The 60,948-nt window shown below is 32.2% G+C and overlaps 3 protein-coding genes across 12 annotated transcripts; 2 read left to right on the top strand and 1 right to left on the bottom strand.

Annotated features, from left to right (window-relative positions):
* Positions 1-15,047: 15,047 nt before the first annotated feature.
* On the top strand, positions 15,048-26,246 carry Ms (neuropeptide receptor myosuppressin). Of its 3 annotated transcripts, none has more exons than XM_040714613.2 (4): positions 15,059-15,242; positions 23,701-23,925; positions 25,427-25,471; positions 25,963-26,246. In XM_040714613.2, exons 1-4 carry the CDS (start codon positions 15,212-15,214, stop codon positions 26,073-26,075), a joined length of 414 nt encoding a protein of 137 aa, XP_040570547.1. In that variant the 5' UTR covers positions 15,059-15,211; the 3' UTR covers positions 26,076-26,246. The 3 variants fall into 3 exon arrangements, with proteins under 3 accessions (XP_040570551.1, XP_040570547.1, XP_040570550.1); XM_040714616.2 differs by lacking the exon at positions 15,059-15,242 and adding an exon at positions 23,245-23,400; XM_040714617.2 differs by lacking the exon at positions 25,427-25,471 and having other exon boundaries at positions 15,048-15,242.
* Positions 24,915-37,419, bottom strand: NSD (Nuclear receptor binding SET domain protein). 4 transcript variants are annotated; one of them, XM_040714612.2, is made up of 4 exons: positions 37,126-37,419; positions 34,862-36,614; positions 31,751-34,786; positions 24,915-25,324 (listed from the first exon to the last, which is right to left on the bottom strand). In XM_040714612.2, exons 1-4 carry the CDS (start codon positions 37,126-37,128, stop codon positions 25,278-25,280), a joined length of 4,839 nt encoding a protein of 1,612 aa, XP_040570546.1. In that variant the 5' UTR covers positions 37,129-37,419; the 3' UTR covers positions 24,915-25,277. The 4 variants fall into 4 exon arrangements, with proteins under 4 accessions (XP_040570546.1, XP_071745126.1, XP_040570545.1 ...); XM_071889025.1 differs by having other exon boundaries at positions 34,862-36,726; positions 37,126-37,317; XM_040714611.2 differs by lacking the exon at positions 24,915-25,324 and having other exon boundaries at positions 31,335-34,786.
* A 358-nt stretch (positions 37,420-37,777) lies between these two features.
* On the top strand, positions 37,778-41,871 carry Vha100-1 (V-type ATPase subunit a family protein Vha100-1). 5 transcript variants are annotated; one of them, XM_071889026.1, is made up of 5 exons: positions 37,778-38,152; positions 38,271-38,570; positions 38,874-39,111; positions 39,197-41,388; positions 41,458-41,871. In XM_071889026.1, exons 3-5 carry the CDS (start codon positions 38,902-38,904, stop codon positions 41,669-41,671), a joined length of 2,616 nt encoding a protein of 871 aa, XP_071745127.1. In that variant the 5' UTR covers positions 37,778-38,152; positions 38,271-38,570; positions 38,874-38,901; the 3' UTR covers positions 41,672-41,871. The 5 variants fall into 5 exon arrangements, with proteins under 5 accessions (XP_071745127.1, XP_071745129.1, XP_040569934.1 ...); XM_071889028.1 differs by having other exon boundaries at positions 37,969-38,115; XM_040714000.2 differs by having other exon boundaries at positions 37,984-38,134.
* Positions 41,872-60,948: the final 19,077 nt, after the last annotated feature.

Genomic DNA, 60,948 nt, shown 5'->3' with positions numbered 1-60,948 from the left:
AAACTTTGGGATAAATCATTCTAGTTTGCTTTTCTGTTGACAGGTCACATATCTAATTTAATCATTTTATTTGACATAATATTATTTCATATTCAGTGTTTTTTTCGGTAAGTCATAATACAAATTCAAGAGCATATAACTTTATATTGTGTTCTCTCCTTGTTCTTCGTAATCATGCTAATAAAAGTATCACTTACTATTACAACCAATAAAACGATGTTCAAATAGTAAGTACCCTAATAGAATATTATATGAATGTATATTTGTATATATACAGGGTGCAGGAGATAGTTTATTAAAAAAACTAATGTGTAAATAGTAGTAATATTCTCAAAAAACTAACATCACTCAATGTCACCATCCTCGGCAATTATCACAATCTCGACACGAGAACGAAATCTAACACAGGTCTTCTGGATGTAGTCATTTGACTTTATATACATGTGCTCCTTGGTGCTACCTTTTAACTCGTCCAGATATCAGTGAAAGGTTTTACTAGCGCACTATAGACCAGAGTATTGAGATTAGATGATGATGGAGAACAGAGGGACTGGCCTCAGGAGGAGGCAAAGTTATCCTTGCAGAACTTTTGCCCTTGGAAGATAAATAAGACAGAGGCACATCCTGAGATCATACTTAATTTACTTTGGGGTTATTGGCCTTCAACCACGGAATGGATGTAGACCTCAACATTAACTTTTTCCTTGGACTTGCAGACATATCAATTCATATTCCTGCTATTAGACCCTCAAAAACATGCCCAGAGCTAGATGTTCCTTTCAATTGAACATCCTGTGATGGATTTATCATTTCGGCCATTAAATTGACGGTAAAAAATTCCTTGATTGATAGATATTCAGTGTTAAGAAGATCAGAAAGTCCTCGCTTTTTTGTAAGCTGCATAGTCATTTTTGTCCGGTGTCAAAAAATTGAAATTAAGAGGCGAAAGGAAAAGTTAACTTTTTCAGTTGATTCTGGTTTTTTTTTCTTCACTCTTAAATAAAACTTCGTGTTGCACCCTATAGATATGCTAATTTCATTTGTGTTCCTCTGGTGAACTTTGGTGTATAAATATGTATGATCTCAATTTCATTTTATGAAACATTAAAAAGTAATTGAAATGAAATGATCTCTAGGGAAAGAGGAGAAAAATGAGTCAGGAATCAGGAGGGATCGTCATTATTCAAAGAAAGTTTGAGTGAATAACTGTGGTTGATTCGGAGAACTTCATAATGGATAAATTTATTTTGATACGAAAAAAAAAAAAAAACCCAAAGAAAAAACTCGTTCAATTCTTTTAAGAAGAGATAATATAGTTTAATAAATAGATAAGTTTTTTTTCTTCTTGAAAAAGATAGAAGAAGACCTACGCTTGCATGTATCTGTTCCTTGATACAATTTATATTACTATTAAAGTGATTGCTTTAAAAATAAAGCAAATTGTGATGAAAACAATCCATCAATAATAACATTGAAAAATAGATTTTATGACAAAACAATAATATTTGACATTCAACGTGACTTGATCTCATTAATTAATGCTATTATAATAAATAAAAAGACTATTAAATAATTAATTAAATATGTAGCCAATAAAATTCCAATTCTCATTACACATTTCAAGCTCATTATAATTTTTTGGGGAAACTATTAAAGTAGTTTAAATACTGGGTGTAGATAAAGTAATGCAACCTACTAAAAATACGGTGTTGTATAGGTGTTGTTGATTAAATCTTAATGTTCCTACTATTTTGGAATAGCAAAGATTCTAAGCCTTTGATACATGTTGTAAACCAAAATTATGTATATTTTTTTATTTGATGGACGTAAGAAAAGCCATCATTGGCAATTTAATTCGCAACGGGAGGACCACCTCGGACATCATGAAGTAAGTCCTTAAACGTAAGCAAGGCCAAAATCTGTACCTTAAGTACAAACCCAAGAGAGGAAGACTCACCAAAGTGAAGCCTGAAGACATCATGGAGTCCTCTAAGCTCAACCCAACAAGGAAGATGTCAGAGAATGCGTAGAAGAAGAAGTTGCAACTGTCTACTGTGGGCAAGGCCATCTGAAAGGCTGGAGAAAGGTCGCATAGAAGAATTGAGAGGACACTCCTCACCCAACGTTACAAAAAATTCCGTCTTCAGCGATTTATACAACTCTTGAATGATTTGAAGCACAACAGCTACCGGGTAATTTGTTTCTCAGATGAAAAGACCATTACCATTGACCCCGTCTACAACAAGCAAACTGATTGGATGGTATACTTTGGTAAGGCTGACAACAGCATTAGGACAGTCACCAATACCAAACCTCCGGCCTCTGTGATGATGTTGGGGGTTATGGTATCAACTGGAGATAAAATAACTCCAATTTGGTTTCCTGTTGGATACCGGTTATCTACGGCCGACTACTTGATGGTGTTGCAGGAAAATATGATCCAATAGATCACCAAGACAATGAAGAATTCCAAAAAGGCCACGTACGTATTTCAGCAGGACGGAGCTCCGGCCCAAATTGCCAATATTGTACAAGAGTGGATGAGTAACAACATGAACTTCAGTTCCAAGAACATCGGGTCCTCTCAGTAAGACATCATCATCATCAATTATGAATACTTTAATGACTACTTAATATTTTTTCAACAGCCGGTTGTACGTCGTCACTTTTATTGTATCTTGTCAAGCTGCCACGTTTTCTTCAAAAAGAAACAGGTGGGAAATGCCCGAAAATTAATTGGTATTGACTTTGAATACATTTTATTTTTTCATGGAAAAAATAGTAACATAATTAATTTCATATTTTGTCAAAAGAAAAAAAAAGGATCTGCTTTTAAATGTTAAATATTTTGTCATCATAATTTAATTCTTTTACAAAAATCCCAAATTTTGTACACAAAATATAATAAAAATTTGATGAGTGAGCGAAGTCACGTGTCTGAACTTTGGTAAAGTATCAAGAATTAGATTTTGAATCCAAATGAAGTACTCAGTCTTTGATTTCAAGCTCAAGTCAAGTCTTCAAAATACGAACTCGCGTTTCAAGTCTGGAGTCCAAGTCCCACCTTCCCATTGTTTTCTACATAGCTTTATCAAAAATCATCAAGACATAAAGAATCCTGAATAAATACCAAGAAAAGGGGGGAAAAAAATCTCCATTTCTCATTTTCACTTCATGAATGCATATAGCCAAAAATTTTATGTGCTTTAAATCAAATTATTTGGGATGGGATGAAAGACCCAGTAATGTTTATTTTAATTTAAAACATTTATTTGATTTATGGTCCTTTATTTTTATCCGATATGTGTTTTCAACCATATAATATATCTTACACATAATGATTATCTATAATTATAACAGGTCGACCTTTAAGCCTAATTTGTGGTAATCCAAAAGATTAATCAGAATAATTTGTCGATGGAAATAGATAATACTTTCGTTGAAAAATATTATTTATAAATACAGATAGTTTTTTTTTGTCAGAGTTCGAGGAAAAGGGGGGAGTGAGACATATGGTACAGCTAAATTAAGAATTTTTGTGAATTTCAGCTGTCTGTTAAATGATTCTACTTTTAAGATAGCATTAGTGGTACTTGGAAAATATTATAATTATATTTAAATTCATATATATTTGTTTTATTATGGATTTGAAAATAATTTACACCAAAAATAGACGAGAATTCTTATTTTAGAGGGAGATGTTAACACACACACACACGACTTATTCAATAATTAGATATGTTACAAAATCTGAAAAAAGTCCTAATATGTATTTGAAAATAGGCTTTTACATTGTGTATGGAGTGTTTCTTCCCAAAATACCTCAATTATTAAAATCCATTGGCTATTCACTGAGAAATCTACAGATTCGTAGTCGAAAATTAAAAACATCTTCTCCTTCAATCGAACATACTAAGAACTGGTTTCTTAATACTAACGTATTTAATACGACACATAGAGTTAGTTTATTATCTACTCACTCAAATTATATCTCTCTTCATTTAGGACTATCGTAGTTTGAATTACGGTTACCTACACTTTCCTAGATGTGAATTGTACGAGGTTCACTGACCGGAAAAGAATGAACATAACACAAAGATGACAGTCCTCTCATAATTTATTAGCGTCAACAAACTTCTTCCTCTCATAAAAACTGATTCCGTTTATCAATTTTTAAATAATGAATAGAAAAATGTTACAGCTTCCATAGGTATAAAAAAAAAAATCCCTATTAATTGGAAGGGTTCTTTTTGGCCCAAAACGTTGAAGCCAATTTGAAGATACAAAATTGGCTTATTGTTTATTAGCGACTACAAACTATAATAAAAGTTGATTCACAGAATCAACTTTTATATTTTTTTCACCAATCAATAGAAAAATATTAAAGCTTCCTTAAGTGTTTTTAAAATGTCAACTGGAAGGGGTGATTTTTTGCCCAAACTGCCACACATATCCGCAGTTCATTACATCCTCTATCTATTAGCTACTACAAACTGGTTTAACTCATAAAAACTGATTCTGTCTATCAATTACATATTTTTTCACTAATAAGTAGAAAAATATTCAAGCTTCCGTTGGTTTAAAAAAATCATTTATTCGTTAGAATGATAATTTTTGGCTCAAAACGTCGAAACCAAATCAGAGGTAAATTTAAGTTATTAAATGAAGCTGTATATTGCGAATTTTTATGGAATTTTTGCAATGACAATATAATTTAAACCTTCTAGAATATTATGAGGGTAATTTTTTTGTAATATCTTTAAGAAAAAGTCATCAAATTTATAATTTAAAAGTTGTATATATTTATGGGGTTTGATGTGTCACGAAACTTTTTATCGATCATCTGTTCCAGCAACTTAATACGTGGGAGAGAAAAAAGATTAGAGCACTCCCTCTTTTGTGACATACCCAAAAATAATGAGCAAAAAAGGAGAAAGAGAACATGTATCAATTGTTTTTTCCTTTTTTAATCCCTTTACTTAGTTTGTTTTCTTTACACAAATCCCCTCCTTATCATATGAGTATCACTAATGCTTTATGATCAGAATATGCACAAACTAGATTCTGGATTATTTATAACTAATCCAGAATCTAGTTTGGGACAACGCCCTCGGGAGAAAGGATTCTCTTGAACTCAATGTGCGTAGGTTCTTGCCCCGGTCATTCCTACAGAAAGAAATATGGATTAAAAAAAGATTCCTAGGCCTGAAGGAGTAAACGTAATACTATAATGTTTACTTATACTTAATCAGTGCAACTCCATCTAACCAATTAAAGGAAATTCAAATAAAAAAGTTTGGGAAGAACAATTTGTGCTTTTTTTTTAGTTTTGAGGGGCCACATAAGTTGTCTTTCTTATAATAAATTAGTATCCCCACTATGATTAAGATATTGCATTTTTAAACGTGCCAAAAATAATGGCAATAAACATCTAAGATGTCTTTAATATGATTTTGTAAGTCGAATATTTATTGTTTAATTGAATATGTACAGATAAACATATATGCAAGAATGTATCTTTCCGATAATGAGATCTTTGCCAAGAAAAACAAGAGGATCTTACAAATTAGCATATTCATATTCGTATATATATTATAGAATTACAATTTTCTAAAACACATTTACTAGGTTATTGTTCCTTAGGAGAAATTGTATACAATTGAATTTTTTGAAACTACGCACAAAAAGTATCAATTTGAAAGGTGTTAAATGATGTATTTTTATGTTAATTTGTATGGGATCGCAATCGTATTATAAACTATGTAAATGGAACACTCTACTGTCCTGAACCGTTGTTGAATCATAAGAAATTAAAAATATTTCATCTTCACAACCATTTTGGCTCCGGAAAGGGATCCTGAAAGAGGATGATTTTAAAAGAATCCTTGAGTCTAAGTTGAAGCTTAGTTTGTATGCCTCCTTTTCTGCTCACAATACATAGCTTCCACAAATCTTCGAGTCTTTTTATGAAAGAGCATTAAAAGAAGATTTTGGAAGAAGACAGATTCATTCTTTAAAAAAATGTTCCTTTGTTGGTGAACTTTCACTTCAGACAACATTAATTCTTTTAGGATTTTGGATATCGTTGAGAAAGAAAGACAGAAATAGTTAAGAAAGTTTAGAGAATGAGGATTTGTTTAGATTTAAAAATATGAAATTAGGTGAGTCTACTGAAGCCTCCAATATCAAAAAAATTATAGTCAATGACAGAGTATTAATCAAGGATGAAGATATACATACTATCTTGCTTTCATTAGGACTTTCAAGTCAGTTAAGAAAGGCAAAATAGTAATTATTAAGGGGAATGGGTCAGATTCAAGTTATTGGCGGTCATTTATTTCAGGAGTGGTTACCAATTAAGTGTAACCAATACTGAGTAAAAGAGTTGGTATGCATCAAAAAGGTTTTCTTAAGGGAAGAAGACTGGTAGATATTACAAGAAACATCGCCTGTGTGATATATAATATTGAAAAAAAAAAAAAATATTTCATGCTATTATTGCAATAGATTTTGGAAAAGCTTTTGACTCCATTTCCCATTACCATATTTTGCGAACCAATTCGGGTTTTATAATCCAAATTAGAGCACTTTTACTAAATGGGACATATCAAATTAATTAAAATGGAAAATAAAGTGATCCAATTTATATGAGTAAAAAAGCTGTTCTGCTGCTACACCATATACTATTTTTACTATGGAAAGTTGGTTTTATCAATTAAGAGTAAGTAAATATAGTGGATTGGGCGTGTTATTTGAACATCAGAAACACATTATTGATCTATACGCGGATGAAGTAATTTTATATTTGGAAGCTAGCTCTAAGGTCTCTTTTATCTTACACATTTTTGCAGAAAAAATATTAATATTTTCGAAATATTATACAATAACCTCAATATCTTATTTGAAAACAATTTTTTTAATACCAATTTGAAAATCAAAATGATATACATTCCATATATTTTCTTAGACTTCTACAAATAAAAACGTAAAAATCAGAAATAAGTTATTTTTTTATTATCCATTTATTTATTCTTTTTCAAACAATCAAATCGTTGTCTGTTATATTCTACGGCTTGAAGGAGATACTCTTTGCTTGGTATTTTTAGTTATTATGTTCGCATAGTCAGTCATCATTTTTATTCCTCTCTCTGCAATACTAATTAATGCTGTCGTATACAACAAAGTTAGGAATTTGTTCTGCCATTTTTTGATAGTTAGCTCTTGGAGATGTATCTTAATTTTATATATCTTCTTTTAACAAATTGACCTTTTTCCTTTCAGGCATAATCTTTAAATAGTGAGGTTTTTATATGTTCTTTTTTCAAGTTATCCCATTTGTCCTTGTAGTGTTTAAACCAGGGATTTTCTAGAGACTGAACTTTCCTAAACAACTTTTCCTAAATTGAGCCTATAACTACCTTCAGTATATGTTGTCCACCTGCTATATAAAATAACTTGATGCCTAATTGGTTTTATATAAGCTTAGCGGCTCTCTTGGGAATTCCACTATTCCTGGAGGGTGTGTCAAAAACCAGGGCAGTAATCCTATCTGTGAATTTTTATTTCTCTAATAGATCTATTGGTGGATTAGTTTGACATTCTCCTCCTGTTGAGCTACAAATCAGATGCACTCCCGACAATTTTACTTCTGGATATCCGGGTTGGATTGATCCATGTAATCTCTCAACATTTTGATATCCCAATGTAGTTCAGCAGTGGGAGAAGTATTGCATATTATTTCATCATTTTTTTGGGGGTAAGTCATTCGTAGTCTACATGGCTTTTATTTTATTCATCTTAATTCAATGACTTCTTGTCCTAATTTTACGTTTTTAGTCATAGTAGTTTAAGAAAATATATATCATTCTGATTTTCAAATTGGTATTAGAAAAAATGTTTTCAAATAAGAAATTGAGGTAAGTGTATAATCTTTCAAAATATTAATATTTTTTCCTGAAAAAATGGGTAGACATAAGAGAAAATAACTTTTATAGATGGGATTATTACTGTAGTCTGGGCACCTAGGTGTTTCACCTTCATTTCACTGGATAATCTTGATACTTAGATAATAAAATATATCAAAAGTATTTTTCAAAAATGGTTATTAAAGTGGACATACTAAAATCAGTACAAAAAATAATTTTCGAGCTTCTCACATCAAAAAGCATGCGGACACATATCAAAATTCAAAAAAAGTATATTTTAAAATAGGTCTAATGCACGATATATGTGGTAACCCTGCTCTATAATGGTAAGTCCTTGTTAGAGTAGAATTGAAGATCGAGATGGGAGTGATTTCTGCTTCGTCCTTATTTATTTCCTTCTTCCCAACCTCTTATAACAGCTGCTTTTAGATGATCCAATGAACTATGATGACAGCTTAACTATTCTCCTCAAAAACATTATTCAAATTGTCAGGGTTACCATGTTGATTTTCTGGTTTTTAGCATGCCCAAAATGCTACCAGTTAGCCTAACTAGATATAACCCTAGAATTGATGATGCTAAATCAGCAGGAGTTTGAGTTTTTATGAACGAGTAGAGCTTAAAAAAAAAAAGAGGGCGAGGAGAAGGGAGAAGCGAGTCATATGGTACTACTGAATTAAGGCCCTTGTTAATATCAGCTGCCTGTTATATGATTTTGGAGAGAAAAAATGAATTTATACAATGAACTAGAAAGGATATGATGCTAGATTTAAAATAACATTTAGAAATCTATAATTAAATGTGAATGTGGTCGTGTGTCTGTCTTACAATCACTGGCAAACCAATTATTAGGTTTTTCCTAAATTTTTCAGGTAGGCTCTTAAGGATCCAGAAACGGTTATGCAAACAATTTTTTGGGCATTTGAGGCCATAGCGCCCTTAAATGCATTTTTGAGAACTTTACCTGTACAACTTGAAGCCCAGGGTATATTTTGGATATTAAAAGGGTTCTTTGATGCTCAGGGGTGCGGCTGTGGAAGAATTTAACCTTCCCCAGGGGAAAACAGCTCATATACACAACATGTCAGCGGGGGTGTACTCTAACATATTAGAAGGGGTTCTTAGTGCTTGGAAATGCGGCGGCAATGCTTTTTAAATTGCCTTGTGGCTCACGTGTACAACCCGAGAGTTGGGGTGTATTTTGGTATATTAACAAGTTTCCTTAATGCACAGGGAAGCGGCTGCAGAATTGTGAGTTCGGCGTCTGGCCCAAAATAAAGCAATTACTTCCTCATTGTGTGAAAGAAGTGTGCCTATATATTAGTATACCCATACTCATAAAACCAAAATGAGAATAATTCTTAAAATTTTACGGTCTTTAGTTTTTGTTTTATATAAAACAAAAAACTCTTATCTTTATTTTATTATGCATTTTTTCGACAACATTGCTTACTTCAAAGAAAGAAGTTAGCACCACGACCACCTATTAAATAATAAACTAATAAGACCAAACTCCATTTGGAATCGCTAAATTTACGTTTGTCATTAGAAACCTGTCAGCTATATAAATGAATCAAAACATGCATGATTAGAAAAAGGGAAAGGTGTATTTATATTCATGCAATGATAACGTAAGCAAACGTTTACACTTGCATTTCTCCTTCCTCTCGCTTCAACATTCATCAAAACTCATCAAAGAATCATCACAACAACTTTGTTTTCAAGCTAATTATAAATAACATGACCCATGCGTTTATACATGCAATACAACTACTTACACATAATATTTTCGATCTCAGAGCCATAAATAGATTCGAGACATAAATATGTTGTTATTCATTCAGAGTGTACAAAATATTCGTGTCATTGTTTGATATACGAAGGACTAAGTTGCAATACTTGACAAAATAGTCAAGTATCGAGTTAATCAGATTGCTTTTATCTCGATAAATGGAGCAGTTACCTTTATAATCCGAAATTTCTGACCTTGTGGCCTACAGGTTACAACATTTCATATATTATCAATAAAGCTGTTTAAAATAAGGGGTCCTCAAATTAAGGATTTTTTTAATCTTTTCACTAGAAAATTTAATATTTGATTTTTTTTTTTTGCAAAAAGTTCATATATTTGAAATTTTTTCCAGAAAAATTTAATTTTTTGTGTATGGCTTTACTCATATTTTATATTTAAGAGTCATTTTTTCGACTCAGAAATAGATATATATTCACAAAGTAGAAATTTTTTTTTTAAATTCGGAAACATGGTAACTACAAGCAATGTTTTGGGTTTGTCAATTATTTAGACCCTTCAAGGCGAAAAATAAAAGAAAACTATGAAGATATTATTTAAAAAAAGCTTTTTGTAGGTCAGAAAAGTACAAAGGTTATTTTCATATCTTTCGAGGTAAAAACAATTAGACCTGTCACGATAATGCATTTTTCAGTGCGATTAATTGCCCTAGAAGTTATTTTCATAAGCAATAATATTGCCGTTTTGACATCATTTTCAACTTATGTAATGATGATGGCATAATAACGCAAGTACACCCTTTCAAAGATCAATAAACTTTTATTTTCACTTTTATTATCACTGGAACTGGACATTAGGAAGACATTTAAAGTATCCAAAATTAATTAACAAAACATCCAAAAACAATAAATGAAACTATTTTAACCAAGAATGCTCTTGAATAAAAACCAAACACAACCAAAAACAATAAATACAAAACCAAATAAAAATAATGTAAACCAAATTGCAATTCAACAAATAATAAGCATTAGGCTCACACATACATGCAAAACTATCAATTAGTATCTTTCTGCAAAATGAAGTACAAACTAACAACAAAAACATGACTGAAAGCGGATGACTCAACAGGTCATATGCAAATCTGTAGCTTCTTTAGTCTTGCAGATTCTGAGCAAGAAATACCAACACCGGATTAAAAACATTTGACATCCAGTTACTTTGAAGTGTCTAGATGGAATTTATTACAGTTGGGAAAAAATTATCGCTCATTTTAATTTATCGGGGAATTAATCGATTTATTGCATATCGGTACAGGTCTTAAAGCAATCAATGACACACCATTTTAATCCAAGGGCAAAAAAAAGTTGATATTTATTTTACTTGTATTAAAAAGCATAGGCCTCCGGTTTTAGGTAATATTTACATTTCCTTCTAATATTTAAAAAGCCAGATATGAAAATAATATATATTCAAATTTGTATCCAATCAAATAAAAGCCTATTCAAAAAAGCCTATTCAAAAAGACATCTTTGGAAATAAAAACATCATCAAAAAAAAAAATGTTTTCTACTTATGTAAAAAAAAACGTCATCATGGAAATATATTTTTATTTATTAAAAAGTTTTTTATTAATTTTTAACTTTTTATAAATGATGGGACGATTAATCGAAAATCTGAAATCTGGATCGGCATTAGGAAAAAAATGTTTCATTTGCAATTCCAATTCTAATTTATTACCGGTATCTAACAATTTATTACTTTTTTAGGTTATGAAAAAAATAAGCCACTCTAAAACAAAGGAATTTTTACTTTTTACAAAAAAATTTAACCTTTAAATTTTTTTTTTCAATATTTGAAATTTAATTAATTTTTTAAATTTTTTTCCAAAAAATTTAACTTTCTGTGAACAAATAAGTTTTTTTTAAATTTTCCCCATAAAATTTAATATTTGAATTTTTTTTCCAAAATTTTATATTAGTAATTTAATATTTCAATTTTTTTTTTCAAAAATTTAATTTTTGAAACTTTTTTCCAATTTTTTTTTTGAACAACTTGGGATTTAAAAAAAAAAATTACAAAACATTTTATATTTGAAATTATTTCCCGAAAAAAATTATTTTCAATGAACAGGTGAGAATTTTTTGAAATTTTTCTCCAAAAAATTTAATTTTTTGTGAATAGTTGTAGATTTTTAGAAAAAATTTAAATATCAAAATTGTATATTGTAAATTTTTTATATAATTTGATGTTTCAATTTTTTTTTAATTAAAAAAACCAAGCCTTCTAAAATTAAATTCTATGGAAGCCCCACATGGCAAAAGTGTTTTTTTAAACAATTATTTAGAATGTTATAGAATCAGAATCAGCATTGGTAATTTTGACAAAAATCGGCATCGGGATTTTTTTTTTTTTTTAATTGTCTCATCACTACTTTTTATTGATTGGATCTAGTAAATAATCAATCATAACTATAACTAATAATTATTTATTAGTAATTTTAAATGAATAGTTAAAAATGGTTTTTTTTTTTTGTCTGTATGGATGTAACCAGAGCTTTTTTGTTAGGGTAATTGACGGTTGGTTCTTACTCAGATGAAGTAAATCCAGATTATGGATGAAGGTCTCTCAAATTTTGAACTTGAGTTAGAATTGGGGATATTATGTCAATTTACTTTCTAAAAACATAAGAAATCGTATTTCAGGGAGGAACATTGGTTGAATCTCTAGCCAAATGCGTTAGACTTGACAGTCCTGATATTGGAAAGGGATCATTCATAAGATTCTTTTTCATATCCCTCTGACCCCCTTGAGAAGTTTCTCTTAGAGAGCCAAATCAAGTAAAATGTTGGGGTATTTACAGGGCTACCAAATTTTAATTTATTTTTGTGTGAGATTTGTGTATCCAAAAGATTTATTTATATTTGAATATTATAATGCATCTTTGAAATACTGTAATGTTATGGATCGTTATTAACTCTGATCGTTCTTTCACTGTAGAATATGGCTCTCAATCGTAAACAAATCCTAAAAACGTTTTGTTTTTTTCTAAAGACTAAATCTGGAACTGTTGAAGGTTTTAAAGATACTTGATTTTTTTTTTTTTCAAAAATTTCAAATATTAAAATTTTTTTCCAAAAAAATTATTTTTTGGAAAACAGTTATGGATTTTCAAAATTTCATTCCAAAAAATTATTCTTAATCTGAATATCCGTGGATTTTTAAAAAAAAATCCAAAAAATTTAATTTGTTGTGAATAGGTGTGAATTTTTGAATTTTTTCCCCTAAAAATTTTATTGTCTGTGAATAACAATGAATTTTTGAAATTTCTCTTCAAGAAATTTAATACCTGAATTTGTTTTTCAAAAAATTTTATATTATAAATTTAGTTTTTGAAATTTTTTTCAAAAAATTATTAATTTTTTGTAAATACAGTGGATTTTTTTAAAAAAATCAAAAAAATATTACTTTTTAGAATAAATGTGGATTTTTCAAATTTTTTCCAAAAAAATTCATTGGTTCTGAGTTCAATCCCTTTCTTTTTTTTTTAAAAAGAGGATCATTAAAGATATTTTTATTAGTCAAGGCATCATCTAAGAAAAGCAGAAGAGAGTCTTCATCGTCCAGGCAAATCCTCCCTTCAAATTTATCAGATTTTGAGACCTTCAATCAGTCTCAATTCTGTTAAATATAACGTTAAATAGATTAGAGAGACTGGAATTGTTGATGATAAGCCAAGAAGTGTACGCCCAAGGTCCGCTCGAAGCCCGAATAACGGCCGGAAAGTTAAATTAAAAATATACAGAAACATCAACAGATCAATGGCAAAAATGGCTAAGGAGTTCAACGTGTCAAGGACTTCGATGAATCGAATCTTTCATAAGGACTTAGTGAGGATTTCTCTGAATTTCCATTACGGTCAGAATCTCATGGAAGATGCACGAATGAAACGGATATAAAGAAGTAAAACGTTATTAGAACTTTGCTCGCGGAGAGGAAATATTGTCTTTTCGGATGAGAAGAAATGGGACCTGGATCAAAAATTGAAGCGTCAAAACGATTAAATCTTGGCCTCATCATCAAAAGATGTATCCTTAGACCAAAGAACAATTCCAAAACAGGTTAATAGTTGATCCCTTTTGGTTTGGGCAGGGATTTTAAGCAAAGGAGATAAGGTTCCTTTCGTTTTTATTCCAGAGGGCCTCCGTATGAAGACGGGGGACTACATTTTATATGTTTTGAAGCATCTGGTCCTTCCGTGGTTTAAAGCCAATTCATCTAAAACAATTAAGGTGCCTTTTCAGCAAGATGGAGATCCAATACTAATTTCCCAATGACAGATCTTCCTCTGTAGGGTTATTCGAGTTTAGGCGAAAATGAAATGAAATATTATGATATCAGCATATGAAGTTCGTTTAACTAAAGTAAATTAAAAAGTTTGCGAAGAATAAATGATTATTCAGAACCCTCACAAATTTCCCAATACCTTCCTCGTTCTTATGAAATGAAATATTATGATATCGGTTCATTACACAACATGTCTATGTAGAATTCTGTATCGATTCTCAAGTCGAGTATTAAATCTCTTTGATCAAAAGTTTAAATACTTAAATATTTTTATTGAGTTCAATTGGAATCCTGAGGTATCTTTCGAGCTCATTTCAAGTCCTTAATTAATGTTTAGGAGAATTTATTTGTCAAATTGTATTCTCCATAGAGGGAAGGAATATGTTGTGTTGAATTCTTATGAATAAAATTGAAGGTATTGGGATATTCGAATTAGTTGAGTTAATTCTTAAGGCTTGTTGTTAAATCCAAACTAATAATTATGAATACGTTAGAATAAATCAAAAAGTAATGCTTACAATCGAACAAAATCTCAATTAATATGTAGAAAATCATTCATTGTTGATATTTTAATACCTTATTAACACACAAATTGAGTTTTTACCCATACAAAATAAACCTTGAAGAGTGAGTACTGTACCTTGGGCATATTCGGGGAAAAATAGAAAAATACTGAGACTATTTGTCTACAAAAAAGCTGCAATTAGCTTTGAGTTCCAAATCAAGTGTCAAGAAGTTGTCTTGTATTGTATTTAGAACTATGGTCTTCAAAATACACACTTGAGTACAAATCTTTCTGTATCAAAGTAGTGTAAAAAAGATAGATCATGGAGTTCTCGAATATGACTTTTTTTTTTTTGTAAAGGAAAGTTAGTATTGAATAGTTTTTTTTCGCAAAATAAGCGTCTTTTCCTTTCATTGGTGCTAAACGGTCTCTCTTTCCCCTTTGCGTCCTTTTTTTTTCTTCTCCGTAAGACATCGGGAAAACCATTTTTCAAAGAGCGTTTATAAAAATGAAAACATTCCTTACTCCAAATAGTTATTCAGGAGCATCACGCTTATAAGGAAACCTGGCAATTATTACACGACCTACAATCCGTCATTTATAATACATAATAGGATATTTGGAATAGGAATTCATTCAAGATCCTCATTATTACCCAAGAAGGAAATAGACAGAAAGACAAGAATCATGACTCCAGCAACCCTTTTGAGAGGCAAACGTAAGTATATTATTATAATGATAAATAATTTCCTACAAATGTCTCCTAATGTAAATTTTTTTTAAAAGAATATTTTATTTAGGGGAAACACTAAAAGATATGGCCTATCACAGATTATATTATTATATATAAATACCTAGAGAGAGAGAGATGAATGATTGAATAATAGCCTGATACAATCTTAGCAAAAGTAATAACCATTATAGATCCATAGTACTTTTACATTTATCTTAAGTGCCCCTTTTTTGTAATAATATATTCCCATAGCTAGATGTCCACTAATTGATAATAAAAATATGTCAAAATAAATTTGGGAATTTATTCGGATTATTCATTGCTTCAATTCTCTTTATTTCTATCTCATTTTTTTCTATTCCTACGTGCGTCGTTTTCTTCCCCATACTTTATTTGATTAATTAACTGTAGCAAAATAATTTGTCTAATTAACACGAGTAATACTTTCCTAGAATAAACACACACACTGTCCCCTATTTGCCGTAGACAAAAGACAATTGATTACCCAAAAAGTTTTTTGTTATGCTGGAAGATAATAGAGATGTTACTTACAACTAATTAAACAATTATGTTGATTCAAGCCTTTTACATATCAGGGGCGTCCAAAGGGGGAGGACTGCAGGGGCTGTAGCCTCACCCAAATTAAGGTTTTTTTTAATTCTTAATAGAAAATGTAATATTAAAATTTAAAAAATGGAAAAAAGCTATGGATTTTTGAAATTTTTCTCCGAAAATTTAATATTTGAAATTTTTTTCCAAAAAATTTGATATTTAAAATTTAATTTTAGAAATTTTTTTCTCAAAAATTTAAATTTTTGAGAATAGAAATAGAAGTTTTTCTCCGGAAAATTTAATATTCCAAATTTTTTTTTAAAATTTCTATAAAATCGTAATTTTTGGATTTTCTTGGGGGAAAAAATCCAAAATTCCCCCCCTAAATATATATTTATATATATGTATATACATACAGAGGCGGAAATTGTCAAAGAACCAGGAAGTTTCATGTTCATTATTTTTGATACCTCAGAAAGAACATATCTGAACCAATTTCATCCTCAATGGAAGATAGTTAGGGCCTACCAAGAAATTATATATATAGCTTCTATACATAAAATTCATATACTATATAAAGTTGTTCTAACCAAAGCATTCCACATTTTCAATGAATTGAGCCTAATAAGCAAGAATAAATGAGGTAAGTATTTTGAATAATTTATGAGTGTTCACCTCTGGCCTTTGAAAATAAAAAATAAAACTTTTGGTCTTGAGTACTTTAAACTTTCGGAACCCTTCATTTTTTATGGAAGAGAGCATAATTATATTTTAGTGGGAGAAACTTGGGAAAGTATTGTGAACAAACAGTTGTTATGGTCTGCCTTTATGAACCACTCTAATATACATATGTTGTGAACAAGTTACACCTTGTACAAGTTAAAATGCAATAAAAATGAGATGATTTCTGTTTTGCCCTTGGATTGAAATGGTGTGCCCTTTATGTCTTTTATCTCGAAAAATATGTAAATGACCTAAATATCTCAAATTTTCTGCCTTATGTGTTCTACAGTATATTTTTTAAATATCTTGAATTGAATCTTTAATATATTCTTCATTTTTGAGTTCAATTATAGACATTTTATTTGTGTAGAGTCAAGAGGTAGCATCTTATGTTAAAAGAAAGAAAAGGATTAATTTTAGACGGGCATAGGAGGCATTTGCTACAGGCCTCGCCGCTCCTGATTGACCCTGGGTTGGATGTTTTTATTTTTTGCCATATATATTGAGAAGACATTTTTTTTTTGTTTAAAAAAAAAAAAACATTTTAAGTAATTGAGCGTTTCAAAAAATTAATTAATTTTTCCATTTAAAAAAAAAGATAGTTATAAAAATACATTTTTGAAAGAAAAAAACAGAGGTAAGCATTTTATTATTCTTATGATGTAAAAACACACATATCATTGCCCCAGGCTCCGCTAATGCTAACTGGTTTTAAGAAGTACAAATTGTCCCATGTAAAGTATGGCCTCAGTTATTTAATTTTTGTATGAAAAAGTAAAGATATGTAGAATTGAGGTGTTCCTTCTGATAAAGGAAATATGATTGACACAGTTTGAACCTTTCTTATGAATATTTAAAGGTGTTTGTAAAATTTTAAAATTTAAATTTATTAGAAAATAAACGCAATTTGGTTTTAATATCATTTAATTAATAATTTAAGTTTATGAATTTTGATGAGGACTCAGGATTTACTTGTCTAAAAGAATGATAATAGTATTTAAATAAAATGTAGCCTTCTGTCAATCTGTCTATTTGTTAGTGAATCACAGCTAAATATATACAGAACTTTGCAAGTACGTTTATTTTTTATTTAGATAAATAAAAAAGTGACAGTTTTAATGGCAAAAATTAATGGTTATAAAATTCAAAAATCCATGGCTATTCTCAAAAAATAACATATGTAAATCATCAGTTGTTTACAATAAATTTCAAATATTACAAATTGGGATTTTTTTTTTTTTCAAAAATCCACAGCTGTTCATAAGAAATTGCAGCTGGGATTTGTAATTCAATATTAGGTCACTTAATTTTTTTATAATTGTAAATTCCCCATCGGCAATATCCTCAATAACATTTAGAGACGTAATTGTTTCTGATGAATCCGTGAAAGCATTTCTATCATTCCATGATGCAGGATCAGCTTATAAAAATCAGGTGTGTCAGCACAGGGTGGAATGGATGGGGTGCAGAAATATTTTTTTTTCAATTTTTTTTTTTCAAAAAAAATTAATTTTCAATAGCTGTGGATTTTAAAAAATTTTCTGCAAAAAATTTAGTTTTTTTGAACAGCTGTGGATTTTTATTAGTATTATTATTTTGAAATTTAATATTTGAAATTTAAAATAAAGAGCTGTAGATTTTTATTATTATTTTTTTAAAATTTAATATTTGAAATTTAAAATGAACAGCTGTAGATTTTTTTAATTTTTGAGAATAATTTGCTATTTTTGTAATTTTTTTCCAAAAAATTTAATTTTCTGTAAATATCTATGAATTTTGGAAATTTTTGTCCCAAAAATTTAATATTTGTAATTTAATTTTTGAATTTTTTTGAAAAAAAATCCAAAACAATGCCCACTCCAAAAAAAAAATAAAAAATCTATACATATATATAATCCGGAGAACGCCCCTGAAACTCCATCAGGGAGCTCCAGTATTCTAATAAAATCTATTGTATTATTAGTGAGAAAGTTTTCTTAATTTTTATGGATATTCATAATTATTATCATTGAACTTTTGTTGTTCCTTGTTATTAACTTTTTAGGGAGCTTAGCATGACGAATTTATCCGTTTAATTAAGACTCTGATACAACTGATACTGTAACTTCATACATATTAAGTATATTTAGAAATAGAAGATTATTCAAATCCCTTTATACCTTTTATTCAGAAGCTGTGAATAGACTCTTAATTAAGGGTTTATCATCATCCTCCGATGATGATGAATACATGTTCAAAAAATTAATTAATTCCAATTAATGCATCTAATAACATTTCTGAGAAATGAAGGGTGTATATTTGCGATTCTGGTATGAATTATTTGGGATAGTACAAAAGAACTTGAGAAAAGAATACAAGAATTGAATGTTCATTTAACTTCTTTGAAATAATATATGTATAGTACATACATAATATAAGACCACAGTAAAAATAAATCCATTATGACAGATGGTTTTACTAATGTGTATCTCACGTAGTATAAATGCGATCGGTTTACTCTAAATGGTGTTAGAAAGATAAGATTTAGTACTAACAAAAACTTCTTATGCAGTTTTGTGATTGTCCGAGCATGGACAACAGCAAAGAGAAAAATCGCCATATTGTACAGTTTTTCTTCGAACAAGGCGAACGGCGGCTATAAATGTTAATAGTGTTTATGGCCCTGATACTATAACAGCCAGTCATGCACCTTTTTGGTTTCATCAATTCTGTTCCAGTAATTTTGAGATCAATGATGCACCACGCTCCGGAATGTTAACTGTCGAAATTGTTGATAAAGTAATGGAAGTCGTCGAGTTCGACCTTCGTGTCATTTTCTTGCCAAGGAGATAAATAGTCATGGAAAAAAAATTAAGAAAAACAAAAAACCCATTAAAATAATGGATTTCTTTTTAATACACTTATTATTTTGATGTCCTAAAATGTTGAGAACAAAGATTAAAAATTTAATATAAAAAAACTTTCATAATGCTGATTTTGAAGTTTGTGTATTTACATTAAGTAAAGGTCATTATTACCCCTCTGGAACACACAATTTCCCGCTCCCTTGGGTAAGAATCATTGTTCTAGACATACCTTATTGGTTTATGAATATTTCGTTTTGAATTTCTATCTTAGACCTATGAGCCATTGCTACGATCCTTTAGATATATTCTAGCTATAAAGACACATATATCCCGTCATCCTTATTCTTCTCCGGGATTTAATATGAATTATGATCTTGAATACAAATGCATACTTTCGATTCATTATTAATGGTACATTGATATACTATAGTGCTTATTAATAGTTAAACGATAAATTTGTATTTAAATCCTCGTTGCCCAGGGCCTCAAATGAACACGGAGGTTTTTTTTTTTAAAGTTTCGTCAAAATTTTCTTTGCCATTTTTTAAATTTTATAAACACTTTGAATTTATTTTTTTTAACATTTGGCTGTATAGGTATTTTTTTAAGAAAAAAGGTCATAAAATGATCACTTGTTTGTTTATTTAAGTAAAAAAATAAACGTACTTGCAAATCTTGGTATATACAAGTGGAAACGTTTGACTGTGATACGCTAATGAACAGACAGATAGAAAGAAAATCATTGTTACACCTTGTGTAATAAAATAATTCATCTTAAGACAAATAAATTGCAGCTTGTACAATTTTCAAGTTGTACAAACATTGCAGCTTGTATACAACATATTTAAAGTAATTTTTAATACAGGTTTTTAATCCAAATCTAATTTCCCCCAAGAACACACAAACTTCCATTGGTTAAGAGTCACAGTTCCAGAGCAACATACCGTAGTTGAGTTATGAATATTTTAGTTTTGATACTGTTGCATTTCTACATTCATAAGTTAAAAAAAATACAGGGGAGAATTAATTGTATCTTTTGTATTGTATTTGACAACTATTATTCAATTTGTTTTGAGGGATTTGCAAGTCATTTCCTTGATACGTTACCTCGTCGATAAAAGGTCAAGCATTCAGCTTCTTTTGACTAAGAACAAGTTGATTGAACACTATAAAAGAACATAGTGGGTTTTTATGGTTACATATTTGATATTTCTTTTTATGTTAAAAACACAGTTATGGATAAATTTATTTTAATAGCTGTACTTTTGTGTTTATAAATACTTACTTTAGATTTTTAAAAGTGAGTATTTAAGATTCAGACTCAAGTACATAAATGAAAAAAAAAATCATTATAAAATAGGAAAATGATGTATCTATATTAAAAAAGAAAAGTACATCTGTATGTATGAATTTTGATACTACGTACAATCATTTTTTAACTAAGAAATGACGATAGTAGTCATATTAATGAAATATCGCAGGCCTTTTACATGTAGCATCGAGCGTTAGTGTCATATAAAAAAGAAAGTATTTATGTATAGATGTATAAATTTTGCAGGCGTTTACGCCAATTCATATTTTATACAAATCTATAATGGTTAAAATATGAGATGAGGGTTCACTTTTAACAACGAGCGTTTGTAGATGAAGCTCTTATTTAAAAAAGAAAAGGGTGGTAAATTACGATTATATAAAATAATGAATATGACTTTAAATGAGGTTTATCAATGAGCAAATGTAGCTAAAGCTCAGCCAGGGATCACTTTCGTCTCTAGATTCAAGTACTCCTTCCCTCATTACGTCATATTGAAACAAATTCTCAAGCTATTAATATTATTTTATTATTGGGGAGCCAAATTCCAAGTATTGAGTAACTACATGCGAGTATTCTCGTAAAAAAACTGGGTGTAATACGGAGGATTTCTTGGGGAGTTAACTTCTATATTATTGCAGAAAAGTTTGTCTGTTCGTAGTCTCATAATAACTCCGGATAATACTGAGTTCTCCTGTTAGTAATTGAATATAGATTCCCCATATATTAAGGGTGTATAAAGAAAAAAAAAAAGAGTATAATGTATGGGGAGCACTTTATAAAAGGAATGAAACTCGCGGACATGTAGTTCCACTCATATTAAAAAAGAAAAACAAGTAAGTACTTCTATAAAATTTAAAAAATATATATTACTGGATGAGGCTTAACAACAAACTAAAGTGGCTGTTCAAAAAAAAATTATCTAGCTGTTATTATTTTTTTTTTCTGGAGGAGATAAAGTCCAAGCATTGAGTGATCAGCTTGATGTGAGTGTATTCATAAAAAATAAAAAAAACTCTAAAAAACTCTCGGCAATGCCAGGTACAACCGCCAGTAATTAAATAACCCGAATTGCAACTTGTACAATTTATTGATATAGGTTACAACTTGTGCATGGCATAAAATGTAATATTATCCAAGGAATTCTCAATACATGGCACGCCTACTCTTTTTTTGACCAAACTAAGGCTATTTTTTTAATTAGTGGAATATTTAATTATCAAAGATGTACATCCGGTGTGTTTTTTAGCTGGCCCGTTAATTTGTAATTGGTAGTATAAAGAACGGATTTTATCTTCCTTAGAAGTTGTCATTATTATTTAACATCCTTTCCTCATAAATGCTCATAAAAGACGGATTTTTTGCGGAGTTATAACTGTAAAGTCCTTGCTGGACTCAAGTATAATTGGGGATCGACATCGGAGTAATTCTAGCAAATGTCCTTGTTTATATTCTTTTTCCTTCCTCTCGTGACAGCTAATTGTAACTGATCTAAAAAAACGTCACGAGCATTATTCTTTCAAAACATTCTTCAAATTGTCAGGGTTACCATGTTGATTTTCGGTTTCTTTTCTTTTAACATTCCGATTCTACACTGGATTTTCATGATTGTCAATTATTGAAAGGGGTTCAATCAAATTTTCAAAAATTGTCTAATGAACATCTTTAAGAATTAATATATTTTTTTAGCATAATTTATTTATTTTATGCTATCAAAATCATTATAATAAAATTTATTAAGACATTCATTATATTATTGTTTTGATTCAATTCGTAATTACTTTCCTAATAAGAAATATTCTCAAGTTGTCCCAAAAATAAAGGAGAAAAAAGAGTTTTCTGCTAATGGAGTGATTATAAGAAATCGAATATTATGAATTTCTAGGTCTTTAAAGCATTTCCCCCATAAATATGTATGTACTTATTATTATATACAAATGAAAAATATGTTTTATTGATTGTATTTGACAAAATTGATGATGATAATGTCCGTTTGCATCAAAGTTCCCACTTCTTTTTTGCAATTGGAAACAATGATTTTCATACTTCATTCATTGGCAACCTGTAATTTGTGAATGTTACCTACACAAGTATAACCTGTTTAAAAAAATCAAAAGAAGGTTGCACAAAAAAGTTAAGCTTAGGTTAAAACTTTTAATTGGTTATTGTTTATAATTGAGATTTATGTGTAGGAGAATGGATTCATATTAATTTATATCCACATGTATTGGTTTTCATGAACTTATTGGGGAAATAAGGTAGATTCTAATTATAGAGTACATAGATGGAATGGTTTAAGTATGTCGTAATATACTATGATAAGTCCAATTCAGATTTTTAATTATTATTCAAATGGGGATTGGATATGATGATATTATATGTATAAGTATATCCAATATGCAGGACTGCATACGAATGTGTATAAATAGCACACGGCTGTTAAGAAGTGAGATGATGTCAGAGCACAATAACATATGTACACTCAATGCATTATCTTCTTCTGCAGACAATCCCTGTCATGTGCTAGCTTGTCATATGAATATGTAATTATATTAATGAACGGTAATGAGTGCACACGTTAGCAGGAATGATCGATGTTTATTGTCGCTATTAGAATCATTATAATTATTCAATAAAAATAAAAAGATGTGTAAAACTCTTGTTCCGTTTGATTTTATGCGGGTATGAAGAAGTAAAAGAAGAGACATCCGTAAGTTAGCAAGCAAGCAGAATTCGAGGAAGAAAAAAGGGGCTTTGCTTTCTAATGATTTCCGGGGGAGTGGGGGAGCAGCCATTTGGAAATTTGAGGGTTTTTTTTCTTTCCTCACTGTCTCTTCAACAGTCTCCGAAGTCACGTCTCCTCCAATCCTCCTCCTCCATCAACAAGTGTTACCTATGATAAAATATAGCAGTAGGCCTCTCTTTCTGAAAATCTTTTCATTTTTCCATTTTTAACGTACAAATTATCCTATTCCACTTTTAACAATTTTTTCCTCTCTTTTCTCTCTAGCAATGTCAATAGTTCCCCAAGTCCTCTTTCCTCTGAGTATCACAGTGCTCATGATTCTAAGCTCAACACCACTCCTTGTTGAATCAAGATCCGTGGTACTTCCTTCGCCTCAGTGTCACCCCTCTATTGTACAAAATATGCCGGATCGATATCGTAAGATTTGCGATGCTCTTGCAACCATTCTTGACCTCTCGGATGCTATGGACAACTACATTGATGAAAAAGGTAAATATAACAGATGCACATATATTGTACTAATGATTATAAATAGCTAGTCATTGAAATATTCCATTTTAAATAAAACAATTATTTTCCTCATTAATTAATTTTATATATGTAAGTACACACACATAATCAAACTAAACATGTTGTTTTGCTTGTATTTTTAATCAAGCTTCGAATCCATATAAAATACTCTTCTCCAATATTATTTTTGCAACGTCATTTTCCCCTGTTTCTAGTATAATTCCTATTAAATGGTTCTAAAACGCATTCCAAAAGCCTTGAGAAACGAGAATAAAAATAATGATTACTATGGGCATCCATCCTTTAATACGTTGCTTTTTTTACAGTCCTCTTAGAGATCTTGGATCAATACCTTGTGGGAGGAGACGTGGATCCTAGAGAGAATGATTTAGATCACGTCTTTCTTCGCTTTGGACGATGATGACGAATTAAATTATTAGCACAATTATTTTAGTATTTACAAAACCTAGCCCCTACCCTTCTCTCTTCCCCTTCTTCCTGTCTTCCTCAATCCCATTATCCTCTCTATCAATCTCCATTACCACGGTACTACTACTACTCATCTTAAAAGGGAACCAAGCTGTGCCAATTCGAGAAACAGGTCAGGAATTCAATTTAGGGGTTACAGGAAAAGCAGAGTTTGCAATTTTAAACTTTATGCACAAGAGGTTGCGGGAATTTTTAGTCATAAAAAGTTGCGTGGTTTTCGAGTTTCATTCATGTAATAAAATCCATAAATCGACAGTTAAGAAGATTGGTGAACTTGATCTAATTAAAGACCTTCGAATGGGTTATCCTGATTCAAAAAAGCCAGAATATGAATGATATAGATTAAAAGAATGTACTTGTTCAGGTTAAAAGTACTACTAAGGACTTATTGCACAAGGTCGGTGAAGGTTTGCACATCCTAGTAATTATGTACTAGTAGTGATTGATGAATTTAGAAACTTATTTATTATAATCAGTTGTTTGTTTTGTTTCGAAGATATAATTTGTATTCATGTATATATATATATATAGTAGTATACACAAACGTAATTGATTACAACATCATTATCATTAGTATTTTTATATATAACAACATATATATAAATAAGAGATAAATAGGATAGTAATTATCAATGGTAACAGTTTAAAAAAATATGGAAAAATGCAGAATGATGTCCTTAACATGTTTATTTGCCTCTTGATTCACTAGTCGCTGTTTTATCTGGTGATGGTCTATCAACTAAATAATATTCTATGTATTATTTTGAACTTCATCATCTCAGAAAATAATAAATACATTAAATGACTTGATAAAGGAAAATCCCAATGAGTATCATTTGACATCAAGGTTCGATGGTGGTAAGCGCTTTGGGTTTGAGTTCTACTTCACCTGTAAAATATATAAGAATACTATATGATTTTGTACAGAATTCAGAATGGTCATATCAATTATTATATTATACAATTACACTACATCATTTCAATTTTTCAGAAGCAGAAAACACAGCGCAGATTGAGCCTCTACTAAGCAATTTGGGTAAATTCATAGCAACTAATATATATATATATATATATATGTGGTTTGGCGTCAACACAAAAATAATTTTGAATAAATATCAAATAAAATATTTGAGTAATTCTAAATCTATTTTGTACCTTCATAAATGAATACAACCTAATATTACAAGAAAATATTTCGATCAATTATGAGCTTTCTATTCAAATTTCTGGGAAAGTTGAAATAGTCAATAATGTTAATTATATGTTTAATTATTTCATGAAACTTCATTTTGGCCTACTAATCATAGAATTTATCTTATTAATTATGACTTTAAACGTAATTTGCAGTCCCTAAAAGGGCTATCAGAATATTTTATTAACAGAAATACAAGATAATTAGTTGGCAAATGTAATATAAATACATATTCTCCTTTAGTGGAAAACATTATAGTTGTTATGTTAATGGACCACATATATAAATATATATTTGTCTTTCTAATATTGTATTAAATATATCTGTCTTTTTAGAGCTACGACAACCACCAAGCAACTTTAAGGATATGATGCCTCTCATGAAATCCGGTGTGAAGCGAAAAGAAGATGTGGATCACGTGTTCCTTCGATTTGGAAAAAGAGGCTGATTTCCATGGCTCGTGTATGTACACTATCACCACCACACCAGAGCTACTAGCTTCTTCTAACAAGCTCCAATCCTTCTATACATTTATTACTATCATAATTATAATTATTCATTAAACCGTTAATGTTTATCAGTGGCCTCTCATAAAATAAATAAAATTCGTTGGAACCTATGCAAAATAAGTTTTCATTATCATACATATTAGTATAGGACTAAATATCTCAAATTATTGTGGGTTAATTATTCATTAGTGCGGAGATGTATCTATATATTATAATATCATGTAATAGCCTCACTTTGACTAGTAATATTATCATTTTTAACTTTAAAAGCACATTGTACTAATATACATCTAATAAGTAACAATAACTCCATTATGAAACATACATCCATTGCTGAATCTTTTCCTTCCATGTACAGTAATGCCTTGAGATACGAAGTTCTTATCGAGTAAAAATATGTATTGCCATGCGAGCCGGTCGATTGTTAGCGACAGGACGTGAGAACTGCTTTACACTTAAATTTTGTTATTTCTTATTAAGTAGATTACTTCACTAACGAGTTCTGCCAAGGAATGAATTAAACTATGGTATGTATAGGCATTACTGTACTCCTCCTCTCCAGTCAGGGAAATAAGAGGAAGAAAGAGTAGACACATCATTCGAAGGTAGATTTACAATCTTTGTTCACGCACAGAGTTTGACAAGAATGATACATAATTAATGAACTATTAGAAATGAATATTAGACACACACATAAAGTCTAAGGATGTTATAGTAGTTTTAATTAATAAAAAATGATAATTATCAAATAAACGTATCAACTAAAGCGCAAATATGAGGGAAAAATAAGTTTCATTCATTACATAGTTATATAATTTAAGAATAGAGCTGACTTCAACTAATATTATTATTATTATTCTTAATAATGAGCCTTCACAAGGTAATAATTAACTTAATTCACTTCGACTGAAGCAAACTCTCCAGATTCATCTTGATCATCTCCATCATCATCGTCATCTTCTAACAACGAATTTATGTCAAAGTTACAGTTTATTTTATTATTAGAATATTTAATTGGAGTATTATCTTCGTCGTCGATATCATTTGGATCATCATCATCATCATCATGATCGACCTCTTCTATATCATCTTCATCAATCACTACTCCTCCTTCTGCTTCAAAGTCTTCACGAGACGAATTATGACTACTATTGTTGTTGCTACTATTATGAATGTTATCTTCGTCCTCATCTTCTATTACTCCGACAGATCCACCGTGATAAGCATGTACGACTTCTTCTCCATCATCATTATCTTCGTCTTCTTGGACACAATCAATGATCTGGTCTTCTGGATAGTCAAATTCCTCATAGTCATCTTGTATCTCGCCGTCATCCTCATATATGTGGTTCATTCCTGCGATTGTAGGATCAACTACAATCTCTTCAGCCTCAACAGAAGAAACATTGCCCTGAAAACCTGGGTCATCGATAGTAATCACTTGTAAGTCTCTAAGACCAGGGGTAGGTAAATGACCATGTTTGGCCATCCAATGACGGGAGAAATTAGAAGTAATTGTCTGTAAATCACATTCCGGACAAACGACTTTTTTCTTCCAAACTTTTTTAACTTTAGTATGGGGTGGTTTACTAGATTGGATTCCGTTGTTTTTAAAATGACCACATTTACTGCGGTGATGATATAAGGATACTTTATCTGATGAGGAAAAGGAGCAACGTTCATAGCCACATTGAAAAGACTGAAGGAGTAGGTGCTCCATTACAGGGCCGCCATCTTCGTGAATATTATCGTTTTCATCCTCGGAGAGATCCTCTGTACCGAAAAATAGGGGTTCACAGACCACAGTTTCCGCCTCTCCTGACTCCGCAGAGTCAGCGTAGACCAAGTCCTGTAGAGCAGGTTGAGGTAAATGAGAGTGCTTGGATGCCCAGTGTCGACCAAAATTGGAGCCAATCATTGCCATTCCACATTCAGAACAAACAATTTTCCGTTTGACTCGAACAGGAGAATTGGTTGCGTTATTACTATTGAGGATGGGTGTGGAGGAGATGTGTTGTTGTACTTCAGGAAATGAGGAAAGTTCTTTATTTTTATGATGATGAGGAGGATTATTGTAAGGAGGAACTACTTTGTTGATTTGAGCCATTTCATATTCTTCATCCGGGACTAATTTAAGGGAATGAATCGAGGGCATTCTATGAGCAATATCTCCATGACGACGATGGAAATGCCTTCGAAAGTTATTGCATAGCATGGGCATATTACACTCGGGACAGTAAACCTTCTTATGTCTTTTCCCACCGAAGCCACCCCCGAATTGAGGACCTCCCTTGTCTCCACCAGATAGTCCATTGCTATAATGAACAGGCTCTACTGTGACTTCTTCAATATCCTCTTCATCATAATCATTGTCTATAAGATCGTACTCTAAATTGGTTCTACTTTGCATAACATCTTCATCCTCGTCTTCAATTTCTTCTAAATCCTCAAACTCTTCATCAGCAGGCTCAATGTCCTGAACAAGGTGATCTCCGTCTCCATCGTCACTAGGATAGGGAATTGTGATGGGCATATGTGATTGATGAATAACTGGATTCTTGTGAGGTTTTTTGAGGGGTGGACTTGCATCCACTTCGACATCAATCACTTCTAATTCGCTGAGCAGGGGCATGTCCAGATGGGGATGCCGCGATGCCCAATGTCGAGAAAAGTTTGAATTGATCATGGGCATTTCACACTCCCTGCAGACGACCTTGCGCTTTTTGACTGTGGGTTTAGGAGAGGAGGTAATGGAGAGTGGATCTGGAGGCGCCAGATCCTCTTCTCCTCCAGACAGAGCTTCCATTTCTAAATTAATTAATGAGGGTTGTGTAATATGAGGATGTTTAGATGCCCAATGCCGGCCAAAATTGGAGCCGATCAAGGGACGATGGCATTCAGGACAAATGTAATTTCTCTGTCGCGCTCTTTTGCGTTCTTTTCCGTCGACGCGTAGATGAGGTGTAGGCTGTGTTTTGATGGGCTCAGGGGGCGGGGGCTTGAGGATATGAGGCCAAATAACGTCTCCCGTCTCGGAAGTATTGTCTCCTCGAACGACCGTGAGGGATTCGATGGGCGGCTGTGGCATGTCTGTATGTTTAAACTTCCAATGGCGTGCAAAGTTGGAAGGGATGACTGCGAGGTCGCAGCCAGGGTAGGCACAGCGTACCCTTTTCATCAAGTCAGAGGGGATTCTCCGTATTCGACCAGAGGGCGTGCGGGTCACTCCAGGCGCTGCCATCATCATTGAACAAGACTCAGTCCTTTTCTTCTTCTTTCTTTTTTTCACTCTAGTGCAACCTTTGTGGATTCCCCAAATTCAATTCCACTTTTGAGTATTTGTTCCTTATTCCATGTTGCAAACTCTTGTAGTAGGTCAGGCTGCTTGCTGGCGAGGGACGATCTGGATGAATGCTGAGTGGAGCGATGATGGAACAAGTAGGGAGTAAGTCGAGAAGGGGCAAAAGCAGTGTTGGTCGTAGTCGTGGTCGTGGGGGGAAGAGAGGGAGAGAGAAAGAGGGAATTGAGTTAGGAAGGAAGGAGGAGACACAAGCGAAGCAGGAAAGAAGCAAGAGGAGGGAGGAGAAGAAGGAAGGAAGGAAGGCGAACGAAACGAGAAGGAATGAAAAATGGAAGAAGAAGAGGGGAAGAGAGTGACTGGGAGCTAGAGAGAAAGAAAAGAGAAAATCCAAGAAAACTCCTTTCTAGTACTTGGTCCACGTCGCGGTCGTCGTCCTGATTCTTCTCTCTTCACCTAGTATCCTCTGCTCAATTCTCCCTCGCATCATCTCAGCACAATCCTTGTTTTCCAAACACCAAAGCACACAAATTCTTCTTCCTCTTTTTTCCTCGGCTATTATTATTCCCTTTTGGACAGTGTTCTATGCTCACTCACTCAATTCCACTCGCTTACTTAGTGCGTGAGGGAGACTCACTTCTCCTCCTGCTCCTGCAGCTAGTATTATGGACGATACGCGCCGTCTCGGTCGTGTGATGGATGGAGAAGCACACCACTGAGGCAAGCAAAGCAGGGGAATACTACTACAACAACTACAAATACAACTACTATTCAACAAGAAAAAGAGAATAAGAACAAGAAATTGAAGCTGTACTACTACTACTAGTACTACTACTACTTCTACTTCTACTACTAAGGAAGAGGGCGAAAATATGCTAAGAAAGAGAGAGAGCAAAGGAGAAGAAGTAACAGCAGAAGTAGCAGCTAGAAATGAGTTCAGAGAGAGATACAAATTCAAAAAATAGTTTTTACTTTAGGGGAACTGCTGCCGAAAAATTCCCTTTTATTTCTCTCTCTCTTTCCCAACTTTTTTGCCTCTTTTATTATTATTCTTATTATTCCCACCATCTTCTCAATCATTAATTCTATTTCTTTACCCATCTTCCTTCATTTGGGCTAACCATGGCAAGGAGAATGGATCAAAGCACAGACATAGAAAAAATTCATATTATTTCTCATTTCTAGAAATGTTGTAGTTAATACTAATACTAATACTTGTATTAAATAGTACAATAGTCACGCAAATGAACATAGTAGAATGAACTTCGTTACTATTGCTACAACCTACAAGACATGATAACTCAGCTAGATAAGAAATGTATGCTGAGAATATGAAGTCTTATTCTCAATTATTTGAGCAATTTCCCTCCTTCTTCTTCCCCCCTCCTGCCCCTAATCCATCTCCCTCCATAATATATCTGTTCAATTACTCTTTGACTCCAAGCAAACAAATCTCGCTTCCATGGCAGAAAAGAAGCCTTAACGGATGTGACGCATTCTCTTTCTCCTCTCCTTTGTCTTATTCCTTTGCGCGCCGAATCCTTCATATTCTTTCTAATATCTCCTCCTACTTGGGCAAGGGAATGGACCCAGCCCGACTTACTCCACGAACTATAATATTGACAGACATATTTGATATAATGTTATATATGAATAGGAATGTCCACTTTTTTTTTGAAAGAGAGTCACTTACTCCATATCCACATTTATGCATATGAAGGATATCTATATCCTTCCCTAATGCGTCATTTCCGAGAAATGTCCTTACAAATTTCTTTTTATAAATAACGTGGAACGTCACGATAAGTTATAAAAATATCAAATATGTAACTACTAACTAACTAAGTAACAAATTGGACCGAGTTAATAAAATAATTTTTAAGAGTTATGAAATAAAATATATGGAAAATATAAGAATATATATTATAGAGTTGTTCTATGTAGTACAACTAAGTAAGTAATAAGTAAGTGTAACTAATACAACAGATGAACTGAGAATGGCACATTCTTTCAAATAATATATTGCCTCGATAAGGTTATATTAGACATGACACAATTAAAGAAATATATGTACTATAAGAAATGATCATAAAAGTGGGGGGAGGGGGGGGGGAGGCACAACTTTGATGATGAAAACAAAACAGGTCATAGCAAGAATGAATGAGCTCCCAACAAACACCCATGCTTAAAAGGCAATAATACATTTAACATTATAATTATCAAAGAATTCGTGCGAAATAAACCCCAAAAAGGTTCATGGTAATGATGGTTTTGCTGACATATTATTGACAGAGCTGGTGTAAATGTTTTCCTTACCTTTAGGTACGGAAACGCCGTTGTTAAAAGGCTTTTGAGTTAGGGTTGTATTGGTGGTAGCTGTCTCTTCAGACGCCGTTTTATCCAAATCTGATTTTTGGCTTTGATCCTTGGACTTAACGGCGACCTCATTGATGGCATTTGAAGATTCGCTGGAGGATTGAGTGTCTTCATCAGATGATTTTTTCTTGTAGGAGGTAGCACAATGAGATTTTCTTTTATAAGTGGAGGTCCGAGTATAAGCCTTTTTAACCATGGGTGCAGCAGGACTTGTGAGCATCTTACGTACGGAACCGTCCTCTGATTTATAATAATTTACTAAAGAGTTGATGTCTTCCTCATCGTGTTCATTACATATATTCTTTAATAGTGAATGTTCGACTAACGTAGCTTCATGATTTTTACAGTAGGCATTCGGACAGTGAACACAATAACTGACTGCTGATTTTCCACATTCAACACAATGATGCCAGGGGCAAAACCATCTACCGTGGGGCATTTTATCGCGACTTAAACAGGCTAGATGATACACTTTGGGACAAGTTTTATGATCACACATCAAGACTTCTCCGCCCTTGTAGCATCTAAAGCAAACATCCTCCCAAGCTTTGATTAATTTAAATTTCTTAACTTTTTTCTTAGATTGTGAAGATCGAGGTGTAACCTCACCATTGTTTTTGAGACTAGCAGGTTTTTTACCAATATAACCAGAACAATTGACGGCACCGCAGAGACAAGTCTTTTTAACCTCGCCAACTGCCTCAAATTTATAGTTGAAAGTAAGTTCAGTATTAGCAGGAATGTCTTTAAGTGTGAAAATCCCAACACGAGTATCCCCATTGACAGTCCATTTCTGAGTCTCACAATTGGGATCACAGCTATGATTCATAAATCTTGCAATGTTCCCCTTAGGACCAGCATCAATCATTCGGTTACTATCCATCGTCATATAATAAAAATTTTCATCCTCCTTGGCTGCTTGTGATTTTCGCAAACGGTTTCGAAATTCCTCCATTGTTATGAGATCTCCAACATATTCAATGATGAAACGACCCTTTTTAATAGGCTTGTCAACAAAGAGTCCCCACCCTCGACTTTCAGTATAGGCAACCCTTAAAGGAGGATAGGACCTTCGTTGAAATTGCATGTTTCTGCAGCGATCCTTGGCAGGACAGGTTGACATCTGACATTCCACCATGAGCATTCGATTAATACAATCAGAATCTTCATTACAGGGATTTTCAGACTTATGATCACAGTTGCACACTTGTACCTCGGAGGATGCATCCGTATAAACAGGAACGTCGCCATAAGGACGGTTTGTTTTAATTTTTTGATACAAGGGAGGTTTTTTTTGTACATTCTTGGCTTCCCTTTTGGTTTTAGCTCCCAAATAATGTAGATGTATTTCTGCTGCCTCAACTAAGCCCTTACGAAAACTCTCAGTGATGGATTTTTTACTACAAAATGAGCCCTCGGGCATTTTATCCGAATCCCCTTTTTCGTACAAGAATGTTCGTCCATGAGAGACCCAGGAATACTCGTTTGATCCACAAAACTTGACAGGGAAATCTCCCGTCTGATGATTGAGCCTATTTACATTCTCGGGAAGTTCGGATGGATGAACGACTGCTGCAGGCCACCAACGATAGGCACCCAACTTGACCCACACCACTTCTCTATACAAAGGCATCCGTCCATTACAGCATGTTTGGCAGTAGTACTTTCCTTCTGGCAAATTAGGAAGATTTAAGCACTCTGAATGGAAACTAGCAGGGCAGAAATCACAACAGATGAGTGAGCCTCCCGAAGAACAAATGAAACACCAAGACACATTGATGTGTTTACTGCTTCCTTTTTTACTAACATTATTGATACTTTTAGAATTGGTAAAATTGTTATTACTGGTATGCTTTGGACAAATAATGGCAGTAGATGTGATTTGAATAGTTCCTGCTGCAACACAATAATCCCCAGAATGATAGGATGTTGGACAGCGCACACACTTTAATAGTTTTGCGCTATACTTCATTACAGGATTAGATATATTATCTGAAGCACAAGTATGGCACATGTGAGCAGGACAAGTCAGGATTTGTTTGGGCTTAAAAATAGTTTGAGGCCAGAGTGAAGAAGAGGTTAAACAAGAGGGATGATAGAGCCTTATACAGCCTTTATGTGTACATTTCATCAAACGATGCTCAATCACATTATTGTCTTTTGATTTATCTTTATCATCTCCCTCTTTGTCACTCGAAGATGATCCTTTTTTACAAAGGAAACAACGTTGTATATTGTCTACACAGTCTTTGCATTTCCAAGAGGTAGTCGGGCTATCAGTACTACTAATGGAAGAATTGTCAATACATTTTATATGGTACGAATTACCACATGTTCCCTGACAAGTGATCAAATCTCCCGGCTTCATCGACACATCTTCACACAGTATACAGAAGCGCTCATTTTTAAAAATGCCAATCATTTCAGCTTGAGCCTTTGGAACCTTTGGAGTTGATGGTGTAGAGGGTGAAGGTGATGGCTGCTTTAACTGTTTCACTATTTCCTTTTTTTTCGTCATCTCCTTCTGACGAAGAGAAAGAGATTTTTTCAGTTTTTCATTTGAAACGACTCCAGATAAACGAGCCAGTTCTTGTCTATAAAATTTGCGCTCTGTAGGAGCAAGATTTTTCCAAAGAGTCATGAGAATGCGGTTAATGTCCTTCTCACTCATCTTAGGATCTTCTTCTTCTTCTATAACTCTATCCTTATTCGCTAAACAAAATAAATTAACAGCCGATTTCAATTTTTTCTTTTCATTTTCGAGGACATTTCGAGGTATGGATGCAATGAGTTCGGAGGGAGCCTCAACTTTCCTTTTTTTGGTTGGATTAATAGATTCTGGCTCATTTTCAGAAGAGCAATTGGATTTCAATTTTCTTTTCCTAGAAAATTTGAAAACTTGATAGCTATTGGTCTGAAGCTCCTGAATACGCTTTATCCTTTCCGGACCAGTTAAATGACAAGTTGTTTGAGCATCTATAAAAAAAATAATATATATATTAACTATAAGAATATACAAGAACCAGGTAGGTGGTATTTATATCTATTTACCTTTTACTGCTACATTCCATTTTTCATTATTGGACTTGCTAAAATTATTAAATTTTCCTTTATAGACTTTTTGGTATATTTGCAGGTATTTTTCAAAGTCTTCAATTCCGGTAAAAGGAAAAATCTGTCGAGCGCTGACCCAGGCTCTTCGAATAAAACCAAAAAAGTCAACATGAAACTCTACATATTTAAAGCCACGCTTTGTTTCAAAACGATTGAATATCCCTTGATTAGATTTTGCAAATTCATCTTCCACTTCCATAGGAATGCTTTCCTCTAATTTAACAACGTTATCAGTGATTCCTAAGTTTTCTCGAATAGATTGAGGATCTATCGTTACAACACTTGGCCAGAAATTAGAATCTCCGATACGTGCCCATACTAAATCACCGGGCTTATATTCACAATGCGTTAGAAATTCTAGCTTCGCCGACTCGGCTTTACCGGGTTTTTTAGATTTTGTACTTGGTGGTTTCACATTACGGGGTCTACCTCGTCCTTTAGTTTCTTTTGGGGGTGAGACAACGGGGACTTCTTTTTCTTCTTCCTGTTTCACTTCATTATGATCATTCAAAGACTTGACAATTTGCTCTTCTGGAGAATAAGGCAACAACTCAGTAGGAACTACAGAGTCTTTTTTTGAAGGAGATAAGGACATATTTGAATTTGCAGAATTTAACAAAGAATTTTGTTGTTCTATATTTTCCGGAGAATCCGAATGTGAGGATTCTAATGGTTTGTATGTCTCTATGGGTGAGAAAGGATCACTTTTTATTAACTGGGGCGAGATGGGTTGAGGTACTCGTCGCTTCCAGAGTGATGAGGTGTAGAGAACGTGTAGGTCTGGTAGGCTATGACATTTAAACCAATGTTTCATAATGATTTGCCGGTCAGCAGATGGAGAGAATGTAAGAGGACAGCCCTTGGCAGGACAGAGTTCCTCTCCGTCAGGAGGTAGAGGCGTTTCTGGAGGAGGTGCAAAGTTTAAAAGATATGCATTCTTTTTCTGAAGCGTCATTTGATCCCAAGCTTCTTTGAGAAGGATTTTCATTTCTTTAGGGTCCGTTCCAGGATATTTCTGATCCAGTTTTGGTTTTTCTTTCTCGCAAAAGAGACGGAAAATCCTTTTTCTGTCAGGAGGAACAGAGTCTGTCGGAGAGGGAGATCGAGAGGAAGGGAAAGGGGGAATGGAGTCGCAGGAGGAGGAGGTAGATGAGGAAGGAGATGGCTCATTTTTCAGAACTAGAGTGTTCCAAGTTGACCACATTTTATCCATTTCAAGGGGGCGACACTTGACGATCAAGTTTTTGAGATTGAATGGGTTTGAGGACGTTGTGTTCTGCTCAAGAAGAAGAGTGGGGATCCATGAAGGAGGTGGAGTGGGTCGCACCAACGCCTCACGCTTCTTCTTCCTTAGGACCACGCGTGTCTTCTTGGCGAGACAAAGGGCAAAAGAGCGGCTTTTCCGCTTCTTGGAACTTCGGAGAATGGGTCCAGGCCCTTGTCCCCGGAGAATGCGATCGTGCGAAATGAAATAAGGCAAAGACCCCTTCTTTCTCTCTCTTCTAATCCTCCTTTCCTCAAGTCTCTCTGGCGCATGTCCTTCGCCTTGACCTGGGATCAGATCCTCACAGCTACACTCACTCGGATTCCAAGAAATGGGATTCGGATGCTGCCGCCGATTCTCTTTCTCCTCTCCTCCACTTCCCACGGATACGCACACACTCCTCAAGGAAGGCACTCTGCAAAAGGCCTTCAAGCAAAAGGAAGAGTTAATGTATAATTCCAGAGATCAGCACAAGGACCGGAGCCCCCCAAAAACCATCCAGAGCATAACTATAGGATTTTCTCCCAAGTCTTAAATTCTTTCAAGTAAAAAAATAGAAATAAAAAAAAAAGAGACTCAAAGCGGAACACAGAGACACACACACAAAAGGAGACAGAGACACGCAAGACTAAGCATCAGCTCACTCGCTCGCTCGCTCAGCTTCAGCTCACTCTATCACAACAACAACAATTCTTGTGGAAGGAGGAACGAACGAACGAACGCACGAAGGAACGAACCAAAGAACGAAACAACGAACGAATTCATATTATTATATTATAATAATAATAATAAAAAAAAGGAAAAAAGAGAAAAAAAGGAAAAATAATACAGAAATTTCAGAGGGAAACTTCACCCACTGCTTTTCAAGACAAGAAAACCCTCTGATATACTTTAAAACACACTGCTCCGGCTCACTATCTATAAAATAACAACTTACCATTCTTTAACTCCTGTCCATGATGTTCATGCTTCTTTACATGGGATGGAAGAGGCTCAAATGATGGTCACAAAGAGTAGAAACAGGATAGAGTTGAAGATCAGACTTGCTGTTTATACATGTAATAATTTTGCCGCGAAGGTCTCTCAGTGAGCTGAAGCTTCAAATAAAATGAAAAGAAAAGGAAAAGAAAAAAGCTGCATAGGGGAATCAACTATGTATTTCCACACGCTTACGCCAGTTTAGTCATCGACCTCACATCCAATTAAAAATAAGAGTAATATGAAACATATCTAAAAACTCGTACTATATTAAATATATAATTAAATTGTATCCTTATGCAACCTGAAAGAAAGGTCCCTAGATTTTTGCAAGCTCTAGTAATCATCTAGCTTTATGTCAATTAATTTTTTAGGGGTGTTTTATGACGTAGGTGTAAACACTTTTTACCGGTTTTATTAGACATATTTCATCTAAAAAATAAATACCAATAAAAATTCGAGTCAAGGATAAACGTCATCATGGCACTCTCTATCTCTCTCTCTCTTTATTGTAGGCTTAAATGTACGTTATGACGTCATCAAATTCATTGCCCAATAGTCTGAGAGAGGTTGGGAGATGCTTCATCCCTATTAGACAAGAAGAGTAGAGTAATTTTATCTTTAACATTTATACCAATTCTAATACAAAGTCGGGTTCTTTAACCTCTATAGGGACAGCCATTAAGGTATTTGGCAAGGACAAAAGATCTATTTTATTTTGGTTAATCTCTCAGCTTCTGAATGATTCGTATAAGTATTGCGTCATTATGTTAATGACGTCAGCAAATGTCAAAAATGTAGTCAAGAATCTTGTTCTTCTCTGGCCTTTTTCCGAGATCAAAGAATAGCAATTGGATCCCCCACCCACTCAATCATTTCTATCCACTAATGTACATACTTATAATTATACCTCCTCAATGACTTGACTTTAAAAGAAGCGACATTTATGGTGAATATCGAGCTACAAAGTATGATTTTCATTTTTGGTAAACTTTGTCTCTTGTCAATATAATAAATAGCTATCTGATAGGGGCCCACCGGGGCTCTTGGATGTTTTTTAAAAAATCATTTTCAACTATCTATATATCTATATTTAATGGTTAGGTACATAGCATATTAATTTCGAAAATGCTAATTCAATCTTTTGGAGGAATTGTGAATAGATGGGGCTCTCTGAGAGAGAGAATATATATGAATATAGATAAATCTCATCTATTGAGCTGGAGGAGGAAGAAAGCCCTTTTTTGTCTTTCTCTTAGAGAGACAAAAAAATAAAAGGAGTAAGAAGAGAGAGAGAGAGCTTTAAGTAATAAAAGGTCCCGTGAGTACTGATTTTTCAACGTATTGATATATTAGGAACTAGACCTCGGATTCCCTCATAGCCAGGAGATAAGATATCAATAGGTAAGTTAGAGAACATGGGCTTGCCGCTGGGCTACAGCAATGTGACTTTGACACACACAGGTGGCGCTCTTGATTCCCTTCTTTTTTCCTTTTTTCGTTCTATATGATAATTGTATTCCTGATAAAAGGATTTGCTCATTTATACACGTCTGACATTTCGTATTTCTATGTATTTCGTTAAAATTGATTATAATAAATAACATGGATTGGGGACCCTTTGGGTAAAAAACATGATCTTTGTTCGTTGCTCATGGACTCTTATTAATTTCGTATCTTTTCCTTGCCTTTTCTTTGTTTTTTTAGACGATTAAAGCGCACTCTAACTGCGGCCATGTCTGGATATTCCAACGAATTTGACGAAGAATCTTCCTATCAGGACGGAGGTGGCTTTCAGATGCAGGAGCAGGCTGGTGAAGAAGGAGCTCAGCTCAACAGTGGAGGTGTGGGCGGAGAAGTAAATACGCAGCCCCCTCCTCCTTCGACTACTCCTGGAAGTCTCTTTCGAAGCGAGGAAATGGTTCTTTGTCAGCTATTTTTGCAAGTAAGATCCTTGATCATACCATATGGAGTGCTACAAACTAGATTATCCTCATTTTATTAATTATATACATTATGTTTGTTTCCAGTCTGAAGCTGCATATGCGTGTGTCTCGGAATTAGGAGAACTAGGACTCGTTCAGTTCAGGGATTTAAATCCAGATACGAACGTATTTAATAGAAAGTTCGTTAATGAAGTCCGTAGATGTGATGAAATGGAAAGAAAACTCAGATACTTAGAATCGGAGATAAAAAAGGATGATATTCCCATGCTAGATACTCATGACTCTCCTGAAGCTCCTCAGCCTAGAGAAATGATAGATATGGAAGCAACTTTTGAAAAATTGGAACATGAGCTTCAAGAAGTCAATCAAAATGCTGAGGCTCTCAAGAAAAATTATTTGGAACTAACAGAATTAAAACATATTCTAAGAAAGACGCAGCAATTCTTTGATGAGCAGGATCAATTAGAACTTGGAGGAGGCGGAGGTGTTGATGGTCAGCATCAACAGTTGATCAGCGAAGAGACTGGAACTAGTGGCTTACAGCTTGGATTTGTAGCAGGTGTAATTCTTCGTGAGAGATTACCTGCATTCGAAAGAATGTTATGGAGGGCCTGCCGTGGAAATGTTTTTCTAAGACAAGCTGAAATCGAAGACACTTTAGAAGATCCTGCAGTTGGCTCACAAGGGGTTCTCAAGTCTGTATTTGTTATATTTTTCCAAGGAGATCAGTTAAAGTCAAGAGTTAAAAAGATCTGCGAAGGCTTTAGAGCTACTCTATATCCCTGCCCAGACCAATCTGCTGACAGAAGAGAGATGGCAGTAGGGGTTATGCAAAGACTTGAGGATTTAAGTGCAGTCTTGGGTCAGACCAATGATCACAGACATCGAGTTCTCGTAGCCGCAGCTAAAAATGTCAAGAGCTGGTTTGTTAAAGTAAGAAAAATTAAAGCGATCTATCATACATTAAATCTCTTTAATCTTGATGTGACATACAAGTGTCTCATCTCTGAGTGCTGGGTTCCAAGTGCAGATATTGATTCCATCCAATTGGCTCTTAGAAGGGGTACGGAAAAGTCAGGCTCCACTATTGCTCCTGTATTCAATGTCATGATCACCAAGGAATCGCCTCCAACATTTTTTCGAACAAATAAATTCACTCTGGGATTTCAAGAAATGATTAATAGTTATGGGATAGCCACCTATCAGGAGGCAAATCCAGCATTTTGGACTGTTACAACCTTTCCATTCTTGTTTGCTGTCATGTTTGGCGATGCTGGACATGCTACGATTGGACTATGTGTCGGACTATGGATGTGCTTGAAAGAAAAACAATTGGCAGCTCGTAAGATTGAAAATGAAATGTGGAAAATATTTTTTTCGGGGAGATACATTATCACTCTCATGGCCATGTTTTCCATTTACACAGGATTAATATATAATGACTTCTTCTCCAAATCTGTGAATATTTTCGGAAGCTCATGGAAGCCAACTACACCAAAGGAAGAAATGATGTCCATAGACTCTGAAATGATAGATCCTTCAAAAGGTGGCTACGCAAATGTTCCTTATCCTTTTGGTGTAGATCCTGTCTGGCAAGTCTCGGATAACAAGATTATTTTCCTAAATGCTTTCAAAATGAAGGTATCCATTATTTTAGGAGTTATTCAAATGACATTTGGAGTCGTAATTTCAAATTGGAACAACAAGTTTTTTGGGAAAACAATGAATATTTTTGCCGAGTTTATCCCACAAATTATTTTCTTAATGGTACTCTTTGGCTATTTGGCTCTACTTATATTCCACAAATGGGTCACTTACTTTGCAAATGACCTTGAGGATAGTTTTACTTACTCTGAGAGATGTGCACCAAGTATTCTTCTCCTTTTTATCAACATGGTTTTAAATAAGGATACTGCCTATGAAGAGGCGTGTGGGACTCCTTACATGTTTGCCGGACAAGGTGGAATCCAACAGTTTTTTAGGATAATTGCAGTTATCTGTATACCATGGATGTTGCTTGTTAAGCCCTTTTTAGTTCGTAAGGACTACAAGGCTCGAGTTGCTGCGAATGGTGGTCGACATCCCGAAGGAGAAGAACCTTTCAATTTTGTAGAAATAATGATCTTACAGGGTATTCACACGATTGAGTATGTCCTAGGATCCGTTTCTCACACAGCCTCCTATCTGCGTCTTTGGGCTCTTTCATTGGCTCACGCTCAATTGTCTGAAGTATTATGGATGATGGTCCTTCGATCTGGATTCTCTAGTGATCAATGGTAACATAAGATAATAATGATCCCAAATATGTATGTCTATATTAATATTTGATCCCTTTTATCATTTAGGTATGGTGGAGTGATTTTGTGGTTTGCATTTTCATTTTGGGCCGTGGTCACTGTTATGATATTGATTTTGATGGAGGGTCTCTCCGCCTTTTTACATACACTTCGTTTACATTGGGTTGAGTTTATGTCAAAGTTTTATTCCGGATCAGGACATTTATTTTTACCATTCAGTTTCGAGGAAATTTTACAAAAGGCAGAGAGTTCCTGTGACTAATGAGTACCGATAACATCACATTCTATGGGAATTTGGGAATTAATCATCATTCCCCCCCCCCAATCGTTTTTCCAAAGTATTTATGTTATAAATTTATCTTTCTACATTGTATAAATTGATATTTTAACTAATTTTATTACTGTTAAAAATATATTTCAAATTTACTCAGTTCGTTTGTGAGTATCTCTCTAATAACATAATATGTATTCTATGATTATTTTTGAGATGGTTCATAAATTATTTGTATTTTAATTATACTATAGACAATGAAGAGGGGTTCAGTTACACCCCCAAATTTAGGCTAAACTAGTAATATTTGTATAAGTAATTATCTTTTTTTTAACTATGTTAAAAAACCAAGAAAGAAAATCTAAAAACAGAACAAAATGGTAAATAAAAAAGATCATAAAGATTTTTTTTTTTTTTAATAAAATATCCTAGTCACTAATTATAATATTTGGGAAAAATTGAAGTTGCCCTCCTAAAAAAAACATCATCTCCTAGAACTATTATAAAGACCACTCCGTTTTTAAAGGATAAATTTGTCTTATTTTGCTAATTGAAAGGACAGCTATGTGTAACGAACAGATTTATTACACGATATCCGAAAAGGAACTAATATCCCTTGGATATTCATATTTGTAATCAGTTTGTAATATGTGAGACATTTATAAATTATACACTTGAGTGATGTACTGTAAGGGGCAATGAAAATATTCATAGCTTTGATTGTTTCTCAGGAAGTAGTTCATTGAGGACATAAGTAACTTAGAAAATCGTTTCTCAATAATGACACGTTTTACAATTCATTTTAAATTTGCTTCAATTGACAATAAAAATATTAAATCCAATTTAACATAAACTAATCATTCGTGGATGAATACTTAGTCTGATAAACGTTTTTTTATGCATTTTTTACTATAGAAAGTTGGGTTCAGTTGTGTGTGTCTACACTCTACAACAAAATAATAACAAAACAAGCTCAACAACTGTATTTTAAATAAAATATACATACCTATTTTGAATTACAGATTTAAAGAATTAATGAAAAGCCTTGTATTAAGCATTCCTGTAACAAGACATGCCAATTTAGGGCATTCTAAATTTTAGGAGAAGCCAGGGTTGTTATTAGGACTTTTGTTAGTGGATTGACTAGCCTCAAATGACATTGTTATATATTAATTTCTGAAAGTTTGAGAAAGGTCCAGTAGAAGTTCATTTTTTACACGCAACAAAGATAAGTTGTTGGATCACTCAACCTTATGTTAAATAGAATCGTTGACTATACAAAGTACAAAGTCAGTTTATATTGTTGGTATACACCCAAGTACAAGGTTAGCTTTATTCTTCGATATAATATCTCTTAAAAATCGTAAGTTTTTGATCAATAGATCACTTTTTATGACCGTCGTCTATGTAATAAATCAAGTAAAGAGTTCTGTTTTCTTAATATCTATATATTTCATTGATCGACAGAGTGTAATTTATGAGAGGGTTTGCCAAGGCCGTAAAATCTGTTGGAAAAAAATTAATTTGATTTTACTCATTGCTTTTCCAGAGCCAATTAATATAAATTAATGTCAAAACTATGTGATTTATAAGTTATAACGGTGGATCAGATGACGAGGATCTCTTTTTATCTCTGCGCGTCCATAATATTTTATATATTGGATATTACTCTTAAAATCATTTTTATGAAGGTAATTATTGGAATTAGACAATTTTTTTTGTTTACAGTAGGAAATAATATACTGTTAATGGTCACAGGACGATCATTATAAGGATGAAGCTTTAATGTGCCATCCAATACACGAACCTTCCTCCATGACAAAAATCCAATTTATTTATTGACAACTATTTTATCATTTTCAATGGTCATGAAACAAAAATATCCGTCAATTATATAATTATATTAAACTTGATTTAAGCTATTATTCAAACATCGTACCTACATAAAACGTATAAAGTCCTTTGTGATGATTCAGGAATGTCAAAGCCATCTGGTTAATTCTACCTTAATATAGATAAGCATCAGTCATAAAATAATCAAATTATTTTGTTTCTAATAAGGGTTGCATCCAGAATACATCTTGAACAAAAAATATCAATGGGCTGTTTATAATTTTTAAAGGACTGTAAGTTACAAATACACGTGGATTTTTAACAAAATTCAAATAATGTTTTCTCCACAGTTTCCTTATCAACTCAGTTTAAAACATATTTAGCATGAACATTAATCCATTAAGCTCTTATATGACCTGAGAGTAAGCAATAAGTGATTCTGACCGATACACATAGGTACCTCCTTTCAATTTAGAAAAATAAAGCATAAAAAAAATACAAATACTATTAATAGGATATAAGTTTTTGTTTACTTGATTGTTTGTTTACTAGACACAAAATCTCTGCGCCATCTTGCGGTTTTTAATATTTTGTTAGTTTGATTGTATCCTTTTATCATCCCGTTGTTACCTTTATTGTATCTTACAATTTCACCTCCGAAAAGAAACGGAAAAAGGCTGAAAATCAGTTGATATTAGTCCAATTCTTCCCAAATGAGAAATTAATATTCTTAATACTAAAATAGGGTATGAACAAACTAAAAATAAATTTAATCCGCTAGGGCTCGTGACAGTATTCAAGTAAACAACCACCCCTTTGACATTCATCTGTATAAAATAGAAAATAATTTACAATTAAGTTAACAAAGCTCTTATTGGCTATTATCCTTCTTGGAGTTGTATTATTACCCCTCAACACGGTGCTACTCTCTGAGGCCTTGATAATAAACTAATAAAAGTAAACAACGCTCATCCTCTATTGTTTATGATTACTCTCAGCTTAACATTTGCTAATTATAATTCGAATAATCAACGTTCAGAACACTAATTGGGGGGAAAGAAGGAGAAACATCAACAGCTAACAACAAAATACCGTTTATATATATGTTTTAGTGAGATAACGCCGTGCTATCTGTCGATGAAAAAAATATAACCTTAAGCACCTATTGTAAATATAAAATACATAATAAAGAGTCACATATTGTATCATAAACAGGACTCAACGCCATGTTGAAGGCCTAGAGATGAATAATTTATTATTTAAATGGAAAAATTCCCCAAATCTCTAGAAATTTTTTGATCATATGACTTTAAAGATGTAAAAATAAATAAAAAATAAAACACAACATGATGTCATTATAAATAGTGATATTTGAATGAAATCAAAGAATATCTACTAAAAATCCATTGAAAGGGCTTTATTTTTAAACTTAATAAGAAAAATGATTTAATTCTTATTACATTTGGTTATTGATGTCTCATGATGACCGACATCAATAATGCTGACGTTATTTGAAAACGCTCTTTACGTTGGATCTACCATAAAGGACATATTGTAGTCAAATGAGTTAACTGTCATTTCGTTTTCATTTACTTGGAAGAAAAGTGCTTCCATAATGGCAAGAGTTTAGGACTTCAAAAGCTTCAAAATTGATACTCAAGACATCTTCAGTATTATATGTCCTATCCAGTGGTTAACATTTTCAGGGCTGTCAAATTTTGAAATTAGTTCGGGGAGATGTTTTTAAATATTTTTACGTGACATGATTCTACAAGGCTCTTGAGTAATTAAAAAAGGCTGAAAAATGAAGAATCTGCATAATTAATACAAAATAACAATTTTTCGACTTCAGACAAAACATTAAATGGGGCTTGTGGTTTGTTTTGAGGCCTTTTTGTTGAGAGTAAGTAATCCTGACAGTTAGAATAATTTTTTGAGGAGAACAGCTTAGCTTTCAAGACGTTTTATTAGATCATGTGCGATGAGCTGTGAGAGGAAGGAACTAAATACAAATCCCAACCCATTTATAGCAAGGACATATAGGCTAGAATTAATTTGATATCAATCCTCAATTCTTCTCCGAGCCCAAGAAGGGCTCACACTTATAAATCCCGAGCAATCTTCATTGCTACTCTTTGTTTTTCACAAGCAGACATATTCGTGGTTATATTTACATGTTCCTTTCTCAAGAATGAGATAATATTGATAACAGCTTTAGAAAATAAAAAGTTATGAAAAGGTTACAACTTCAAAAAGTCGCTCCCGCTTTCTAGGAGATATTTTATACACTTCTAGGCAAAATTGATAATAGAGTACCGATGCGTGAGAAATGCCATGTGTCCAGGTGCGTCCGCAGGGCTTTATTTTTGAGAAAAAATCCAAAAAATTTTTGGAAAATAATATGAAAAATTAAATTTTTTGGAAAACATTTCAAAAATTCTCAAAAAATGGAAATTTTTTCAAAAATCCAAAATTCTTCACAAAAAATTAAATTTTTGGGAGAAAAATTTCAAAAATCTAAAGCTATTAACAGAAAATTAAATTTGAAAATGGTTGTGGGGAAAATTCCTTAATAGGGGGGGGCTGAAGCCCCCCCTCCTGCGGACTCCCCTGTTGTCGCTTGATAGATGGACTTGAGAGTGGTGTTGGTCGGTAAAACAGTGGTATAGGGGGGTATACAAATGCATTTAAAGTGGTTCTATTCTAAATAGGTTTAGAACCGGAAATTGTAGTGCCATTTGGTTTTTAAAATATTGGCCAGTCGATGGCGTATCCTCTTCCTCCAACGAAAAGTTTCCTTTATTTAAAAATAAATCAAATTTCTGAGGTCTATACTCAAAGAAAAAAATCTTGCAGAGGGCCCCGTGAGTTTTGTTATACATAGAGTCTTGATTAGAGGGACTATTTATGGCTTATCATTCAAAGGACCATTCAATACTACTACTGAAAATATTAATGGAGTAATTCCATCCAACATTTTTGGTTTTGATTTTATTAGTCGAAAAGTATCAAAATACTGATAACAATTTTACAACTGGAACCGGTAGTAAAATTGGAGGTATCGTTACAACATTAATTGAGTGTGATCCATTTTTCAGAGTTATTTCAATCGCCATTACTTAAATTAAAGATAGTCTACTCGTAGAAACTATCGTTCTGTTTGGAATTGAATATTGACAAAAATATGACATCATCGATAAGACTTAACAGGTTTAACAGGTTTGAAGAAGTATTCATATAAGTGTAATTATTTAAGAGACAGTAATATCAGGGGCGTCTTCAGGGGGTGAGCTGTAGGGGATGTAGCCCTCCCCAAAAATATACAAATTTACAAAAAAAGTAATTCTTCAATTTGTTTACCTAAAAATTTAATATTTGCAATTTAAAAAAAAAAAATAATAATTTTCTGTGAATAGCATTTGATTTTGGAAATTTTTTCCATAAAATTAAATTTTTCATTAACAACTGTGGATTTTTGAATAAAATTTGAAATTCTTATTTAAAAATTTTTTCCACAAAATTAAATTTTTCAAATTTCTCTAAAAAAAAAATTAAATTTCTGAAAATAAAATAAAATTTATTTTTTTTGTGAACAGCTGTCAATTTTTGAAATTTTTTTCAAAAAAATCAACTTTTTGTGAACAGCTGGGCATTCAGAAATCTACATCTTCACACAAATAGTTTTTTTTCCAAGAAATTCAATTTTTTGTGAATAGCTTTGGATTTTTGATTTTTTTTTTCCAAAAAGTTAACTTTTGAAATATTTTGTGAATAGCTATAGATTTTAGAATTTTTTTTCAGAAAAATTAAATTTCTCCATTTTTTTTACAAAAATTCCAAAAACCAATAAAAATAAATATATATGTATAATCCTGCGGACTCCCCTGAATATTAATTAAAGACTATCATTTTACGAATTTCTATATAAACTTGTAATCGTTAATTCTTCATTTATAGACAGTGTATAGATGTACTTTTTGCTTTTAAGCCTCTGATGTTGTCATGGAGAAGTTATCTTATTGAACAATTGAAGAAACTATTAATCACACTTGGTCATTAATATTTACCAGAGAAAGATATATGAAGGACATAAATGAGGGAATGTTTTTTTCTTTGGAAGGGCGACAATAATGAATATTCTCTCATTCAATTAAAATCTCAGAGCTATGAATACAATTAGATATTTGGAAGAAGAAAATGTATTTAGCTAAGGAAACGAATGCGACATAAAGAGGACCAATTTATAAATGGAACACATAGAAAACAAAAATAAATCCTTCTCTCACCCTCATTCAAAGAAACAATATAATATAATATAATTATGATCCCGAGTTCAATGATCGTTCCATTTGTTAAAATGGACCAGTGTCTAACAATACGAAAAGACGGATAGTACTATGAATTATAATAATTCATTATATCAAACTTACTTATGTTCAAACTCTGTTTAAAACTTATCTACTACCGGTGTGAACTCGCCTTAGGCCCCACTCTTGCCTGGGCTCCCACACTTGATATAATATTTCTAAAGTTTAAAATGTATACATGCACTCAAGGTTAATAGAAATACCAGGTTAGATCATCATGTAATCGGGCTTGCTAGAATATTCAATCTGATGTATCGTACGGACTGCTGGACAAGACAGGCAGATTTGGACAAAACACACAACCACTCATAGTCTATGGCATCACTATTGCTAGAATTTTAATAAATTTAATGTATCGTACTGACTGCTTGGAAGGAAAACAAATTTTTACAAAACACGCAACTTTTCATCTACTATGACGTCAATATTAAAAGTGTGGTGGAAGTCAAACATCAGTTGTACATGATTTATAGTATAACCTTGTATTTTCATTAACCTTGTATAAACTGAGAAGGTTTAAAAAAGAAAAAATGCTATAAAAAAAGGATAAACGATCATTTTAAAACATTTTTGGCTATAAAAAGTCATTTCTATACATGTGAAAGGATTTTTCATAAATAAGAAAAAAAGTTTTTCAAGTAGATCCTAGGATGAGATAGTAAATATTGTGAATTTTAAGTAATATATTTCATATTTTAAGAAGACAAGATAAATTTTAAACTAGTCTGACACATGAGTAATGCTGCTTTGAAAAGGAATGTCTTAAGGTCCATAGGCCCCACAATTTAAAATAAAAAAATGGAAGTTTATATTATAAAATAATTAAATACCAGATTTCTAAAGAATGATTTTTTTTCTCTTTTTGTAGGTTAAAAACCCGGAGAAATCCTCTTAGAGAAACTCGACAATCTACGCACGCGTGCTACTAATGTTAATACTAGAACTACTGACTGTAAGAGTTATTCAAATTTATCTATTTATACATATTATTAAGGTCATTGTAGGTTTCTGAAACTTTACACTAATTAGGTTTTTTTTGTATGAAAAACCTTAAATTGTAAATTTCAAAATAGGATTTCTCTTAATTATTTTGTTATAGAGCTATAATTTCGACCTAGACAAAGGCTTAAAGCCAGCAAAAAATAAAAGTTTCGATTAAAATTATAGTAAAAATCGCAAATATTAATAGAAAAGAGGCATGTCCATTAGTTAAAAGACTGCAGAAAAAACGATTGCAAAGTTCGGATTTATAATTATAACGGACTTTTCTTTAAAGTTTCCTTGTGCAGTAGTTGAGAGTACTTATATATTAAATAGTATCCCTAAAGTTAGAGCTATGGTTAATGGAATAATAAAACCTTGACTATTTAAAGCAACTGACTCTACGTCCTATGATCCCCAAAAAGGTATTAAATATGATTTGGATTTTATATTAATTTATATCAATCTTTGTTTAGTATTCATGCCATTTCATACTCAGTCATTGCTAAGATTATCAATTCATATATATATATATATAATAATTAATAACTATTCTTTAAATAATAGTTAACACTTGGTAACAAGAAAAATACAGAAGGCCAGCAACCATCTATGTTGCCAAATTTTTCCTTTCCCTTTGACAGTCTAGGTGGGTCGCAGGTAAAAAAGTTAGTTGTGCTCATCAATGGATCAACAGCTAATTCACAGCAAAAAATAAAGTCTTGCACTTAGTTAAATGAATGATGACTCACAACCTTTCCTTCCAAAAATGAACAAAAAGAGTACAAATCAGTTTGTAAATAAATAGCCAAATTGAGCTTTTAGATAAATCTTTGAGATAATGTTTTTGGTTTTTATAAATGGACAAATTTATTAGCGTATGACCTATTTTTAGAAAATTTTGACTATTAATTTTTCCAGACAAGACTGTATTTTCTATACTCATTTCGTCAAATACATACATTTTATAATGAAAATCAAAACTTTGAATAGAGAAAATTTGTACATTTCAAAATTGTCACCATAACTAAAAATAATTAACAAATATATTTATCAACAATTGGACAATAACATTTATTCAGGGTAGTGTAGCAGGTTATATAGGACCTTCCAGACAACCTCGTAGTCACGGTTCTGGTTAAGATGACTCGACCCATCACACATTCAGCGTTCAGCCATTATTTCCGTTCCGTTCCACGTTCCAATCAGAAGGTAGTCTTACCCTAGAGGGAAACTATGTGTTCCAGCATGACTCCACTCCCGGGCACAAGACCAGGACCACGCAGCAATGGCTCGAGGATAATTTTTCCGATTTTTGGAAACACCATTTGCGGCCTCCCTCCTCCCCCTAACATGAATCCTCTCGACTATGGCTATGTCAAAAGTAGGGCCTGTGCCGCACCCCATCCCAGTGTCGACGTCCTAGAGACCTCCGCCGAGAGGCAGTGAATGGCTATGTTCGAGGGTCACGTCGTATGGATGTGTGCAGCCTTCAGGCCCAGGCTCGAGGGTACGGTGGATGTAGAGGTTGGCTATTTTGAGAAATAACTATGTAATTATTGTTTTTTTGAATGATAGGTATATAGCCCACTCGTTCAACCCTATGTTGTTCTAGAGAATGTCGATTTTTCGTATCCTAGGCTAAAAGGTCGCGTTTTGTTGTCGCACACTGTATATAAAAGAGGAACAAAACCAAAAAATACAAGTTAAATATATCGGAATTATCCTAGTCCATTACTCTTGTAATTTCATTTAGGGGTCCTCAGGGATTTTTAGTGGCCATTTGCTTACATTCACGGGCAAAGGATGAACCTCCCCCATGATTAAGAATGATCGAAATGGTCAAGTTCATATATTCGAGTTAAGGTAGAGTACAATAAACTTTCATGTTCGATAAGAGCCTTCAAAAATACCCCCTCATCCGTTGACTAGCCTGAATTCAATTAATGAGCGTTCATAAGACTGATTAGGAGAAAAATTGACAGTTGGCAACAAAATACACTATATATTTTTGTGTCAGTGACCTGAACAAGGACATAGCTCAATGGACAATGTGATCTGTATAAATTATTATCTTGAACTCTATTTGCGTAGATTTGATACTTGGTCGCTCATTGAGAAGGATTAATGTATACTTAATGTATATAGACCTCAAAACATGTAATATTTACTAACATGTTTACTAATACTTAGTCAGTTCCAATTAATTAGGAACATTTGAAAAACTACAGAAACATTGACAGACGACAATGAAATACAGTATATATTTTGGGTTTGTACATTCAAGTAACGTCACTTGTATATAAGTATGTTTTGACATACATGATGTCATACGAGTATATTATAAAAAATGATGTGAGATGACCTAAGGATGGGTATGTTACAAAATGCCGATTTACAGAGAGGGAAATCTTGTAAGAGGCGTGCGCGGAAGTCTAGAAGTGTTTTGAGGATTTCCATAAAAATGCTGGATGTTTATCACTTAAATTAGGGAAATCAATTTGATGTACCTTATATTTAATGTAGATGAATTTTTAATCTTTCACCAAGTGCATTTTTCTTAATCCGATGCTTCGTGTAACTGCGCCTTTTGATGGAGAATAAGTTATCTCAAAATAGCCTTCAAAATTACAAATAAAGTGATATGGATAAAATAAAAGTAATTATGGACTTTAAAACATTTATTTATCTAGTCTCTTGTAAAGTTTTTAAAAAAACAATGAATGCGATGTACCTCAATTTTAACCAGATATTAGCACTTTTGATCTTTATTACTGAGCAATATAATTTGTTTTATTATTATTAAAAAATTTTCAACACCACTGTACTCTTTAATTCCTGAAAATGACATTCAATTTTCTTGATGATTAAGAAAGTTGTGTTGTTTTATTGAAATATCATATTTAATTAGATCACAGATTTTGGTGAAGGTTGTAACCTAAACACTACGAAAAAAATGTGTGACATTTCGATAATAAATTGTTTATAACTTCCTTAATATTGAAGCTAGAGACATGATTTTTCTATCAAAGTGTGGTTTTTTTTAACCATTAATTATGACATAAAACAAGTTTAAAAAGAAAAATAGAATTTGAAATTTTTTGTAACATACCTACTAAGTAGTAAAAATATAAAATCATTTTTAGTAGTTCAAATATATCAAATAGATTAATTGATTAGTAGAAATGCCTTTGAATTAATGAGGAATGAATGAATACCTCCAATGTTATGTACTCGTATGTAGGTATCTACATACTTACCTAGTCTATGTGATACAAATCTTAACATGACTATCAAACGAATACAACATAGAATAATATAATCATGTTGCTAGGCTCATATTAACATATAAAATACCCTTTGAAATGACGGAAAAGTCCATGTTTTATTTCAATGAATCATACTTTAGTAAAATTTAATGTGAATACAAATACATTACTCATATCATTTGCACATTGAAGTACTACAAAGCCAAAATGAGCTATGACACATGCAGACATCAGGGGTCTCCGCAGGATTATCTTTAAGAGAAATTTTTGAAAAAAAAATTAAATATCCATTGTTATTCACAAAAAATTTAATTAATTTGGAAAACAATTTCAAAAATCTACAGCTATTCACAAAAAATTAAATTTTTGGGGAAAAATATCAAATATTAAATTTTTTTTTAGAAAAAACATACGAAATAATAAATTTTTTGGAATTTTTTTTTCAAAATTCATAGTTATTCACAAAAATTAAATTTCAAATATTGAATTTTTAACAATAATATCCAAAAATGAAATTTTTTTAGAAAGAAATATCAAAAATTAAGTATCCATTGTTATTCACAAAAAATTTAAATAATTTGGAGAATAATTTCAAAAATTTACAGATATTCACAAAAAATTAAATTTTTGGGGAAAAATATCAAATATTAAATTTTTTTTAGAAAAAAACATATCAAATAATAAATTTTTTTGGAAAAAAAGTTCAAAAATTCATAGTTATTCTCAAAAAAAAATAAATATTGAATTTTTGACAAAAATATCTAAAAATGAAATTTTTTTAGAAAGAAATATCAAACAGGAAATTTTTGGGAAAAAATATCAAAAATTCATAGTTATTCACAAAAAATTAGTTTTTGAATTTTCAGGAAAATTCTCTAAAAATAAAAATAAAATTTCAACAATCTATAGCTATTCACTAAAAAATAAACTTTTGGGGGAAAAATATTAAATATTTTTAGAAAAAAAGTATTAAATGATAAATTTTTTTCAAAATTCATAGTTATTTACAAAAAATTAAATTTCAAATATTGAATTTTTCGGAAAAATATTCAAAACTGAAAAAATTTTGAAAAAAATTTCAAAAATTCATAATTATTCACAAAAAAATTCATAAATTATTAGCTATACCCAAAAAATTAATTTTTGAAAAAAAATATCGACATTAATTTTTTTTTTTTAAATTTCAAAAATCCACTACTAAATTTCAAATATTAAATTTGTTGCTCTGTTGCATAATTTGCCAGAATAACAAAAACAATTATATTAAAGGTAAATATTCCTTAAATTTTGGGTGGGGGCTACAGCTCCTCCAGGCACCCCCTGTGAACACCCCTGGACATAAACTACCAGAAGCTCAAAAACATTTTTGTGTGTGTGTTTGTTCAATGTACATAAGTGGGCCGTCAGCAGTAAAGCCGTCTAGAATGATGTTTCTCAAAATTGAGTCTGTACTATATTTGTATTCTTTAACGAATTATTGTCAAGTTCTATGAACAAATTATTCTAATTAACTCTTTGGGTGTGTCACTTAAAGTAGCCAAATTGATATTCATCATAAAAAAATGCGAATAGAAGTCGCAAAATTAATGAAAATAGGGTCCCAAATTGAGATGCCCAAAGCACTAGCAATATCAAGCACCTTCAGACTCTTTATTATCCATCATCATATCATGGATTTTATCAAGGATTTGTAAAGTAGTAACCTCAACAGGGAGTCCAGTCAGTTCAGCGTCACTTGTGCTACTCCGAAAATTATATAAAACCACGTATAAACTGTTCTAATCGAAGGTGCAAAGTCTTTATAATGTTTATCAAGCTTCTTTTTAGTCTCCTGAGGTGTTTTGCTTTTCATAAAGTAATGTTTAATCAACACACAAAGTTCTTTTTTTGTCTATTTTTTGAAAATCACTCCACTTCCTCGATTTAAACGAATACCAAACAAAAAGAAATAGACGGATATGGCTGAAAGTTGGTGTGTTTTTTTGCAAGAGATGCTACTAACCAAACATAGGCGGAATGCGTGGTAGTAGTGCCAACTCTCGGACTTTGCATGGACTTTTCAAACGACCCTCCTAAAGGTACAAATCATTTACGAATATATAGGCTCATAATATTCTATAGTAATTGAAAAACCGCTAGTTCTCTTTTTTATTTTACATATTGTACCCACAGAATAATCATGTGAGTAATTCCTTTGTATGAACTCTTCGCAAAATAAAATAAAATCGTTAATATCAAAGGTCAACTGTCATAAAATCCCTTTCGTGAAGGAAAGCAATTGACCTCAGAAGCTCAAAAATAAATGTATGTATGTCAATACATGTACAATGTGTATATATGAAAAAATAAATACCAAAAAGTTAGAGAAAATTTCATGTAGAGACAGAAGAGCTCCCTTAATTGTTCATATAATGATAATGTACATCATCATACCTACCATGAGTAGTAGTAGTCTTCTTCAGAGTCTTATCGTTGCTTGTACTAAGAAAAAAGACAAGCGTGTGAATATCCCAAAATAAAAATACTATTATTCCTACTCATAAAAAATAAATAGTGAGAACAAGACCATTGGGTAATGGTGTGCTCATTTTATTGTACATGATACATATGTATATGCAAATATAGATATTTTATGTTCAATAATAATAATAAAAAAAATGTTTTATTGCCTCTAATTCCAAGTTATTCACAGATTTTGAATAGTTATGTATTTGAAAAAGTAGCTTCTGTATAATGAGTATTATTATATGTCATACATAATGTTTCACTTTATTGAGAACTAAAATTTTACTAAAATAGTATAATCCTTTTGAACGGGATATGTATTAGCCCTGCAACACCACAAAAAGTAGTGGATCATTGGTGCAGTTCAGAACCGTAGGAATCTATTTGCAAATTATAAAATGGAAGCGTCATAGTCACACAACTTTACGAATTTCCCTTGGCCCCTATGGCACGAACGCCACTGGTGCAACTGATGATCATGTCCCTTCCTCCAACAATTTACTACATTTATGTAGATACTGGGATTGGGTTTCGATCCGGACATACTAGATCGATCTGATATAAAATTAATTATCCCCAACTTTGGTCTAGATTATAGTAAAATTCACTCAACGAAATATATATAGAAAACAAATTTGAAATTTGTTATGTGTGCCATTTTTTTTAGAAAATCAAATTTCGGTCTATGATTTCAATTTGAGTAAAGATTGGTCAAGAAAAAATAACTTAAAACGACCAAAACCGGTAAAAAAAGGGACTCAAACCATGTTTCAACACTAATACATAGTGAAAATACAAGCTCAAAGTTGTGTTCGTTTGAAAATAATGCCAGAGAGTAATTTGAAATTTTCCATATAAATTTTACTGCCTCTCTGAGATCCAGTTTTGATTGGATAGAGGGCGCCCCAGTGGTTATTCATGTACATCAAATAGTCCCTATATGGATTTTTTCACGTACGACGCGACTTGTCTTCATATGTACGGTGCTTGTATCGTGTCAAAGCTCAATAGGATTCTAAATGATAATTATCTCTCAAATCATTATGAAATATAAAACATCCAAGCTCAAAAAAAGAAAATAATGCCTCAGAGTTATTTGAATTTTTTTGTCAGAAATTTGACTTCCTATTAGTGTTTACAATTTGAGATCCTTTCAGATTTTGTCTGAATAGAAGGCACACTAGGGGCTATTTTTTTTTACATCAAACAGTCTCTATAGATATATCAGCAGTTGGATTAAATTGACGGGTTTGAGCATAATCAGGCATAGTTTATCGACAACTCATGACAACATTAAAAATAAAAATCTCTAAAATCCCATATTCAATTCCAGAAGTAGACTTGACACACTGATTACAAATCTGTAATTAGTTTTATCGTATCCAATTTGGTTTTCAAAAAAAAAAAAAAAAAAACGATTTTAATTTTTGCGTATTTTTTTTTCAACTTTGGAGTAGTAAAATAATCAATGACCTACATAAAAATTAGTTTATTCTTTACAAAATTGTATGTTCATTTCAAATATGTAATTGTATATTTTATATGCAGTCATCAAATCCTGAGAAAGTGCAATGATTTAAATTATGCAACTTTTCATTATTATTGTTATCAAAAAAGTAGGCGCCAACGGCTCTCTTTTCCGGCACCTATGGTTGAGTAAGTACATTTGATGCATTCCTCATTATTATACATTATTTGGCTGTTGTAACATATTTATACGGGGAATATTTTTATATCCAATAGATATAGATATGAAGTATGAAATGTTAATGTAAAAAAAGAGGTTAGATTGAGAGAATTATAATGTATAAGATATAGTATGTATTCAATATCAATGTATGGAGCATATACACAACTTTGAAACCAATTTATCAAATCCACACGCATGTTAACAACAATAAAAAAAATATTCCTACACATGAATTCAATCAAAGTGCATAATACCCATGTTACTTAGTTACAAGTACACTAAAGCCCCTCTCAATTGATAAAACAGGACTTTTTTTCTTTCTTTTCAAAACAACACGATTATTTAACCTCCTGCAGAGTCCTTAATCCCAGCAAACATTCCCGTTGCGTCAGCTAAGAAGAGAGGGGAAAAGGCTTTGTCGGCATCGTTTTAAAACAAATATTTCCGAGAACTTGGCACCTGTACACAAAAGGAATGTAAATTATTTAAAAAATCTTTAGTAAAATCAATGCATACTACTGCATTAGTTGTCCTTTTATCTTTTACCTTATCGACAAATACACATATGTACATAGAGAGAAGGAAGAACAACAACTTATATTTAATAAGAAGATAAAAACCACTGTTTTATGTAAGGCTACATATGTGAGCAGATAAAAGAACCATTTCCCCTCCAATATATATATATATATACTCAACTCCTGTTGAATACATCTCATAAAATCCATGTAGAGCCTAACATTGTAAGTAGCCAATTACTATTATAAGATAATATCAGAGAAATATATAATCCCCTACCGGTCTTTACTACAAAATACCCATTTCTATTGTTTTAACAACACCAAATTTATTTTATAATGTCTTTTGCTACTATTATTATTTTAAAGGGGAGATTCAAAAAAACAAAACAAAAAAACCATATATATATATAAATAATAGATGATAACCATCTTTATATTCTCACAAGTTATTTTTTTTTAGCTCCATTCATTTCTCTGTGTGTTTCTTCACGTGCCCCGTCTTTCTTTCTTTCTTATGGTCAAAGGTGAGTTGCAAAGAAAATTAAACCCTCTTCGGGTTCCCTCTTTATTTTTCGTCAAATCATTATGATAACTTATCATACAACAAAGCAAGATGAGGGAGATATCATGATAATAACCATTCTTCTTCACAACCATTTTCGCCTCAAGAAACCAACACTCTTTCTTGGAATAATAATAATAACAATAATAATGACTCATTATCTTGCATAAAGTGATGCTATTACAAAGGGGGAAAATAATTATAATATATCTATGTACAAGTACGACTGACCCTTATCTGCTGTTCTCACTCAACGGACAATTTATAATTTGCTTCAAAGTGAATAAACCCATTACGGCCCATAAGAACCATTCTTCTTCCTCTCCTCCTAACCAAGAACTTACTTAGTTAGTCATAATACCACCATACTTATATACATGGACTAATGACTTTATCTTCTTCTTTGCATGAATCAAGTCATTCATTCATTCATTTTTCTATTTCTTCTTTCAAACAACCCTGAGCTAAGTAGTAGTAGTAGCATTTTCAATGTTTTAGAAAAGAGTAGAAAATATTCCAGAGAAAATGAATGAAGGTACTCGTATTTGGTACATAATGACAATAAAGTCAATAGCAGAACTTGGCGAGGACTTGGACTCGAGCCCATATTTTAAAGAATTGCAAATCACTTGATCGTGGCGTGTCTTGGACTTGATATAAAATACTTGCGATTCCACTTGGACTCGCAAGTTATTCCATTTTTTTAAATGGATCAAATTTAAAGGTACTCTAAAGTATTTTTTATTTTATTTTCTGAAGACTTGAAGAGGACTTTATAAAAATATTCAAAGGCTTGGAATTGTGAGCAAAGATTTGAGGCTTGAGCTTTTAGTATGATGACTTTTTTTCTCCTCTGGTTAATAGTGTTTTTCGGTATAAAGGGATTATTGGGGTTTTGAGATACTAGTATTTTTAAAATACTACAATACTAAATTGATATTAGAACTGCCAGTACTTGGCACGTCATGTTGACGTCATAAATACATTGGAACGCTGATGGCATAATCCCTCAAATTTATAGGCTTTATAAAAATGGCAAGAATAAAAATTTTCTGGGTATGTAAAATCAATCATTTATTTCTGAGCATGTACCCACCCCAAACAAAAATACTGCGGAATCCCTGTAAATGCATGTGACTTGACCTTAATGATATAAAAAAAATAGTCGAAAAAGTATCGAAAAGTACCAACATACTTTTTCTTATATTGGTACTGTAACCGCTACGAAATTTCGAATCTGAAGCGACCAGGGGCCTAGACAGCAATCATAGAACGTAGACTAAATCAATTGAGTTTGTCCATTAAAAATCTTAACCGTCTAAGATTTTCAAACTTGTGTTTATGAGATACTACAGGGTGATTTATGCAAATCCTTTAAAATGACTTTTATTTTCAAAGGTCGATGTTTTTCTCCAACCAGTTATCAAATTAAAAAATAAAACCAGATTCTGAAAGCTTGATGAATTATGAGTTAGTTTATTCCTTTATAGAATAGTTTTATTTAATATCCATGCACTTAAATATATTAAAAATATGTTATTACATGATAATACAATGTTATATCGATAATGTATATAAAAATTAACTATTACAAAGGAAAGAAAAATATAGTTTTGTCTAATTATCCTATTTTTTGCGTCCATAATCGATAAAAAAAATCAAATGGATTACTTCAATTTAATCTAAATAAATTTGTTTATCATTTGAATCAAGTAGTATTCAATGCAGGTATTATGTTCATTTATATATTTAAAGCCATTTGATGAAGTTTCATGAATATTTACTAAAAAGATGTCATTTTATATAGTAACATTTTTAACTTTAACGCCCAAAATGGAGTTTCCTTCAAGTATAATACAATTTATCTATATATCTGTGAGCCACGCATTGAACTCTGTAGTTGATTATAACTCAATAATTCAATCAACATTTAAAGATAAAAAACTAATAAAATGGAAAATTAAGATAATTTTATTTTTCTTAAATCTAACTCATTACAGCCTTTATCTTACAATAAATTATTTTCGGAATAGAGTTCTAGATTAAAAAACAAAACTAAATAACGGGGGTTTAATGTTAATAAACAAGTCTCCAAATTAATTATTCTGGGGAAAAATATTCCTTGGCCAGTGTGTCATCTTTGAACTGACTTTGGCCGTCTTCATCAAATCTACACAGTATTTACTGAAGAAGAACATCCACTTGATTATCGAAGCCCTTTGGTTATATTTTTTGTTTGTTTTTAAACCACTGTAAAATGTCAAATTCTCTATCTATAAAGTCATTGTGCTCAGACGTTCTTATAACTGAGTTTGTTGTTCAGTTGAAATATCATTTGCATAATTTCAAAAATTCACAAAAAAAAAAAAAAAAATCAAAGAAGGACCACAGCTGTTATTCACGGAAAGTTTAATTTTTTAGAAAAAAATTCAAATATTAATTTTTTTGCAAAAAAAAAAAAAAAAAAAAAAATCCATTGCTATTCACAGAAAACTAACTTTTTTTAAAAATTTGGATATTCGGAAGGGGTCTACTTTAAATTTCTTCTATTTCTAATCGAAGAATTAATAAAAAAGTTTAGATCAGTCCAGTTTGTATACGAGGCTCCTTGACTTTCCTACTTAATTCCTAAAATATCGACACTTTTTTTGATAGATTTTTGATAGAGAAATCAGCTATTCTAAGTCCTTCAAAGGGATTAATTCCATTTATCCAGAGGGAGAATAATTGCCTTTTTCTTGTTAATCTTCAAACCAGACCTTTTTTCATATTTCTTGAAGTAGTTCATTAATACATCAATCCTCTTAGTTAATTGGATTTCTGACTTTTTCCTCCAATATTAAAGTGATATATTCAGCATACTTATCAATAATATGTATGTCTTGATGTTCCAAAACCCACTCCAAAACTCTCAAACTTCTTTGTTATGGTATCCCCAAGATCTTAAATCCCTGTAGCGAAAAGTAGCAGAGCATCCTGGCGACAGATTTTCTAAAACTATTGGATCATTTTCGAAATCACCTACGTACCATTGAATAGAAGAGTTCTAATTGGGTTGAAAAATCTTCTAGGAAGGAGTTTATTTATTGTCCTCGAAATATGTCCATGTAAAATGGTATCAAATGCCTGACAGAAGTCAATTGCAATTATTGGACCAAAAGTCCCCTTATTTTGTATATTCTCAATTCCAGTTTGAATATTTCTTGATATGACGGAAATCATCCTCGCCTTCAGGAATCCTATCCGTTCCAGACCGAGCCTATAATTTAAAATTGGCTCCATTTTGGCTGCAAGAATCCCAGAAAGGATTATATAGCTTTCATTAAGAACTATAATTGGTCTCAAGTAATTTACATCCGTAGGTGAACCTTTTTTGGGAATCAAGACTATCCTGCCCTTCATCAACAACTTTTAAAGATGCCCATATATTTCCATGGACTTTCCTATCTCAACGTGGTAAGGAGTACCACCATCAATGCACCGAGTGAAAATTCTGCTATTAACACCATCAGGTCATTTTTTTATTGATTTTTTAATAAG

This window comes from Lepeophtheirus salmonis, chromosome 6 (genome assembly GCF_016086655.4).
Source record: "Lepeophtheirus salmonis chromosome 6, UVic_Lsal_1.4, whole genome shotgun sequence".
Lineage (NCBI taxonomy): Eukaryota > Metazoa > Arthropoda > Copepoda > Siphonostomatoida > Caligidae > Lepeophtheirus > Lepeophtheirus salmonis.
This window is presented reverse-complemented; position numbering and strand designations above follow the sequence as displayed.

Coding starts and splice junctions, on each gene's coding strand:
- Vha100-1 (XM_040713999.2), top strand. CDS start 38,772: ATGGATTGGGGACCCTTTGG. Junction 38,792..38,873: donor ATGGATTGGGGACCCTTTGG/GTAAAAAACATG, acceptor TTGTTTTTTTAG/ACGATTAAAGCGCACTCTAA. Junction 39,112..39,196: donor TTTGTCAGCTATTTTTGCAA/GTAAGATCCTTG, acceptor GTTTGTTTCCAG/TCTGAAGCTGCATATGCGTG.
- NSD (XM_040714611.2), bottom strand. Junction 34,787..34,861: donor ATGGAATGTAGCAGTAAAAG/GTAAATAGATAT, acceptor TTTTTTTTATAG/ATGCTCAAACAACTTGTCAT.
- Ms (XM_040714613.2), top strand. CDS start 15,212: ATGACTCCAGCAACCCTTTTGAGAGGCAAAC. Junction 15,243..23,700: donor AACCCTTTTGAGAGGCAAAC/GTAAGTATATTA, acceptor TTTTCTCTCTAG/CAATGTCAATAGTTCCCCAA. Junction 25,472..25,962: donor GCCTCTACTAAGCAATTTGG/GTAAATTCATAG, acceptor CTGTCTTTTTAG/AGCTACGACAACCACCAAGC.